General features: G+C 41.2%; 2 pseudogenes; both read right to left on the bottom strand.

Annotated features, from left to right (window-relative positions):
- Window positions 1-45,200: 45,200 nt before the first annotated feature.
- Window positions 45,201-45,569, bottom strand: LOC142452564 (large ribosomal subunit protein eL30 pseudogene; annotated as a pseudogene).
- A 5,712-nt stretch (window positions 45,570-51,281) lies between these two features.
- Window positions 51,282-67,620, bottom strand: LOC142452563 (nuclear speckle splicing regulatory protein 1 pseudogene; annotated as a pseudogene).
- Between the last annotated feature and the right edge of the window lie 4,469 nt (window positions 67,621-72,089).

The raw sequence follows: 72,089 nt of genomic DNA, 5'->3' as shown, positions 1-72,089 counted from the left end.
CCCCCCTTCTATTAAAAATTTAAAATGAACGTTTATGTTTTATATTTCTTTTAGATTTTGTATAAAACGAGACCTTATTAACATGTTTAAGAACTTAAGCTTACACGGGCACATGAATTAATTTCTTGAATCATTCAGCAGCTGTTCACTGAGGACTTAACCAGTATTGTTGCCAGGCACGTTCTGTGAGTTTGTCACACCGTTGAGATTTTCATGGTGCTGTGACAATGGCACTCATCATGCCAGTATTTTAGATACCACGGGGTCGCCGTGGTGGCCAAATTTCAGTGGCTCTGCTAGACCAAGAGGAAGACAGGCCAGTGATTGACATTACGGAGTATTGGTATCTGATCACTTATTTCGATCGAGGTTCCTCCATCTACATTTTAATGACGCACAGCTTCTCTTGCTTGTGGAACGACTGTTTACCATTAGAAATGATTTCTCTCTTACTACTCTAGGAGTAATTTATGGCCGTTTAAACTTGATGATTAGATTAGGGCCACCAGTAGGGAGCAAAGTATGACTGCGTGAAAAGGCAAATATGAAGTCATATTTGAAACATTACCCAGGTCTGAACTAAATGAGGGTCTGACTAAAGGAATTTGTTTCACAAAATTGTCTTAGCAGTCAACGCGTTGAAGACTTGTCCTTCCTCGGCTGCCTTTATTCCTTTTTTTTGGTTTAAATTAAAAATCCTTTATCTAAAATTACTCAAATCAACAAGTTTTAATTTTAAAATCTGAAACCTAAGTTTTGCATATCCAGTTTCACATTTAAATCAAATCATCTTAAGGTGATCTGTTTTTTTTAAAAACATTTTATTAGGGACTCATACCACTCTTATCACAATCCATACATACATCAATTTTATGAAGCCTTTATTCCTTTTTATCTTAGATCATGTGTTCTCATTGATCCACAAGGTAGTCGGCACCTGTAAGTCTTGGAAATGTGGCTAGTCAAAACGAGGTATTAAATATTCAATTCTATTTCACTTTAAATAATTTAAATTTAATTTTGGAAATGGAGGCAGTGTGAAATGGTTTGCATTACATTTAACTACGTGACTTGGAAGGACTATATTTCCCTTTAACTGCTGAATCAGGCAGACTGCTGCCGCTGTGTCATTCGTGAGCGCTGCGGGTATATGTGTTGTTTTTAGTATTACCCATGAAGGTACCGCTGCTTCACTTGCTATCAAATTGAGCATCAATAGTCATTTAAGTAACATTGTCAGACCCCTCGTGAGGCAGTGGATAATGCATTGGGCTGCTCACCTCAAGTCAGCAGTGTGAGCACACCAGTCATTTTTTTAAAAATAAAAGATCATTTTATTGGGGACTCTTAGAGTGCTTACAACAATCCATGCATCAATTGTATCAAGCATGTACATATATTGCCATCATGATTCCCTAAACATTTAATTTCTATTTGAACTCTTTGTATCAGTTCCTCTTTCCCCCCTCACTCTCCCCTTCCCACCATGACTCTTTGATAAATTATAAATTACTATTATTTTTATATCTTACACAGACCACTGTCTTCCTTCCCCCATGGTTTCTGTTGTTTGTCCCACTGGGGCTGGTGGGGGTTATGTGGGGATGGGATGGTGGTTATGTGTCTACCATTGTGATCGGTTCTCCCTTTGTCCCCTCCTCTCTCTGCGTTCTCTCTACCCTCCTGGTTTCACTACCCCCATTTCTGTTCCTGAGGGTTTATCAGACCTGAATTCCATGTGTCCTGAGCTCTTATCCCTACCTGTGTACACGTTCTGGTCTAGCCCCCAGTGAAAGGCAGAATGGGAGTCATGATAGTGAGAGGTGAGAAAGCCTCACAGAACAAGAGGAATATTATGTATTTGACTGATGCTATACTACACCCTGTTTGATTCATCCCTTCCTTGTGACCCTTCTGTGAGGGGATGTCCCATTTTTTACAGATGGCGTTGGGTCTCTGCTCTGTTCCCCCCCCCCCCCCATTCATAACAATATGTTTTTGTTTGTTTGTTTTGGGTCTTCTGAAGCCTGATACCTGACACAGTTTAGTGTACTTCCTCACTGTGGGCTTGTTGCTTCTCTGCAAGATGGCCATTTATTTAACTTCAAGCATTTCAGAACCTAGATGCTATATCTTTTGATAGCTGGGCACCTTCAGCTTTCTTCATCACATTTGCTTGTGCACCCATTTTGTCTTCAGCAATTGTGCCGGGAGGGTGAGCATCACAGAATGCCAGGTTGTTAGAGCAAAGTGTCCTTACATTGAGGTAGGGCTTGAGCAGAGGCCCGAAGTCCACCCACTGTCTCAATATATTGCCATATAAATATATGTACATAAACCAATACCTCTCTTTCTATGAATTAATGTATTCAGACATGCACATCCTAATTTTTATACCACTATCCATAGCTTGGCTTCCTAGGTCTTTCCTCTGTTTCCTTTTACCTTCCTCCCGCCCCAGCATCCCACTTGCCCTTTGTCTGCCTCTTAGTAATTCCTCTTGGCTAGATTGCTGTTCCTCCAATACCACTAGGACTCTACGGTCTCCTTGTTGTTGATTTTAATTCCCCAGTTGTTCCCTTGTCTATGGCATTGTTTGCTCACCGCTCCTATTCCCCTCCTCCTCCTCTTCCACACAAGTCCCTCCAGAACCATCGATCTGTTGCTTTCTTCTCCAGCTTGCTTCCCATGCCTATCTTATATAGGTAGGCAAACCAACAAAGAGACAAAATAAGAATACAAACGATTGAATAAAAAGATGAAAACAATAATAATAACTAGTAAAAAACCAAAACGAAAATGCATGCACAATTCCCGGTCTCTCTGCTGTCACTCATGACTATCTCCCCACTGGTCCTGGGGGATGGCAGGAGCTACCCCTCCTAGCCTGAAGTATATTATGGAGGCTCCTCAGGGGCTTTCTGGCTTTGCTTTGTTGCCATTGCTGATCTGATATAGTCTCTTATTGGTTCGTCCCACTGTGGGGGATTCAGACTGGACAAACTTCCCGTCTTGTGTCCCCAGCATTGTCCTCAGTCAAGGTATTCTCCAGGGATGGAACAATCTTGAGCTATTGTCGGCCCCACAGTCCTCTCTCTACTGTAGCAGCTCCATACAGGGATGTCATCCTGTGGGCTTGGTGTGTTGATATGAGTCTAGACCCTCACTCTCTCTTTTTACTTCTTGGTTTGCTTTGTGGGCATGGCATGCCAGCCCTCTGCCCAACCTGTAGGTTTCGTGTTGTCCTCTGCAGAACATACTTCTAGGGAGGGGGACAGTTGACTCTGATTGGAGACGACCCGGTAGTCCACTCTTTTCATAAGTTACTCCATGTGGTTGAGTTGCCCTCAAGGTTGGGTGCGCCATTGTGGGGTCTCCATGCACACTCCCAATTCCGTGGAGACATAACCAATACTCTTCCCCTTGGTGGGTTAGAATCCTGCTTCCCCATTGCCCTCCCCTCCCTCTCCCTCAAACCTTTTCTCCTTCCCTCTTACCCCATTTCCTCTTCTTTGTGTTGGAATAGCGTATACATCCTTGGGTTTGGTCTGACCCCACCTGACTGCCTGTGCCTCAATCCATATAGTGTGAGATAAGTGACTTTTCTTCTATACCTACTGTGCTGATTATACTTACCTCGGTGGACTCATGTTGTATTTGTCCTTTTGTGATTGGCTAACTTTGCTTAGTATAATTTTTTCCAACTCTTCCCATGAGATAATGTGCTTCATGCAATCATCATCGTTAAACTTATGTAGTGCCTTGGGTAACATTGACATCTTTACTGTATCGAATCTTCCAATCCATGAGAGGATGGGATCTTCTTTCATTTGTGGAGGTCACTTTTAGTTTCTGTTGTTTCTGTAGGGTCTAGTAGTTTTCCTTGTACATGTATTTTGATGAAATATATACCTAAATATTTCAGTTTGCTCTTTGCTATCATGAAGCATGCCATCATGCTCTTTGCTGCCTTCTTGATCTCCTCTTCCATGGCTTTTTCTGATGTGTACAGAAAACCAATGGACTTCAGTTTGTTGATCATGTATCCTGCCAGTCTTCCATATTACTCTAATGCTGTCAGTGCTCCTGTGGTGGAGCTTTGGGGATTTTCAGTGTTTAAAATCATGTCATCTACATATAGCAATTGTTTCACCTCCTTCTCATCCAAGACAGATACCTTTAATGTCCTTCCACTCTGTCCAGGATGATATTGAATAGAAGCGGGGACAAGGAGCATCCTTGTCTGGTCCCCTTTTTCAATGAAATTGATTTCATCTTTTTCTCCATTGACTATGATGTTGGCTGCTGGTTTTTCGTAGATAGCTTGTCTTAACTTGAGGAATTTCCCTTCCATTTCTATCTTCTTGAGTGTCTTAATTAGGAATGGGTGTTGGATATTCTCATACCCTTTTCTGCTACTATCAATCTTATCATGTGATTCTTATCCTTTTTCTATCAATGTGGCGAATAATGTTGATGATCTTTCTGATGAAGAATTCCACCTTATCATGATGGATGATAGGTCTCATATAACTTTGTATTCTGTTTGCCAATATGTTGTTCAGGATTTTTGCATCTATGTTCATTAGAGACATCAGTCTGTATTTCTCTATTCTTGCGGGCTCCTTGCCCTGTTTGGGTATCAAAGTTATACTGACTTCATGAAATGAGTTTGGGAGTTTCCCAGCTTTTTCTATGCTCTGGAATAATTTTTGGAGAAATGGTGTCAGCTCTTCCATGAATGCTTGGTAGATTCTCCTGTGAAGTCGTGTAGTCTGGGATCTGGTTTTGTTGGAAGTTTCTTGATAGCTGTGTCTATTTCTTCTTTTGCTATGGGTCTGTTGAGGTTTTTGACATCTATCTGGGATAATCGAGGAAGGGATTGTTTTTCCAAGTATTTGTCCATGTTTTCCACATTGTTGCATTCACTGAAATGTAGACTTTCATAGTACGTTGTGATTATCCTTTTTATCTCATTGGGATCCTTTATGATTTCCCCTGTTTCATCCCTCATGCTGGCATATATCAGTGGAACAGAAAGAAAAACACTGTGCAAGATTCAAGCAAAACTGAATTTTAACTAACACAATCTAATCAAAAATAGTTTTTTTCAGCTTTCAAAAACAGGCTATGCTTATAGTTATTGAAAAAGCAAACTCACTGCCATCGAGTCAATGCATATTAATAGTGACCCCCTGTGGGGTTCTGATACCATACCTGTTTACTGGAGGAGAAAGCCCAGTCTTTCTCCCCCGGAGCTGCTGGTGGTTTCAAACTGCCCAACATGTGATTGCAGTCCAAAGCGTAACCACGACACCATCCTATATTAGATCATTCTATGTAGACATGCAAATGACGTGAATTCATGCCAATTGTGGAAATATTGAAGAAACAGAAGACAGTGAATGTAATGTTCTCGCATTCTTTGCCATTCCTCGTTGGTGAGGTTGTGGAAGAGTTTACAAAGATTCATTGCCCTGTTAACTTCCATAAAAAGAATGTTTAATGGATTTAATATTTAATCATCAAAGGCACAATGTGCAGTTTTTTACTTTACAAAATTTGGAAAATGTTAGCGAAATTGTTTACTAGTCTTTCACTGCATGTAAATGAGCCAAATTGGATCCTCGAAGCAAAGGAAAATCTCATATATGGTCACACTATGAAAATACAATCATTTTTTGTGAAATTCTACCATCTTATAATCAATAATAATTATGTTTTAATTGATATTAAAGAAACAGTTATCCTCTTTCATCTTATGCAATGTCTTTTAAAATTAAACTTTTAATAAACTCATTACCAATGAGTCCATTTGGACCCATGGCTATGTATAGGGCAGGGTAGGACTGCCCTTGTAAGTTCCTCAGCCTGGAACTCTTCGCAGGAATAGAATGCCTCTTCTTTCTCCTTAGAAGCAGCTGGTGGTTTCAAACTGCCAACCTAGGACTAGCAGCCCACACAATGACCACTACATTTTGAACTAAATTTTAGCAATGCCGAGTTGATACTTGAGGTAGTGAACTGATTAACCAGGACAGTGTTATTACCCATGTGCTTTTAATTCATCAAAATAAATCATTGTTTGAAAGATGAGCCAATTATTGGGAAAATTGGTACATGATTGACGTATTGGGAAATTTTGAAGTATGATTGAAGATGCCAAGCTACTTTTCTTTAAAAAAAATTTTTTTACTTTTCATTTTTTAACGCTATAATCCAAACCAATATGAAAGCCACAGCTATTAATTCAGACTCATAGTGACTTAAGAAGCAGAGTAGAACTACTATATAGGGTGTCCAAGGCTTCCGGGTACACATTGTCACATCTTTATCATATAGAGCCACTAGTGGGTTCCAACCATCAACCTTTCAGTTTGCAGTTGAACACTTAACACTGCACCCCTAGGATTCCTTTAAGTTTTATTAAATCTAAGTAAAGATAAGCATTTTTAAAGAAAACGGAAATGTGATTGATGTAAGGATAAAATATTACATGGTTCTGAGAATTTCATATACTATAATAATGTTAAATAACTCATTATTAATTTGTATATTGATAATATACAATATGATAATATTTTGGAAATATTGAGCTAATCATTAAAATTAATATTACTATTTCTTTTGAAATATGGCCACTGGATATATTTAAATTTGCACTCATAGCTTGCATTATGTTTCCATTAGACAATGCTTATCCAACTATATTCACTACTCATTTTTTTTTACTTTGTTGATGTTTAGGATTGATACAATGAAAAGTCATACTTCCTTCATCAATTTTTCTTTCCAGGGCCTTTTATGAGTTTTTTTATACTATGTTAGTGCACTTCTACAGAAGACTCAACTTGTGATTCCACCCACCCTCAATATTATGGTCACATATAAACTCCAAGATGAAGCAGCACTGGTTAGTTTTCACTTTGAGGTATCCATCGCAGATGTAAGTCAATGCAAGACTACATTATTTACATTCTCTGGAGGAAGTAAATTCTAGCATTTAACCATAATTTCCCCTCTACGATGGTAAATAGACCCATTGTGATCTGAACTGTATTAATCTTAACTCTCTACCATTAAGAGGTTGGCAAAATCATTAGTTAACAGCCATTCGACTTTTATTGTGTCTCCTGTGTAGCTGAGAATGGATGGCAAGCCATGCTCTTGGAGTCTATGATCAATAGCTTGCAGGAGAGCTTGCAGATTGTTCATAGAGACCATGTCATTGAGATTCGAGAAGGTCTCAGGAGTCCTGAGGGCACAGTGGTTCTGAGTTGGGCTCTGGTCCTCATGGGTAGCAGTCCCAAACCACTCGCTGCTTTGCTGGAGAAAGACAGAATTTCCTTTTTATTCTTTTTCTTTTCCACTTTGCAAGGTTTCTTTTCATGATTTATTTTTTTAATTGTTTTATTCGGGACTCATACAACTCTTATCACAACCCACACATGCATCAATTGTGTCAAGCACATGTGTACATTCATTATCCTCATCATTCTCAAAACATTTGCTCTCCACTTAAGACCCTGGCATCAGCTCCTCATTTTCCCCTCCCTCCTTGTTCCCCATTCCCTCATAAACCCTTGATAAATTATAAATTATTATTTTGTAATATATTGCACTGTCCAATGTCTCCCTTCATCCACTTTTCTGTTGTCTGTCTGCCAGGGTGGAGGTTATATGTGGATCCTTGGAATTGGTTCCCCCTTTCCACCCCACCCTCCCGGTATCACCACTCTCCCCACTGGTCCTGAAGGAATCATCCGCCCTGGATTCCCTGTGTTTCCAGTTCCTATCTATACCAGTGTCCATCCTCTGGTCTAGCCAGATTTGTAAAGAGTCACAGTCTTGGAAACTCACAGGCCCAGTAAGTGCTATCTTGTCCTGTAGGTTCACTATGAGTCGACATTGACTCGATGGCAGTGACAGTGGAGAGACTAGATCTGTGCTTATTTTCTTCTTGAGTTCAGCAGGGGAGTTGTATGTCCAGGGCCAGTTCCTTTTTAGGTGGCTTTTTTTTTTTCATTTTACAGATATTGAAGAATGTTGTCTTTTATTTCAGGTCACTAAGAATAGCAAAAATCTTTCATCATAGGTGGTTTTTCTTGACTACAATCCTTCACGTTGTGCTTAGTTCTCTCATTTGACTGGTGAGAATGCCGAGTGAAAGCTTACAGTGTATGGTAGTGATAGTCTTTTATGGAGGGAGTTCACAGGTAAGCTTTGACCCTGTCGGTTTGCCTAAACCTTCGGAATGAAAGTGAGATCACAGTTCTTGACTGGCAGGGAGTGGGCGAGTCATAAAGTAGGGAGGGTCAGCAAAGAGAAGAAAGAGAACCTGAGGCAGGGCAGCTGGTGCATCTATTCTTCGGGAAGCTGGGTCTTTTGCTGATCTGCCTCTATTATTTAAGGGGTCATACTGCTTCTGGTTGGGACCGAGAGGTACCATCCCAGGGGAGAAGGAGATGACAGTGTGGTAACTAACCTGAGGGCACTACACAATTGGACATCTCTGTTGCCAACATGCAAAGCTAGTTTGTTCATCTTTGTATACACCAATGTACATCTGTTGGTGTATATAGCTATTGCTGCATGCCATGACTTCATTTCATCTTGGATATTTCTACAGTTAATTTAAACTTAGTCTACGTAAGGAATCCCTGGGTGGCAAAAAGGGCTAAGTGGTCAAGTTGAACTAATAGAAAGATTGCAAGTTTCACTCCAGAGACACCTCAAAAGACAGACTTGGTGATCAGTTTTTCCAAAAAGTTACAGCCAGGAAAACTCTATGGAGAACTTGACCTCTGCAAACACGGGGTCACCATGAGCTGGAATCAATTCAACCACGAGTAACAACCGCAACGTTTCCATACCTGCAGCTATCTTTTTGGTTGGTTTGTTTCCTTTACATTCTAATAGCTATTTCCTGTATCCTCGCTTTAAGGGCAGAGCAAATCTCAGCATCAACAATGACATACCTGTCAAGTTTCAGATGTTTATTATGCATCATACACCCCAACACCCTGTGCACTTGATTTCACGTATTCGGGGAAGAATGTGGCCAGGTGAAGTGGCAAACGGTTTGAATGGCTTCTAAAAATGTCAATTCTGAGCAGCATTTAGGGACATACTTTACTTCAGTTTGTTGAAATTCCCATTCATGGAATATAGCTTGCATTGATCATTGGCTATAGGTGTGTTTTGTAGTTCTGGGTTATTCTTTCGGCCCCAAATGATGTCTGGATTAAACCATGCCAGATGATAGATAGACGGTGCTGTTTTAGCAAATCCCACTGGAAGGTAGGAAACTTGGGTACTTCTTGGCTAAACCCAGGATCTGGCAGAACCTCGTTGTGACAGAGGGTGCCCATAGTTCGGTCTAGGACCTAGCACCATTTTGTCACTGTACTTGTCTTAATGTTACTCTAGAGCCCTCCCCTCTCGAGGCTGCCTTTGGGTGCTACCTATCTTAGTGATTCCCCGAGGCTTTGTGTCACCATGCTACTGATGTCATTCCTATACTCGCTGTGCTAAATTGGTTAAAGAGCTGAAGAAACTTCCGGACCATCTGTCCTTTCTCTCAGCTCTTCCCTAAATTCTATCCACTCCGTTCTGGCTCGTGAGGAACTGTGCCCCACAGAGAGTAGAGCAGGGCTTTAAATAGCTGATGTTGTTGAAGGAGACCTCTAACCTCTTCTTCAGAGGCACCTGTGGGTGGCCTTGAACGTTTAGCTTTTCAGTTAGCAGTAGCTGAGCAAGTTCAGGAGTTTTCAGCAGCGAGGCACTACTCTCTCTCCTAGAGGTGACAAACATGCGTTCAAGCCACCATCTAACTCTCTCTGTTTTTGCTACAATATGCCATCACGTGTCTGCTGTTGTTGTTTGTAGGTGCCGGCGAGTCAGGTCTGGCCCACAGTGATGCTGTGCAGAACACACCAGAATCAAACACCACATGGTGCTGGGCCACCCTCCAAATTGTCCCTGTGTCTGAGCCATGGGTGCAGCAGCCACTGCGTCAACCCATCTCCCTGTGATGGTCCATCTCAGTGCGCCTGTTACATTCCTCGAAAAGCCATGAGGTAAACATTTGGGCTGAAAAAAATGAGGCCTATTTGCATCGCAAAACAAGCAGCACTTGGTCTTGGATAACCCAAACCAACCATAGAGCCGTTGGGTCCATTCTGACTCATGGTGACTCTGGAAGGCAGAGTAGAACTGGCCCTGTGGGTTGTTGACACGGTAACTCGGTCGTTGAGAGTGGAAAGCCTCCTCCTTCTACGTTAACGTGGCTGACGGTTTCAGATCTCACACTACCAGGCCTCGACCCCTGGATGCCACAGGATTCTTTCCCACATGTGACCTCCTTTATCCTTGTAGGATGTGAGTTAATCAAATCAGGTGGCACTTGGACCTTTAATGGGTGAGGAAATGAAGGCTTAGGAACGTGGTCATGTGTCGAAAACGTGTTCCAAACGCCTGTTTATGCCACTAGAAACTGGATCTCACTTTTAAGGCAGAGCTTTGCTTGTCGCTCTCATGGATTTACTAGTATAGACATAGGGTTATAAGAATGTTAAGTAAAAACAACCTCCAAAGGATTTAGGTCTCTCTAAATTTTTGATTCCCATGAATCCCGTCAATGGCTGAGAAATGGGGCCACAAAGAGTTCAAATAAAATGATCTGAGATACTCAACCAAGAACACAAACACAATGTCCTCTAAGAGCATTTGTCACGTTCCAGAGGGCAGATGACAAGTGACTCATTCAATTGTTTAGCACTGATTATGCATTTTCTCTTTGAATAGCCTCCTTCTGAGGCAAAACTCTGTGGCTGCCTGATTTGAAGCAAGTCCACCCCAATCAATATCAATCTGCTGCCAACTGTTATTAAATATCTCTTTGATACCTATTTACAACAAGGAAAATAATTTCACTGCCAAGGGATTGCAAATGTGTGGAAAGGCCTCTGACAGCATGCCTCACTCACTGTCTGCGGCCCGCGTCTGGGTGCCAAAGCCGGAAGACTAAGATGAAGGACATAATTAAGGAGACATATGAAGGCTGGCACCGGGTTTGAGATTAATTAGCTGCGCGTCAATAATCTCATCAATATCCGATTAACAAATGACACATTGCCCAATGAAACATATTGATTCATGCACACTCCTCACTGTTAATAAATTGAAGCTGCTTTGCTAAATGAGAGAGCTGACAAAATAATAGGCTGTGGACGCTGCCCTGCTGTTGTGACAAAAACATAAAATTAGCCTGAAGTATAGCGTCCTTCATTTAGGGGGACTGTCACTCCACTTAGGAAGCTTGTTAATGAATGACAAGCGAAGGGGGAAAGAATGTTATGGATAAGTTTCTCAAAAGGACCAGAGGAATTTCCCAAGGGCAAGCGCTCGGAAGGTAGAATATGGCATATTGATGGCCACAAGCCTGCATGCTTTTCTTTCTTGGTGCGTCTCAACAACAAAAAGTTTATGTGTTCATTGATTTATATTTTTTTAGAGATTCCATTTTAGGATATAGAGCCATTCTGAATATTGTGAGTAACTAATCCATGTTTAGCCAGATGAGAGTATGTAGCTCATATCCAGGAAGCCTTTCTGTTGCATTTTTTAATCTTGTATCACAGACACGAGACGAGCTGGTTTTAAACAAATCCAATCATGGGCAGGTTTATGCCATGCAGTGTGTGTGTACATGTACATCCATGTATGTGACCTTACATGTGTTTAACGACATGTATGTGCATGTGTGTACTCATGTACATGTGCATGTCACGTGTGTGCAAACTGTTCAGCTGGTAATTACTTGGTTCCCACCGGGTGGCCCCTATCTGTAACTCACACCACGTCCCCCTCCCTTCCTTTTCTTTGTACACTGGCTTCTCTGAGGTAAGGCATTGCTCGGTCAAGCAGGACAGTCCTGCTGTTGTGGAGAGGAGAGAACAATTATAATTTATTTTTTTTCTTTAGCCCAAGACAGAGAGGTGGTAATCGGATTGGGCAGGAGGGGGAATGATGTGATAGTGGTGAAGGCGAGTGCTCCATATACCTTGAAGACTTTGGGCCAGGAAATCAGGAACCCTGCCGATGGGGGAGAAGAGGGGGCCACTGCTCCACAGCCAAGGGACCCTGCAGCTTCTGCCCCTCCGGGGATGTCCCCAGGAAATCCGAGTGGATGAGAACATGCATCAGGAGAAACTGGTTCACAGGCTGAAGCCTTAACTGCCCGGAGAAAATGTTTTCTCATCACACAGTCTCCAGACACACAAGGAAAGGAGCTAACTCCCAGGAGTCATTGGGGCAGAGCTGTGGAGGAAAGCTGGAATTAACAAGAAGTTCATTACCACCAACGTTCATGTCACTGGGTACCTTTCCCCTTGCATTCCCTGCACGTGCTTCTTGGAGAAGTCTCTGACTTTTCATGGGCCTCCGTTATCACAACTCTGTCCTGATACACTTCAAATATCTTTTATTAGCGTTTTTACTAGTATTGCCTTTTTTCATCAGTACCTTTATAAATTCCATCTTTGAATCTCTGTGAGTTGACATCTGAGCATGATCGGATTATCTGAGAGAGCAAGCAGCGCTATAAGTAACTACGCAATACAAACTGCAGAGGAAATAAACAAAGAAATGGAAAAACGCCGCGGTTACTGTGTTTGGAATTAATTTGAATTCAGGACTACTTGTATTAAAAAAAATAAAGTGATCATCAGGGAATTATTTAAAACAAGCAGCTAACCCAATGGTTGGAGATTCCAGTCCATCCAGAGGTATCATGGAAGAAAGGCCTGGCAATCTAATTCTTAAAAAAATTTCACCCACGAAAAACACCACAGAGCACAGTTCTTCTCTGATACTATATGCTGAATATGTTTGATGGTAAATGGTACCTTGATAAGCACTTTTGAGAAAAGCTGCCTCATTAAATTGCATTAACTGTAATTAGTGATCAAGAGGGAATATAAATCAATACTTTTCATTAGCTGTTGTGAGATATGTTAAAAACCCATTTCCTCAAGGTTTAAGCGTTACCTTTGTGCAAAGTAAGCATGCTTGGGAACAATTTCTATCTTAGGTTCCTTAAATAAAAATGAGCCAGTCATTTTATCTGGGGTCACATAATGGGAACAGCTTATACCACGTGCATGTATTCTGTGGGATTGAGGACCAATGTGTCTTTCAAAACTTAAAATAAGAGGCTATGTCTGTCTGTATATCTGTCAAGAGGACCCCTTGTTTAATCCTCACTGTATTACTAAAACCCACCTCAGCTGTGTGAATATTTTAATGTGTAAAAATGCCACTTAATATTGATAACTAAAATGATTGAGCATTTTCTAGGAGGAAGGCATGGCTAGACAGTCAAGTTCTAACTAAAAGGGTGGAGATGCCACTTCACCCACGGGTACTTTCAGAGAGACCTGCCAATCTAATTCCCTGAGGCTGCAGTCCTGAAAATCCTATGAAGCACAATTCTGCTATGATACAAGTTGGTTGCCATGAGTTGAGATTGATTCCATGACAACTGTTGTTGTGTTTTAAAAGTCCTTCTATTAATCAATCACCACAGCCACCCCATGTGTTTAAAATGGTATCCAGTCTTCTGGTAAGGAAACAGAAGTTCAGAGAGATTAAGTACCATATATACTCGAATATAAGCCGACCTGAATATAAGCCGACTCGAGTATAAGCCAAGGTACCTAATTATTACCTGGGAAACCAGAAAAATTGATTGACTCGAGTATAAGCCTAGGGTGGGCAATGCAGGATGTGAATTAACACAGAGACCAGAGGGGAGAGACAGAGCGCAGCCACAGACACATCCTTACCAGTTCAGCTGCCGGCATAAGTGAATCACTACAGGTGCTTCTTCTGCAAATTGGAGCCATCCACGTCATAGGACGGCTCTGATGGGTCAGATGTGAGTAAACAAACATTCAAAGCCCTGCAGTGTCAGCGGGGCTTTGAATGAACAGTGGAGGAACGGCAATCCCCCGCGAGATGTTACACCTTGCTGGGGTACCACTGACCCGTGTAGAAGCCGAACCCCAGTTTTTCAGCACATTTTTTTGTGCTGAAAATCTCGGCTTATACACGAGTATATACGGTAATTTTCCCAACTTTACCCAGTGAATGAGCACTAGATCTGAGTCGACCCCACACGGAATGTTTTCTAAGCCTGTGGTTTTGAAGGACTATGACATTCTGCCTTGCATAAACAATGTTTGCATAGAGCCTGACGGCGATTCGCCAGGAATGGACATGAACCACAGGTGGTGCAGTGAGATGCTGATGTGAACGTCAGCAGTGGATCAGAACTCTCTCTGGACCAACCTCTCCACCAAGCACCCCCCGCTCATCTCAGGCAGGAGGAGGAAGGGCAGAGCGTGCACAAGGTCCCACAGCTAATCCTGTGCTGTGCCATCTACCAGTGAGGTAAACGCCCGGAGATCTTGTTTGATTGCTGGCCCTTCATGAGGACACACGAAGTCAGGTCATTGGTTGCAGTGCGGGACGAGGACTGAGGTGACTTGAATTCCTCGGAGGACCTGCCAGGTTAGTGTGAGCCCCATGCTTCATGCTCCATCCGTTTTAGTCACTGGCTGTGGTTATTCTCCGGGCTTCCCAGGCAGCTGCTCTGTGGGTCAGCTCCAGTGTAACAGGTGCAGGCAAGTCAGAGTTCATGCCCAAGTAGAGTACAAGGGGAAAGCTTCCCTCATGTAAAGGACACAGCCACTCTAGAAAGCAGCTTTAAGATGCTCACAGTGGCCTCCCGAGTCTGGCTTCCATTTCCCCTTCTGTAAACCCGGGCATTTACATGTGGGGAAATTATTTATTCCTTGGACTTGAATACATAATGTGGTATTTATACTAGATGTACCATCCTACATCCATACACAAGACACACACACGTGTACACATTCCCAAACATACAAATAAATACTCCCACGGCGTATATAGGACAGACACATATAGATTGCTGTTATAGATCTGTATGATACCTATACATTTTACACACAGGCTATTTGTATTTTTCTTAGGTACTCTTTAGTCAGTCCTGACTCGTAGGAAGCCTATGTTCACAGAACAAAATACTGCCCAGTCCTGTGCCATCCTCCTAATTGTCATGTTGGCGCCCGTTGTTCCAGCCATGCGCCAGTCCATCTCATCGGAGGTCTTCCTCTTTTTGCGCATAACCTTCACTTTACTAAGCATGATGCCCTTTACCGTGGACAGATCCCTTTTGATAGCATTCCCTAAGTCTCACCATCCTAGATTCGAAGGAGCATTTAGCTGTACTTCTGAAATAGATTGTCTGGGTCCTTATAGCAGTCCAGAATAATTTCTGTCTTCTTTATCACTGTCACGATTCAATTGCATCAATTCTCTGGTTTTCTGTGTTCACCATCCAGCTATCACATGCATCTGAACCAATTGAATATTGATTGAGTCAAGCGCCCCTTTGTCCTCAAACCAATATATTCATTCCTAAACACGCAAAGAGATCTTGTGCACAGATCTGCCTCACACCATACTTTGATTGGTTTCTTGCCTGCTGCTTCCATGAACATTGATTGTGGATCCCAGTAAAATGAAATTCTTGAAAATTTCCTCTATATCTGGTAAGTGTATGTGTATGTGGATATTTTTTTTGTTTTTAATTATTATACATGTGTAAATACACCGAATAACCTCCATGGGGGGTCGGTGGAGAAAGAATAATATTTGAGCGGTTTGATCTTCATTTCCCCCCTTTCCTTAAGAGAAAATCCTGCTATGAAATTTTCTCAACTCAAAATGAATTTGAGAACACATTCTTTTTTTTTTTTTTGCTAAATTGATTCCCTTATTGACTCCCTCATCCTAGGTTTTATGACCAAAACCACATTCCTCTTTGGCTTGAATTATCCAGGCTACTGACACATATAAAATTAACCAAGTAGCTGCTTACATTTCCCTCTAATATAGCTTATGTAACCACTATCATTTCCCAGAGAGATTTTTCTTTTCTCAGTAAAATTGATTTCTGTTCCTTCTTGTTTTTCTTGTCCCACCACCATTCTGGCTTATTGTCTGTATTGCACCTTGCTGTTCTCATTGCATGGCCTCTGAAATATATATATTTGAACTTTCTTTTGAGATTTTGGTGAAAGTTTACACAGAAAAAATTGGTTTGCCAGTCAACAATTTATATACATTTTGTTTTGTGATATTGATTGTAGTCCTCACAGTGTAACGACATCCTTGCTATGTCCTCTCTGTGTTTGCTTGTTTCAATTTGTCCTCTTTGACTATCCGAGCTTTATTTCTGGGGAAATGCTGCCATTTTGATTTCTTAGGTTGATTGTTCTAAAGACTGTATATCTTACAATATCATGGTTCATCTTCTAGACCTGTCTATTGTATGGCGAACAGTTGAGTTACAGGAGTAGATTCAGTTCCAGTCATGAAATAAAGCTGGTGTTTTTAAATTATTTTAAGGTTTCATTTCATATTTTTCTCCTACTTGATCTAGGGCTTCAGCCCTGGTGGTGTAGTGGATTATGCATTGTGCTGCTGGCTGCAAGGTGAGTTTTGGAAACCACCAGTCTACGGGAGAAGATGAGGCTACAACTCCTATAAAGATGTAGCGTCTCAACAACCCACAGGGATGGTTCTACTATGTCTTCACGAATCACCATGAATCCAAATTGACTCCATGGCAGCAGGTTAGGTATCGACGACTTCCGGTTTTGATTCCTTTCTGAGTACACAGCAGCAATCACTGGACACCATATATTCTTGTTGCGGGTCTGTAGAGGTTGAGGCCATGTGGTCTGTACTTGTGTCTAACTTTCTTTATTCTTTTGCTTTGGATAGGGAAAGACCAATATCTGTACCTCAGGTGGCCATGCACAGCTCTGCAGACCATAGTAGGATGCAGGACGGTGTTTTCATGGACTGTTTTATGCCAAGCGAGCTTGATGTCTCCTGAGAAAATAGTCCTGAGTCGCAGGCCCAGCAACTCATTTCTCTCAGGAGGTTGGTTAAGGCTAAGAATTTTCCTCTAGAATGATCACTGAACTGTTTGGTTCTCAAGAAAGTACCATGTCCTCATGAAAGTACCATAGACAACCCAACCAATATGCCTTTGAAGAAGCACAAAGGGATATCCCCTCCAGAACAGAAAAAAAAAAAAGCTCCACTGAACAGTGCATTTATAGTACAAATTTTTTTATTCTTCTTCTTCTAAGTGAGCTGGCACCACCTGGGAAGTTTCTCTCTGGTCAAAGTGATTATTATTTTTGTTGTGGGGGGGCGGCTGTAAAAGTAATTTTTTCAAACCTAGTTTTGTTGTTGTTCTGTGTTTATTTTTGTGAGGGCTGATTTATGGGAACAGCGTGAGGCTGTGAAATTTTGTTTCCGGCTCAGGAAAAATGCTGCAGAAACTGTTGTGATGTTGAATACAGCTTATAAGGACAGTGCTACGGGAAAAGCTCAAGTGTACGAGTGGTTTTCTCATTTTAAAAAAAGGTAAAATGTTAATTGATTGAAGGCACATCTCATACTGGATATCCATCAACTTCCCAAATGGAAGAAAATGTCGACAAAATTCATGCGCATGTGCTGTAAGACACACGATGGACCCTTGAAGACATGGGGGAGTTATCCGGACTATCTTTGAGTTCGGCTCGGCCAATTTTAATGGAATATTTGGGAATGAGAAGGGTCTCTGGGGAATCTGTGCCTTGGGTTCTGACTGACCAGAAAAAAAAACAACTTCAAGTGGAAACACACTGTGCTTTGAAAGAATAGCTCTGAAGTGACCCACACTTTTTTTCCCCAAGGTCATTACTGGTGACAAGACACGGTGCTGCTCATCATAAGCTCAAAGCAAACATCAATCAAACCAGTGGAAGACGCCATCTGTCACCTCACTCCCCAAAGCTCAAGTGAAATCAAAAGATCTCATTTGTTTATTTTGTTTTTTGTTGTGATGGGATAGCACCTTTGGAGTTCGTTTTCCCAAGTCAGACTGTTAATCTAGCAAGTTTTCTACTTAGAGGTTCTGAAAAGATTGCATAACAGTGTGCAACAAAACGGCCTGATTTGTGGCAGACAGGAGATTGGTTTTGCCACCACGACATTGTGCCTGCTCACACAGTCATCTCAGTGTGGCAATTTTTGGCAAAAAAACCCCCAAAAAACAACAACCCAGCATGCTTCTCTTTCCTCATGTACCTTACTCATCTGACCTAATTCTGAGTGACTTCTTTTTGTTCTGTGAATGAAGAAGGCCATGAAAGGACAGTGATTTGACAACTTAGAAGAGGTGAAGAAAAAACAAGGGAGGCTGTCAGCCATCCAAACAGATGACTTTAAAAAATATTTCCAAGAATGGAATCACAGATTTGACAAATGTATTACATGTAATGGAGAGTACTTTGAAGGTGCTAAGGTTGTTTTGTTTAAAAAAAACACCAAAAGACCTATAATTTTGAAGAAAAATATGGTGTTGGGAGGTGGTACTTCTATGTCTATCCAGAGTGCTTCTGAGAGGCAAGGATGGAAAGACTTTGTCTTACATGCTTTGGCCATGTGGTCATGAAAGACCAGTCCCTGGAGAAGGACATCGTACTTGGTAGACCGGCAATGCAAAAGAGGAAAGCCATCAACAAGCTGGACTGACAGTGTCCGCAGCAATGGGCTCCAGCACAGGAATAGGTGTGAGGATGGCTCTTGATCAAGCAGTGTTTCATTTTGCTGTGCCCAATGTTGTAATGGTTTGGAACCGATTTGGCACCTAATGACAACATGTCTTTACCTGTCCCTTCTTCAAAATATTATCTGCCATACATATCTAGGCATCATTGCTGAGTACTTCTAAAAGTATACCATTTAATCCTTAAAGAAACTGTAAAATATAGTTTCACAAATACGGAAATTTTCTTTATTTCTCTATTTTCTCAAATAGGAAACTGAGCCTATAATTCCAAAAACCATTTGTTCACTATAAAATACCTTTACAAAGCATAATATTAATCAAATTTCCTTAAAAGTATTGATATGTCTCTATTGCCATCATGCAAACTCCTGATTTTTAAAAAAATAGTTTTCAATACCCTTCACAATATAAGTTTGTGATTTCTTTCAGCATGTTAAAAATGTGCTTGATCTTTATATCATTAAAATGTTCATGTACAGGAGTTAAAGGCAACAGAAGTAAATACAGTTATCTATACAATCATGCTATAGTAGTAGTGGTAATAAGCTAGGCATGGATACATAGGTAGCCACGAAACCTGAACAAATGTGGGAAGGAGAGAGAGACCTTATGTGTATGGCAGATGATATTACTAAATATGTATTTATATGCTTTAAATATAGACTTGAATATAGCAGTGCATACAGGTGACACAGTTATGAGGACATCTGAACTACAATGAAACACCTGGAGGGAATTAGTCCCTGGGCCTGGTTGTCAAACCATAGTCTCAGGAGACATCAAGTATAGTTGGCACAAAATAATTCATAAAGAACATGTTCATGACCTTGCTTCTGTGAGTTGTGTCTGGAGTCTACAAAAGTCACCAGTGGCCATCCAAGGTGCCATTATTGGTCTTTCCCTATCAATCAAAGAAGAATGAAGGAAATAAATAATGAATGGAGAAAAATTCATCCAAAGGATTGAAGGAGTGTGTGAACCTCCACCTCATTTTACAGAGAACAGGAGAACTACATAGTACCCAGCTACCATTACCAACAGCTGTGAAAGAAATCACATTATAAGGTCCTAGACAAAAGGAGAGAACATGTGGAGCAAAAGTAAAAAGAAAAGAATCTATACCTGGCTTATTAGTCAAATAGAGACTACTGGGACCCCTGGGGTGAGTGCCTTTAATTACTACTCAAATTCAAACCGAATTCACGCTCATCTCTCAATTTCTAGTCATAAGTAGACAGGTCCATGCAGTGAATGGTAACACTAGGGAGGGGAGATCTTCACTTCATGAGCCATCCACCCTATCAGATTATATTTGTACCCCTGACAAAGAAAAGTGGCCTAATAGAATGCTAAAGGTATTGACACAATATCATGGATAACACAAGTAAGTTAAGTTTTTCTGAAGATCACCCAACAACGGTTGCAGCATTACATTGACGAAGAGCTGCCAGAGGTTCAGGCTAAATTCAGAAAAAGGCCCGGAACAAGGAATGTCATTGCTGAGGTCAGATGGATCTTGGCTGAAAGCAGAGAACGCCAGAACGATGTTTAATTTTGCTTTATCAACTATGCTAAGGCATTCAACTGAGTGGACCATGCAAACTATGCACAGTCTTGAGAAGAATGGGGATCCCAGAATACTTTGATGGGCTTAGGTGGAACCTGTACATGGATCAAGAGGCAGTTGTGTGAACACACACAGCTTGCAAGTCTGGATAGAGCAGAGGATGTACACTGGTGCAGATGGGAGCTGGAGGCACAGGGAATCCAGGGTGGATGATACCTTCAGGACCAGGACTGTGAAGGGCGATACTGGGAGGGTAGAGGGTTGGTGGGTTGGAAAGAAGGAACCGATGACAAGGATCTACATGTGACCTCCTCCCTGGGGGAAGGACAACAGAAAAGGGGGTGAAGGGAGACACCGGATAGGGCAAGATATGACAAAATAAAAATTTATAAATTATCAAGGGCTCATGAGGGAGGGGGCAGCGGTAAGGGAGGGGAAAAAGAGGACTTGATGCAAAGGGCTTAAGTGGAGAGCAAATGCTTTGAAAATGATTAGGGCAAAGAATGTACAGATGTGCTTTATACAATTGATGTATGTATGGATTGAGATAAGAGTTGTAAGAGTCCCTAATAAAATGTTAAAAAAAAGAGGCAGTTGTGTAAACAGGACAAGGGCTACTGCATGGCTTAAAGTCAGGAAAGATAAGCAAATAACCAGAGAAGCTGAATTATATGAAGAAGAATGTGGCAAGAGGATTGGATACAATGCCTCATTAACAAATGCTCACATCTATTCGTAAACAAAAATTCACAAGTAAAAACCACAAATTAACATTATTCACCTAGTAAATTACCAAAGGTTTCTAACATAATTTTGGTGGGGTGCAGTTCTATGGGAGTTGTCAGATACCCTACACCAGAAAATAAATCCAGCATCAAGATTAGGGTAAGGCTTATTAACAACCTGTGATACGCAGCTGACACAATGTTGCTTGCTGACAGTGAGCTGCTTGCTGATGAAGACCAACGATTGCAGCTTTCAGGATGGATTACAACTCACTGTGAAGAACAAAAAAATCCTCGCAACTGGCCAGTGGTAACATCAAGATAAATGGAGAGAACAGTGAATTTGTCAAGGATTTCATCTTGCTTGCATCCACAATCAATGCTCATGGAAGCAAAAGATCAAGAGATCCAAAGACACATTGTACTGGGAAAATCTGCTTCACAGTATCTCTTTAAAGTGTTGAAAGGCACGCATGTTACTTAGAGGACTGTGGTGGGTATTATCAGTGACTTCATATGTGTGTGAAAGTTGAACATTGAATCAGGAAGACGGACGAAGAATTGATGCATTTGAATTGGGGTGCTGGGGAAGAATATTGATAGTACCATGGACTGCCCCTCACAAAACAAAACAAAAGAGACCTGTCTTGAAATAAGGACAGCCGGAATACAGTGGCAAGGATTATAAGATTGTCTCACCTACTTGAGACATCTTGTGAGAAGAGACCAATCTCTGGAGAAAGACAACATACTTGGTAAAGTAATGGCACCGTGAAAACGAGGAAGACCTTGGACAATAGGGATTGACTGCATCATGGGTTGGCAGTGGCTTCATCAATGGACTCAAATATAAGAACAATTGTGAAGATCACAAAGGAGCAGGCAGGGTTTCATTCTGTTTGACATAAGGTCGCTAGGAGTTGGAAACTGCTGGATGGTGCCAAACAACAACAACATGCACAAATTGGCATAACCTAATTTGTGGTTGATTTCTGACCTTCTAGGGAGTAGACTGAGGTTCAATTTCCAGCTAATACACCCTAAGCACAGCCATCACTACCTTGTCACTGGAGGCTTGTGGGTTATTATGATGTGGAATAAGTGGGTTTTTTGTTTTAAAATTTTTATCATTTTATTGGGAGCTCTTACAGATATCATAACTTTCCATAGCGTAATCACATCAAGTAGTATTCTACAATTGCTATCACAATCAGTTTCAAAACATATTCTTTCATCTTGAACCAATTGATACCAACTTTACCCCCCCTCCCCTCAACAACCATTGCTTTTATTATATCACATCTTACACCCTCCAATATATCCATTCACATATAATTCTGTTGCGTGCTCCCCTCGGGTGGAGTTGTACAGGCATCAATGCTGTCATTTGTTCCCCTTTCTTCTCCTTCCCCACCCCACTTCCTGTGCCCTTAGGGAACCATTACCCCTGTTACTGTTTCTGAAGGGTTATTTATCTTGGCTTTCATGTATCAAGAAATCTTAATTATAAAAATGAACATACTCAAGTCTAACATGATTAATGAGGAAAAACAAATAAAAATAATAGTAAGGATTGGAAATATTAAAGAACTAGAAGATAGTTATTTGCTTCATCAGTGCTATTCTTTACCCTGGATTTATCATCCCCTCCATGTGGCCCTTCTGAGAGGGACTGTCCAATTATGTTACAGGTGGTTTTTGGTCTCCTCTACATCCCCACCCCTTCACATCAATTTAGTTGCTTGGTTTTGAGCTTTTGATACCTTTTCCCATTGAGACTTTATAAACACACAGGCTGGTGAGCTTCTTCCATGCGAGCTTTGATGCTTCCCTGATAGATGGCCACTTGCCTGACTACACGTCTTTAAGAACCCATACACTAAATTGTTTAATAGCCGAGTACCCTCAGCTTTCTTCACCAAGTTTGCTTATGCACCCATTTTGTCTTTAGCGATCATGTCAGGAAGGTGAGTATCACACAGTGCTACAATATTGGAACAAACCGTTCTTGTAAAAAACTGTGATAAACACACAATGGAATACTACCATCCCTAAAAATAGTGATATAGTGATGAAACAGCCCATCTCATGGACGGAGTTGGAGAATATTATACTGAGTGAAATTATCCAAGCACTAAATGTCAAGTACAACATGGGCCCACTGAGGTGAGTTCAAATAGCAGAACAGACATAAGGGAAAATGCACACAACACACAATTCCTGGCCTCAGGACCAGATACTCTGGCATGAGCCAAACCAATAATTACAGATTCACGCATCATAAAAAACAGACGCAGAAAGAACCTGTGTTGAAAGGTAATTTTTACCCACCTCTCTTATGCAGTTAAGGTCCACAGAGGGGTGGGGGAAGAAAAAAGACGTCAATGGTGGGCGGGGGGGGGGGCTCAGGGCACTAAACCAACCAAGGAAAGGGTATCTCCACAGAAAAGGGAGAGCAAGAATAGACTTAATTCCAGTGTGTCAACCCTTGAGGGTGACGTTCCTGCTCAGAGCAGCGCATTTCTAGAGATGACTGCAGGGTGGACCTCAGCTCCATAGGTGAAGTCCCCTCCATAGATGACAGTGCTATAGAGGATGGCCCTGAAGATACAGTTTGGAGAGACTGGACTGTCTGCCCCTCCCACTTGGGGGCAAACCAACAGACCAGTGATGGAAACGAAGGCACAAAGTCCTGGAGGAATTCTGATGGTAGACTTTTGACTCGGGGGGCCAGCATATGGCAACCTATCTGAACTGGTTGGGGTTTATGCATAAGGGGACCCCACTGAATGTTTAAAGATGTAATGGCACTAGATGGCTCTATCCTTGACTGCAGGTATAGCAATGGAAGCTTTTAGGATGTGTGCCTTTTGGATACGAATGCTGAAGACCAAAAGGGTGTATGGGTTGCTTGGAATCGGTTTTAATGGTACTTCTTGATCCCTGGTGGTGTAGTGGTTACACGTTGGGCTGAAATCTGCAAGGTCGTCAGTTCAAAACCACTAGCCCCTTCTTTCTACTCCATTAAAGAGTTACTGTCTCAGGAACTCAAAACAGGGTCACTATGAGTTGGCATAGACTCGAAGGTGGTGAATTTGGTTTTTTGAGTTTCCTTTGACTATGGCAGATAAGGGAGAAAAGTTGATCTACTTCTGACAATCAGATAATGAAATCATTACGGACCACAACACTCTCATCTTACTGGTTATTGGTTTGCTATGAGTCATGAATTAATGAAACCCTGCAGATCACAGAAGAATATTATCTAATAGCATATTGGAAGATGAGTCCCTAGGTTGGAAGGCACTCAAAATATACTGTGGCTGTAACAATCAACTTGAGCATCTCAGTGATTGTGAAGAGGGCACCGGACTGCTATCTTTCATGCAGTTTCACATGAATCACAACAACTAACAGCAACATTCCTTCTTTTATGTTTTGAAAGTACATCAACCCTCATTTGCATAAAATTGAATTGCATCATCTCCTTCCTTGTCTCTTGCTCTTTGATCATCAGACCAGTGTGTGGCTGCCTTGCTTATTCTTTGCCTCAAGTTGCAAGCTACACTACCTGTGGGACAGCTAACCCATGGACTGTCACTGTAATGTGAGGTTCCTTCAGCACCTGCTTCGCCACACCATTGGGATTTATATCTCTTGAGCTGGGGACTGTCAGACCCTGTCATCTAGCTGACTGTTGGTGACCCGCCTTCCTGTTTGCTGCCTGTGCCTGGATAGCCTGAATTGCTCTACAGAGAACTGCCTGGCAACCCTCAAGACTTGAAGGACTGCCAGTGTCTCACAGCTGTCTCACGAGAATGAGTTGCACTGAGCCATTTTTACTGCTTTATCATTTAATTAACTGTTTATTTCTTATGTTATATATCTACCTGTGTATATATATATATAAATCATTAGCATTCTGGTTTTGTTTCTCTAGAGAACCCTGTCTAACATATTTGCTACCAGGAGTGCATCTAGAGAAATAAAATCATCAATATGGGCTTCTTAAATTGGCTCTCCAGCCTGATAGGGATAAAAGGTCTCTTGCTTTGTGATGGTTGGACCAGTGTGCAGCTGCCTTAGCCAGTTCTCTGCTTCAGCTGGCAAGGCTCACTTCCTCCAAGACATCCCTGAGGAGAATCCTCATGGACCTACCCCAATGCAGCCCTGGGTGCTGGACAGCCATTTGGAGACCCCTGCCAACACTGAGATACTTACACATTCACTGACTCGGCTTTCCTCCTGCAGTCGGCATCACTACGTCTGTTTTGTGAGATGGAGAAGGACTTTGTGGGTTGGTGTTGGACATATGTGTTAATGTTGGACTTGTGGGCTTGGGCGGCACTTGGTTTGGATGTTTTCTTGATGCGCACTTAAACTTTATCTAAAACACTCTTTTATACACGAGTTTCTGTAGATTTGTTTCTCTAAAATACCCAGACTAACACAATTATATAGCCTTCTCATCTGTTGACCCCAGATTAAAAAACAAAAACAAACAAGCACTCTGCATTTCAGAAACTTAAAAACTGTACAATCTCTGTGTACAAAGTATGTTTATCATTCTACTTTTTAAAAGATCAATGTAAAGTTTAAGAGAACATGCGTTATTTTCTCTCTCTTTGCTCTATACACAGAATTTTACCCTTTATTTCGCTATTTCATAGCTCCTCGGCATTTAAATACTATTTTGCATACTTTATGTTGAAAATGTTGCTTTGAGATAATTTTTTATGCAAATGCTTAGAACTAAACTAGGAAATCTTTGCAGCCTGCCTCTTTGTATTTCCCTATCTCCCTATGTCTCCCATTCCCGTCATAATGTATGTTGGTTATCATCAAACATATAGTAGGTAATCAACAATGTGTCCCCAATGATTGAATCAACAAACTAATCAGCCATTGGAAACTAAATAAAACAGACAAATAGGAAATATAGAATTCCAAATAGAAATAGCCACCTATTATTTAAACCTGTTTGTTCCTATATCCTAAGGAGGCTATGCAGATGCCATTTGGTTATTTGTTAGAAAGAGCAAAGGTAAATAATTGATGCAAAGACCATTTTCTGCATTGTTAGCTTCAAAGGATATTATTCCCATAGTCATCTGCTTCCCTCAGGTAGTTTAATTTGAATAACAGTTTTAGCTATCCCACCTTTTCCCTGCTTCTACAAAAACAGCTATGTAAATTCCGTGTTGCAGATGACACCAGAGTATCAGATTTGTTTTTTTTGGGGGGGGGCTACTGGGTGGGTTGGAACCTCCAGCTTTGGGGGAGAAACTGAATGTTCAACCATTTCACCACCAGGATTCCTATTTCACTGTGGGTCTCGAGCGTTTCCCTTTGGAACTAGGTTCCTGGTGAGGCTGAAGCTACGGGCATTTGAGACCATGGGGCTAGGATGTGCTGGACACGAAGAAGATACTGGTTTTTAAAGCATCCTTTTATTCCCTCGCCTCATTTGTTTCCTTATAAATTGTCTAGGGAGAGTACTTTCAATCATTTCTGTTTACTCTTCAGCTATAAGCGTCTGACTTTTCTGTGTTATTTTTTTCCTGAAGTGTTCAACTGTTACGCGCTTAAGTGTTATTTACTCCGCATCCTTTATTTGAGTCCGAAAATGTTACTGAGGGTGTTTGTTCCGCTTTGCTCAGGTTGAAAGGTAAGATACAGGCGGTGTGAAGTTTCTGGTCTTTTAAGTGTCCAGAGATAACACGTTTCAAGTGAAAAGGAGTGTAATCTAAAATCATACACATCACTGGCTGTCACCCTAGCCCCATGGAACACCCCACTCCCCGCCCCCCAGCCCCACCCCCCCACTGGATGGTTTCTTGAACTTGAAGTCAGGTATACCAAAAATGTTTGGACTGGGAATGCATCAATTATTCTATGAGTTGCTGAAGGCCTGCTTCACCAGAGCAAGCCAGCTGACACAATTCAGCCCGAAGGGCTTTTCAGCAGAGCATCTGTTTTTTTTTTTTATACACTTAGCCTATTAATTTTTATCTCCAATGTGTTGGAACTGAGGGGAAAAAATTCTCCTCCTTGATGCCTGTCTTTCCTTATTTTTCATGTAGGTATCACTGAGATTCCTATAGAGCATATCCCCAGAACACCAAGTAGTTCCTTTATCCCTTAAATATTCTCCTTGCTTAAATTTGTATTTATCGGGAACGGATTAGATCATACTTTGAAATGTCTTCCAATCTTGGGATTTTAAAATCCTACCCTATGTATTTTTATATATGAGGGGGCTTCAAGAAGTTGCATGGAAACTAGAATTAAATTGTACTGGAATTTTTTCATGAATTTAAGTTGATTTTAAACATATCCTTCTAAGTTATAACTGCCTTCCCAGGGAGTCATCGTTGGGAATATGATTTTCAGAAATAACCTGTCTCTTTAATGTCACAGGATTCTTTCAGGCCAAAGAGCTTTGTCATTGCAAAGATACCCCTGCTCCTATTGAATATACAAAGATCTTCTTACAACGGAACGGTCACTATAGAAACTCCATTAGAAATAGCATTTCCAAAGGAATACTCCGCCAGGAACTGAAGAACAGGTAGGGTTTTCCAGAATTCTTAAGTTTTAAATTGAATACTGTTGATCATGAGGCATTTTTGAGGGACAGCTTTGAGCCTGCCTCGGGGTGGAATAGATAACACTTTTAAGACATATTTTATTCGGAACTGCTTATGCAGTGCTGCATAATTACTTCAGGGTTTTTTGAAGGGAGAACGTGCCGTTAGCTCTTGTTGAAGACGGCATTTCAGAAGCACCGAAGAGGAGAAGTAACACTCACTGTCATGGAAGTTGAAAGTGATTTTTCTTTTTCAGACTAGAAAGGATAACATCAGTCATTTCATCACGGCATTCTGAAGGATCAAATTGTCTTAATCTTTTCATATTTATTTTGGATGGTGATATGTCTACTTATTTTTTAAATGATTTAAACCATTTTTTAAAAAAATCACTCTATTGGAGGCTTGATTTTTAAACCAATTTTTGCCTTCTTTCTAGTAGTTTTTTATTTGAAAAAGCAGTGTTGATCATCAAACTGAACCTGGGGTATTCAGTTGCATTCCTTTGTTTATCTAATGTCATATTTTTAAGTTGTTTCAATATAGTTTGAGTACAGTAAATAAAGTAATGGCATCTACTATTTTTTCTACCCAAACTAAATGATTTATGTTTGAACTACTAAATAGCTTAAGTAAAGGGAAAAAAAAACAAACACTGAGATGATGAAACGCAAACATTTAAACTACTACCTTTCCAAGCATGTCCCATCATTCACCTTGTCAAAAGTCAGTAGCTATCATTTCCGTCCGTGTTGTCAACACCACATCCACGGTAGATACACAAAAGCACAGGATGGGGTACATAGAATTCAGGGTCTTATAATTATTTTACTTACTCCAACTTCAAACAAAAGCGGATACCATTTACATATTGTTGATACCCGCAAGAATTTGGCTTCAATCCATTTCCCATGGCTCCTCTTAGAGTAAATAGTTGATTTATGCATTCAATGAAACTAAAGGGACAAAAGAATCATTAATGATTAGTTAGTTGCTCTGGAGTACTGCCCAAGGGAAGAGAGACAGGGATCATAGAGCTGGATAGAGCTCTGGCGTTCTACTAGAGCTCCTGATGGAAAGCTCTTGGCATTGTTGACTAGGGATTGCCTTTTCTGGGACTGTTCATGCATTTTATTACTACAAGAAATTGGGAAGAGAGAAATTTTCAATACATGGAATTTCAAGCCGTGAGCACTGACTTCTGGAGTTAATGTTATTGGCAGGAGTCACATTTCTCACTAGGACCCACTTCTAAGAAGTCCCGCGCCTGCAGATCAAATCTTACCGTGGACTTCACTTGAGCATGGCGTTGTTTCATTGCTTATGACGAACACTCAATTACAAACACCCCAACAGTACAACTTGGCTTCCATCAGGCCTGCGAAAGAAATGGAAGGAGGAACAGTGTTTCTAATTTGGGGTACATGCTTCTTTGAACATTTATGGAATTTTAAATGCATTGGTGGCTATTGGAATAAAGAGAGGTCAGTATTGAAAGGAGTATGGAGAAAAATTTCTTGTTAGCAGTTTACAAAGTCGACACAATTTAGGAATAAGAATAGACTCCCTGGATAGTTTTGGTCAGATGCTTTCCTGAGCGAAACGCTTATAAAATAAGTGGATACACCACCTGAGAATTTCAACTAGGTACTACTTCTAGAGCTCCATGAGGCCCTTTGAAATAATACTGTCTTAAAAAAAATCAGATTTATGAATTGATATAAATCCTTCAGTTGTAATAAAAACAGGGAGCCTGTTTTAATAGTTCCGGCAGATATCCACGTATCAATCAATTAAAACCAATGAGACAAGCATCCCAACCCATGGCCACTGAGTTGATTGCAACTCTGAGTGATCCTATGTACTGTTTCATGGACTGCAGTCTTTGTGGGAGCATGAACCTCACCCTTTCCTGACAACACCGCCAGGCCTCTTCAGGAGGGAAACCTATTGCCTGACTAACCGTCTTCCAGGGAAACATTTGAATTTAAAAATTATCTGCCAAATAAATAGAAACATGGAGGACAAAACACGGTCACTTGTAGCACATGGAGTTGGACACATTAAGGCTTCGAATATGAAGGTGTCAGGGTATGGTGACCCCTTTTCTGGGTGGATCCTGTGCTGCTGGCTTCTTGCCAGGAGCCACAGCATGGTGATCATGCAGACAGCACACGAACAGGAGGAGGCAGAGCGGCAGGATTATTCAGCAGTAAAGTCAGGATACATGGGGTGCAGGCCCCCAGCAGGTCTATACGACCAAGAGAGTGAAGGAGTGAGACATAACCCAGAGCTGGCAGGCATATATATTATCTATGTCTACATCTATGTCAATCCCTATACCTATAGCTATCTATCTATCTATCTATCTATCTATCTATCTATCTATCTATCTATCTATCTATCTATCTATCTGACAGGAGCCATTGAGCTCAGGGCTGGAGTTTTCAAAATAAGGTGGGTCTCGCCGGTTGGCTGTGACTCAAGCGGTGGCCTCTGGTTGGCTAGGATTCAACTATGTTCTTATTTGGTAGGGTCCTGGGAGGTCAGACTCATGGTCACCGGCGTCTTGTATCTGGTGAGTTATCTGTCAGAAAGGTCAGGTGACTTTCCCTGTTCTTGTTAAAAGGGCAGTCAGAAAGCCCTTTCCCATCGCATCCTGACAAATATGCCAGCATTCTCATTTGTTAAGTATTCATACTTGTAACTCAAGTTCCAAATAATTTTTAGTAAAGTTGTAGTCTGATAAGGGAAACTGATGGATCACTGGTAGAATTTGTTCCTTCTATACTGGAGATGGAGGGTTGATACCTGGCCAATGCTTTGCATACACAGTCAATATCTTTTTGTCAGTGGAAGCTTGGGTATTTTCTGCCTTGCTGAACAAATTTCAGTGGGGTCACTGGACCAAGAAAGGCCTAGTGATCTTCTTTGGCAAAGTGGTCAATGAAGAGCCTATGGATTATAGTGATTGTTCTATCATGCAAATGGTGGTCACATGTTGGGGCCAACCCAGGGACAGCTGGAAAAAATAATTCCGAATTGACTCAATGGTAGTGGATTGAGAGTGAATATCGATGGATGCCTATTTGTCCTTTCCTTTCTTCAGGAAATGCCAGGACGTTGAACCCCACCTGTCAATGACTCCTAGTGTTTGAAATATAAGAAAGTAGATGAATAAATTCATCAAAAAGCTAAGTAAACAATATTGCTATCAAGGCTCCAATTCATATATGCATGGGTCTATTTCAGATGAAGCATTTAAACATGCGTCTGCCGTCAATAAATGGATACAGTCCAGTAAGACACTTATCTTGGTCTCCTTATGATGTCTTTTTAAAAAGGTCCAAAGCAGTAGCTTACAAAGGCCTCTGCTGGGCAGTTACTCTGCTGGGAAGTTACTCTGCTGGGCAGTTACTCTGCTGGGCAGTTACTCTGCTGGGCAGTTACTCTGCTGTAATAGTTACTCTTCTGGGATGGTTACTCTGCTGGGCAGAGAGGTCAGCTCAGAAGACTAGGGTGACTTTTTCTACTTTCTGATAGCTTGTCTTGGCCTATCATTCACATATCATACAATGTAATAGTTGATTAATATTAAAAAGAGCTGTGCCATCATAATCACAATCCATTTCAGAACCTCTTCTCTCTTCTCATACTCACTGTTATTAGCTCTCCATTCCTGCCCCCCACAAATCCTCAGTCCCTGCCAGCTGCCATCTCTAGCTAATTATGAATCCAGTGACAGTCTCTGTACCTTTCCCTAGCCTAGATTTTATACACAGACATCATATAAAACACCAACAAGAAACAAACAAAATGACAAAGCAAAGCAGAGGAAAACCCTCAACTGAAAAGAAAGCAGAAACTATTAAAAATGGAAACAACTTTAAAATGGGTGCAACAGGAGATACATGAAAATGTATTACATTTTAACCTAGCTACCACTGCCAGAATAGCTTTTACAATGGTCAGAGGGGATTCCACTGAGGCTTTATCTAGGGGGGGGGGTGCCTGAAAATGGATTTTATGCTTCTACAATAGTTAATGATCTATTCGGAACCCAATTGGGTGACTTCAAAAGACTTTCTTACAGGACAAGAACAAGTTGGGGGTCTTGAAAGAACCTATTATGTAATCTCCAGGTTCCTTTCCATCACCAAAGTCATATTTTCCAAGTACTCTCCCTTCCTCTTTGTATCTAACTGTAACATTCCAGTTGCCAATAACTATCACTGTCTTTTGATTTCAAACCGGGAGGTGTCATATTGAAGATTCCGGATCTTCCTGGGTAAGATAATGAATGACGGAGGAAGCTTCAAAAGAAGATAGAAAGAATTCAGTCATCGTGCTAAAAAAGAACTCGGCGTCGTTAAACCGTTTCAGGATGGAGCATATGATCAAGAACCAATGGTACCGAAGGTAGAAATCCAAGCGTCAATTGAGGCGTGACCCAGAAAGGAGCCTCCAGGAATTGATGGAATACCAGTTGACGTGTTCCAACAAGCTGATGAGGTACTGGAAGTCCTCACCCATCTATGCCAAGAAATTTGGAATACCTGGTCATCTGACGGGAAAAGATCCATATTTGTACCCACACCCAAAGAGAAGTGACCCAACGGGATGCGCAAGTCATTGTGTATCACTAGCAAGGGAAATCTAGATGAGGACCACTCAGCAATGATAGAAGCAGTGCCTTAACAGGGAGCTGTCACACACTGAAGCGGACGCAGGAGAGGACAAGGACATATCACTGTTGGTGCCAGATGGATCTTGTCTGAAAACAGAGATAATCAGAATGAGGTTTACTTACTTGCATTTTATTCATTATGCAAAGGCACCAGACTGTGGGGATCACGACAAACTATGGATACCAATTTGAAGAAGAAAAGTCCAGAACACGTCACTGTGCTTATGTGGATCCTGTATATGAGTCGAGAGGCAGTTGTGGGAACAGAAAAGGGAATGGTTTAAAATCAGGAAGGTTGCATCAGGGCTGTATCCTCTCAGCATACTTATTCAACCTGTTTATTGAGTGAATAACCAGAAAAACTGGATTACATGTAGAAGAATGTAGTATTGGGCTTGGCAGACAGCTAATTGACAACCTGCAATATGCAGATGACATAACCTTGCTTATTGACAGTGAGGTGGAATTAAAGCCCTAGCTTTAATTCAAAGGTAACAGCCTTCAGTACATAGTATAACTCAATGCAAAGAAAACTAATAAATCCTCACAAAAAGACCAATAGATCTTGATAACAGAGAGCAGATTGAAGTCAAAGGTTTCATCTTGTTTGGATCCACAATCGAGGCTCATGTAAAGAGCAGGCAAGAGTTCTATTGGCACATTGCGTTAGGTAAATGTACTGCACAATATCTCTTTAAAGCGTAAAAGGTCAGAATGCTGCTTTAAACACTAAGGGGTGCCTGCCCCAAGCCATGGTATTTCAATTCCTTCAAGAACATGTGAAAGTTGGACATTGAATAAGAATGATAGGAAGGTGGACATTGAATCAAGAAGACAATACCATTTAAATTATGGTACTGGCAAAGATTATTGAAAGTACCATGGACTGCCAAAATGATCTACAAATCTTTTCTGGAAGAAGTACAGCCAGAATGCTTCTCAGAAGCGAGGATGGCAAGCACGCATCCCAGCTATTTACTACTTAGGACATGTTATCAGGAGGGACCAGTCCCTGACAAAGGACATCCTGCTTGGTCAAGTAGAGAGATGCACAAAAGAGCAAGACCCTTTGACACGATGAATGTACACCGTGGCTGCAACAGTGGGCTCAAACACAAGAGCAGCTGGCCGGCTGGCGCAGGACCAAGCAGGTTTTCCTTTTTGTTGTCCACCAGGTTGCTATGAGAAAGAATCGACTTGAAGGCACCTAACCAGCCCCGCCCCGCCTCAAACAATTCTGCGCGCTTCAATGTCTACTGCCAAAATAGCAATCTGGGCATCTTCAAGGGGATCCAGCCATGTGCCTTTTCAATGTTTTTTTGAGTCGAGGGGATAAAAAGAATTCTCAAGGGTCAGATTCCCCCGTGTAACTCTCAGAACACTTCCCTTGCTACCCTCAACTATTTTATGATAGAAAAAAGGATTCCGCAGTACAACTCTCCTGGCCTTTATCTTACCGGTAGAGTTTCCAATATCCTTAAAACTGCTGCATAAGTAAGCTCCAGGATGGTTCTATGGGAAGGTAGCTTTTGAGTATCTTCCAACCTAATGTGCTCACCTTCTGGCACATCGCTGACAATGTTCTACTGCTATTTGTCAGGATTTCACTGGCTAATTCCTCCAACGTGAAGAACCTAGTCTTTGTTAGTACTGTATTCTTAATCCAGAAGCTCTGCAGAAACCTGCTATATTTTGGGTGACCCTGCTGGTATTTGGAATACCAGTGATATAGCTTCCAGCATCGCAACTATACACAAGCCACCACACTACGACAAACTGACGGACAGACAGGTGGTAGAGTGGAAGGTTAGCGAGGTGGAAACGCTGCTTTCAGAAGTATGTAACCCTAGCTGGAGGATACGTGCAGAAACAATCGTTTCATATTTTGCATTTTTTGGTTTCAACTAAGGTTTCCATGGATTTTGTAAGCATGTTCTTTTACTTCCCCTGTATGTACATAGGAGCCCTGGTGTCATAGTGGTTGTGTGCTGGCCTGCTAACTGCAAGTTCAGCAGTTTGAAACCCTCAGGTGTACCATGTGGGAATGATGGGGCTTTCTACTGGGTTACAGTTTCAAACTCCCACTGGAGGACACTGTAAGTCAGCGTCAGCCTTAACTCAATGGCAGTGAGTTTGGTATCTTAGCTTAAGCACTCATGAACCGCTTGTAAGATATTGTGCAAATCAAGGCCTGCATATAAAAAGCCAGGAACCTGTCTCAACCACAACAGATTGCAAATGTCTTCACTAGAGAACTCAGAAGTGATGCAAAACACAATGGAAATTTTTTATTTTCTCAATATGCTATTAATTAAATTATTATAGAAAGCTATGCCTCTCAAATCTCCAATCTTGTTTCTGTTTTCTCTTCAAACAAATGCTGGCTTTAGTGTCGTAAGGTGCCTGGAAATTGTTTTCTTTGGAAAAGAAATGGTTTGGAATTTGATTTTTTATTTATAAAAGAAGAAACATACTGTGATTTAAGCGACATTGTGCTAGTCTGGGTACTTTAGAGAAACAAATCCACAGAAATTCATGTTTAAGAGAGAGTTTTATATAAAGGTTAAGTGTGCATCAAGAAAACATCCCAACCCAGTGCTGTCCAACCCCACAAGTCCAACATTAACCCATATGTCTGACACCAATCCACAAAGTCCTCCTCCATCTCACAAAACAGATGCAATCATGCCGACTGCAGGAGGAAAGCCGAGTCAATTAATGTGTAAGCATCTCAGTGCTGGCAGGGGTCTCCACATGGCTGCTCCAGCACCCAGGGCTGCATTGGGGTAGGTCCATGTGGCTTTTCCTCAGGGATGTCTTGCAGGAAGTGAGCCTTGCTAGCTGAAGCAGGGAACTGACTAAGGCAGCTGCACACTGGTCCGGCCATCACAAAGCAAGAGACCTGAGAACTAGAAAGGCGAGGCTCATTGAGCCATTTATCCCTCTGCTCTTCAATTAACCCTACATGTCTTTATCGGCCAGGTTGGCACAATAAACTAACTGACTCAGATATCTATATCTGGCTATGCAAAACTGTTCAGGATGGGAAACACTAGGTTGAATTTAATTAGCTTGGTTTTGCAATGTGATGGAAGATTCTAGGTATTTTATCTCTTGAGCTTCTGCTTTTCCATCTGTTTGGTATAAACAATTTACTGCATCTAAATGTGACCCAACCCAACTCATCTCAGCCTAGGCACACATGGTGGGCAGCGCACACCGTGAGTGTGCTTTTACATGCTGGCGACTTAATGAGGTACAAAAGTACTTCATATGCAAAGTGGCTTAGCTGCCTAGAACTGCACTCCCTAAAGCAGTGTAATGCATGTGGCATTCACGTTTTATATTGGCTACATTAGCAATGGAAAAAAACCTGTTGAAATTCACTTTAATACTATATTTATTTAATCTAATTTATCTAAAATATTTTTTCTCCTAACATGTAATCCATATGCACTGCTATTGAGAGGATCGACAGCTTTTGCTTTTGCATACTCACCTCTGCGATCTCCCATTTGCTCTACCTTTCTAGCCTATCTCCATTCAGACTGACCGCATTTCTTCCTGTGGTAATCATGTCGGGCAGTACAACCTGAGAAGGTGGGGCACATAACTTGCTAGGGGTCTCTCTATACATAAACAGAGAGGAGATTAGAATGGGGGGCTAGCTAAGTCTATATTATACAGGTTTATTTTCAGTACATGATAAGTGTTTTTTATGTGTATGAAAAATTAAACTTAACAGAACTTAATTAGAACAATATAAAATACTTTCATCAAACACGTGCATGATTGAAAGCCAATCGTGAGAAAGCCTTAGAAGATAAATCTAGTTCAACCTCACTCTCCCTTTCATTGTAAATGCTACTCTGGTCATTTAGGGCTTCTGTAAGTCTTTCTTTATTTCGAAATAACATCTTCGATGTGGGCAGGCTTAATTTTCCAAAATGGCTGTAGCACTTTCCACACCACATGCCCTTCTTTTAAAAATATATTTCGTTATATTATTGGTGAACGTGTACACCGCAAAATAGGTTTCCACTGAGCACGAGTTATATTCTTTGCATTGTGTCAGCATACTCAGTTCCGTGTCGTTTCTCTGTTTCCAATAAACTAGTGTTCCTGCTTCACTACATTTTCATTTTTGCTTCAGAATAATTGTTGACTCAGGTCCCATTTACATGACTTTCTAAAGGAGTGCAGCATCCTTGATGGACTCATATTTCGTCCCATTTCAATATGTTTTAACTTGGGAAACAAACTGACAGAGAAGCCTGAAAAAAGAATAAGAACTGTAGGGTGGATAGGGTAGGATTTATCAATAAAATCCACCGAGGGCAAATCTTCCGACCCTTGAAGAATGAACAGGTGCAACTTTCCTGTTTTTTTTTTTTCTCACCCAAACAAATGTCAGTTTTCTTAAAACTTCATCATACATCACCATGATTATACTGTTAAAAAAAACAACTATCAAGATTGCCTCTTTAAAATGCACCCTTAAAGAGTTTCCATCACCTTCTGAATGCTACCTTTGTCTTGAATTTAACTGACCCAGTAATGCCCTTGGAGGCCATTGTTTTGATTGGATTTTTTTCTGGGGTGGGGGCGTTCCAAGGAGACGAATACACGTGTTTGATGGAGAGAATTTTTCTTAAGTCATCAACTGATTTCAAAGACATTTTAAGGCACATTTGTTAAACATATTATGTACTGTATTCTTACAATAAAGCATGCTAGAGAAAAGAAAAATGTTTTCTAAGGAAGAGAAAATATATTCGCAGTATGATATTTTATTTATCTATGCCAAAAGTTTATGTCATCTATTAGCAAGAGGAATTCATACTTGACCTGAGAACGAAGAAGAAGGGGAGAGATTGGTGTTCACGTCTCCAGGTTGTCTGCAGTGGAACAGGAGGAGCAGTCGGAGGGGAAGTAGGTGAGGCAAGCACACGCAGTGTAATTTTAGCGAAATAGTTCGGAATTTTTGTATGACTATTTTGCCTTTTCATTCCTCTAGATATATTTTAATACTGTACCAATCCTTCTGATTGCTCTAGCTGCAGTGCCCATCCTGTAGAAGTACAGAAGAGTTGATATCATGTAAATCTTGATTAGCAAGAACTATTCCATCAAAATGTTAATGCTCCCCTCCGCCCCCCCCCCCCACACACACACACTGGTATTGCTTCTTCGATGTCTTTTCGTCATGCTCTGGCACTGGTTTTCCAAAAAATTTCCAATATGGTTACTGAAAGCAATCTTTCCATAAGGGGATCCAAGCAGTTCAAAATCATGTGCTGAGGTCAGCAGCATTTCATCGACTGGATTTTTGGTGGGGTAAATAATATCATGTTTTAAAAAAATTATTTTTATTTTAGTATTATTATTTGATTGGGAATTAATACATGTATTCTAGATTCCATAGTTCTATAACATCAAGTGGAATTGCATAATTGCTCCCACAATCAGTTTCCAGAGCTTTTGCTTCTACATGCACTCCTTGACACCATTTCCCTTGTAGCCCCCCAGCCCCATCCTACTCCTGAAACCCTCATTCTACTTGCTGCCACTATAGGTTCATCAATCCTGGGTTTCATACATCAAAAAATAGAAAAAAAACACAGATAACACAACTTCAAGAGGACGACAAAAGACAAATAAAATAAGAGAAACCAAAAAATACCCAAAATTTTGGAAATCAGATCAGGTTGAGTCTGCACCAAAGACGGAACGTACTGACAAGGTTTTATTTTATTTATTTTTTTAATGATTTGGGGGCCATCTGTACATTTAAAAAATCATTTTATTGGGGCTCATACAACTCTGATCACAATCCATACATACATCAATTGTGTAAAGCACACTTATACATTCATTGCCCTTATCATTCTCAAAATTTGCTTTCTGCTTGGGTTCCTGGAATCAGCTCCTCATTTTCCTTTTTCTCCTCCCCCTCACTCCCCGCTCTCCTTTCCCTTATGAACCCTTAATAATTTATAAATTATTATTTTATCTTATCTTACACTACCCGGCGTCTCCTTTCACCCACTTTTCTGTTGCCCATCCCCCAGAGAGGAGTTTATATGCAGATCCTTGTGATCCCTTCTCAATTCTTCCCCTTCTTCCCTCACAGTATGGCCACTCTCACCGCTGGTCCTAAGGGGTTCAAGTTCAAGTCAGATGTATGCCTTTGATCTTCTCTACTCCTCTCTCCCAAGCACTCTGTTTATTGACCACGCTCCTCCTATCCCCTTTAAGAGCTCCTCAGTGTTCTCCCTTGTTAAATCTCTCCCTCTTAAATGTCTCTATCCTAGGTTCTGCCTGAAGTAAGCACATACATGCACATACGTGCAGGTGTGCTCCGTGCTGAAAGTAGAAGTCTTTGATCTCTATCAGTAAATACTTCAAATCATCTTTATTTTTGGCAAGCAAAGTTGTATCTTCTGCATGCTGTGGGTGGTGAAGGAGTCTTCCTCTGATCCTAATCCTGTGTCATAGATTGGATTCCTTGTTAGCGTACGGATTGACTAAGTCAGGTGAAAGGAGGCAATCCTAGCACACACCTTTTTAAAATCTTATTTCGAATCGCCCAATAGCCCCTTGCTCTGTTTGCATGACTACCTCTTGCTCCATGTACAGGTTCCACAGGAGCACAACTAAGTGTTCTGAAGTGTTCACGTTCTTCTCAGTGTGATCTGAAGGTTGTTAAGATCTTCAGAGTCAGAGGTCCATTGCTGCAGCTACCATATCTCTCTTATGGAGGGCTGCCATCCTTTTCCCTGACCTTGGCCTATATCTAGTGACAGGCTTTTTCAAATGATGTATGTACAACAAGCAAGAAAAATGATTGCCATCTTTGCTTTTAAGGAGTACTTTGGTTGTATTTCTCCTAAGACTGGTCTCTTTATTCTTTGGGGGTCCATGTTATACTCGACAATCTTATGAACACCACAAACTGAATCGATCAACTCTTTTTCCATATTCCAGTTTCATTGTCAAACCTTTCCAAGCACATGAAGCCATGGAGAAGAGGATGACTTGGGTTAGTTGCTCATTAGTCATCAAAATGCCTTTACCTTTTAAGAATATAGATAGGTATACACATGTGGAGTAGGTACATGTGGATAGAAAAATAAATAAGTATTCCAGTGGGTTGGTCTGGGTGGACTAAAGAAACAAATTCGTAGACACTCATATGTGTATAAGAAAGAGTATTATATAAAGAGTAATTGAACATGAAGAAAACATCCCAGCCCAGTCTAGATCAAGTCCATAAGTCTGATATTAGCCCATATGTCTGATACAAATCTATAAATTCCACTTCAGACTCATACAACACGTGCACTGATGCTGAATGCAGGAAGATCACAGGCCAGTGGGTGGGAAGTCTTGTGGATACAGTGATGTTGTAAGCATCTCAGCGTTGGCAGGGGTCTCCATGTGGCATCTTCAGCTCAAGGCATAGTTTCACATCTCTTGTTAGCTGCAATGTCTCCCAGGGAGTGAGCTTGTGTCTGCCTTCAGTGAGCTATTTATCTCCTTCATACCTCCAAATGTGGTCATCAAGCTGCGACCTGATTGACAGGTAAACTCTACCCCTTCGCTCCTAAATCTCAAATTGACAACAGATTATGAAACTGCCATATCCAGTGAAATCGTTGACATGTCCAAAATCCCTCACTCATGCAGCAGGATGAAAACCCAAGCAGACTTATGTGCCAAGATGCATAGGTCAGGTGGGTGCACCGCAGCATGAAAAGAGAGTTCTGCAAAAATACTTATAGTCTGGAGGCGGGGTACACCAAAGGGAACCCCCTCTTCAACTGACTGATTGCAATAGATTAAATAACAGGGTGGACCTACTCGCCTAGTGTTTGGACAAACCATGGAGAACCACATCCTACTGAAGGTAATGCACAAAATTGACCATCACGTTCCATAAGTGCTGAAAATGGCTAAAAGCGAGAGCAGAGAGCCGACTTTGCTGTTGCTGTTAATTACAGAGTCTCTTTGTTGTAGCACAATACATTATTTTATGTGTTTGTTGTTGCACTTGGCTCTGGTGAAGAATATGAACTCAAGCGCTCCTTTGCATGGGCAGAATATTCACCAGGGACCAACTGAACATGAATTATATGTCTATATCTATCTATGCATGTATCTATCTATGTGTCTATGTATCTATGTATCTATGTATGTATGTATGTATGTATGTATGTATGTATGTATGTATGTATCTATCTATCTATCTATCTATCTATCTATCTATCTATATGTCTAGAGCAGAGAATTGATGTCACTGGGACATTTCCAAGACCACTAAAGGTTTATAGCATTCGGTGTTAGTTGAAACATTAATACAAATATAAATTACAATGGCTAATGATGTCAAGATAATGTCATTTCACTTACGTAAAGGTAGTGATTTTTTTTTTGGAGCAAAGACTGACAATAAGAAGACCGGTTAGAATAAAGGTTGGCATGCACTGCGTGGCAGAATAAAGTGATTGTCATATAATCCATCTTAGTTTATAATAGGACTGTGTGGCGAATGTATGTGTTTGTGTGCATGAACTTGTGTTATTTTACATTTTGGACAGCCAGGCAAGATATACCAGTTAGTCTGGTTCCTAAGCATAATTATGTCATAGTTTTGTTGCTTACACAACCTATAACTTTACCACCATTGTCTCTAGTAGTTATTCGGAATAATAGGATTGTAGGTTGAACGAGTGTTTTCATTACAATCTCTATTAGGTCAGTAAAAGGTTTTTTATCCCTACTACTTAAAAAAAAACATTTTTGAGTTACAATTGAAGTACATTGAAAATATAAGTATTTACAATATACCATTTGAACATTTTGACATAGACACACACCTATAAAGCCATCATGACCAAGATAGCAGCCAGTTATACCACCTTCACACATTTTTTCTTCAGCTCCATTGCAATAACTCTCCTTCACAACCTTGGAAAACATTGATTTCCTCCCATCACTACAGAAAACGTTGAAATATCTAGATTGTTAAACAAATAGAACCACTCAATATATACTCTTTGGGGCTGGTTTCTTTCGTTTTGAGATTCATCCAGACCATTGTATATGTAACGATTTATTCCTTTTTTATTTCTAAGTAATATTTCATTGCAGTCCAATGCATGACTCTATACTGCAACTTCTGCAATGTAGGGGATTATTTAATAGAGATATTAGAGCCATACCGTTTGTAACTCCCAGGAGACAGTCTTCATTTTCTTACCGAGTCTGGGTGAGAAGGTAATGGAAGGTACTGATTGGATCACACTGGCCAGCACACATTTGCGGGCTTCAAAATTGGTACCAAGTCTCCCCTATTAGTTCTAGATTTTCAGATATAGAACATATATCATAAACCATCCTTCACTCTGCTTGTCCATTAAAAAAAATCAGGATATTTTAATGTAGTGTTGACTAGACTGAAGTAGAAGAATTTCACACTGGTTTTATTCAAATGGTAGTTTATAATTTACTAAATATTTAGGCAAGTTATATTTCACATGGTATCCGTTCATCCAATCATACATTTGAACAGTACACATTTCATAAACTGGGAAATTTCTCAAGGATCATTTCACCTTGGGGGAGCCCTGGTGGGGTAGTGGTTACAAGTTAAGTTGCTAACTGCAAGGTCGTCAGTTCCAAACCACCAGCTTCTCCTCAGGAGAAAAAAGGGGCTTTCTATTTCTATAGAGCGTTATAGCCCACATGGAAGAAGCACACCAGCCTGTGTGATCACGAGGTGAGCAAGGGATGAGGCATCAGGCATCAAAGAACAAACAATCATATCATTGTGAATCTGTAGGCAACTGGACACCCCCTTACTGAAGGGTCGCAGGGAGGAGACAAGCCAGTCAGTGTGCAATGTAGCAACGATGCTTTAATGCTTCTTCCCTGCCACTATCATGATCCCAATTCTAACTTATAAATTTGGTTAGACCAGAGGATGTACGCTGGTGCAGAAAGGAACTGGAGGCACAGGGAATCCAGAGAGGATGATCCCTTCAGGACCACTGGTGAAAGTGGTGATACTGGAAGGGTGGAGGGAAGGTGGGGTAGAAAAGGGGAACCAATTAGAAGGATCTACATGTAACCCCCTCCCTGGGGAACAGACAACAGAAAAGTGGGTGAAGGTAGACATCAGACAGTTTAAGATATGACAAAATAATAACTTATAAATTATCAAGGGTTCATGAGGGAGGGGGGAGTGGAAAGAGGGGGGAAAGGAGGAGCTGATATCAAAGGCTCAAGTAGAAAGCAAATGTTTTGAGAATGATGATAACAATAAATGTACAAATGTGCTTGACACAATGGATGGATGGATGGATTGGGATAAGAGTTGTACAAGTCCCCCATAAAATGATTTAAAAACAAAACACACAAACAAGTGGCAGGGCAATTTTCACCCATCAATTATAGTTTGCCATGGCCTGCTATAGACTATGCAAGAGCTCTGGTGGGGTCATACTTATGGGTTGGGCTGTTCCAAACCACTAGCCACTCCTTGGAAGAAACACAAGGCTTTCCTACTCCAGCGAAGAGTTACAACTTTGAAACTGATTGTGATAGTGATTGTACAACGCTTTTTGTTTTGTTTTGGGTTTTTTTGGTCTAATACTTTTTACTGGACTGAACTATTAAATAATATTATGTCTGGATAATGTCCAAAAAAAAAAAAACCAAAACAAAACAGAGTTCCAGTCTTGGAAACCCACAGGGGCAGTTCTACCCTGTCTGATAGGGTTGCTACGAGTCAGCATTGACTCAATGGCAGTGAGTTTGGTTTTTTTGATCACTCCACCTTCATTAGGAACTGAATAGTAGGCAGTTCCAGTTTGCTATCTTAAAAAGTGGCCATAAATAAGAACTATTGTACAATAAATAAAATAAAAACCAGAAAGCATTGTGGTTTATGTGGTCTTCGGCTAAGCAGAAGGTAAGTTGTTCAAGTCTACCAGCCTTTCTCCAAGAGAAAGATAAGACTTTCTGCTCCCATATTAATATACAACCTCAGAAATCTACACAAGAAGCTCCACTCTGATAGGGTCACTGTTGGTCAAAATTGACCGACTGAAGTGCTTGACACAATAAATTGAGATTCAAACGTTCTGAAACCCACAATGGGTCCCTCATAATTAAGTGCTTTATTAAAATTAAAATGTCCTAGTCTTGTTTTAAGATGGTACAACTTCTCTGTCTGTGCACAGTAATTCTTAAAAGAAAAGGTAGAATTTTTCTCACAAAGAAGTTGGAGGCAACCTCACCTGTGAAACATTTAGAATGACTTATTCATGGACTTCTAGATACCCAACTATGTGTTCTGTGATGTTTACTGTATAATTTGAAGAAGGAAAATGTAGGCCATCAAAATATTTATGAAAATGACTATGAAGTCTTACGCGGTCACATTCGAAATGCCCCACATGTGTGCTCTTTCCATTTTATTTCTTATGTCCCACTCTTCTCGAGTGGGGTGCTGGCTTTGCTGTATTCAGCTGGTCATCTCTGTGGATGTTACCCACCCTCCCATACCAAAACTGAACACCATTGCCAGCTCATCGATGCTAACTCATAGAGAGCCTACAGGACAGAGAACTGCCCCTTTGGGTTTCCAAACCTTGACTTCTTTGAAAGGTTGTGGAGTGACCCTGGTGAGCTTGAACCACCGCCGTCATGAGTTCATATTAATACCTAATTATTTTTTTCAAATATTTCTTACCTTTTTTTCTGAGCTGCAAATGGGTGGGTCTGAATGCTTCTCATATTTAAAACTAGGATGAAAAATTGGTATAATGTAACAGCTGAAAATATAGCGACCAACATATCTAAGATGACGAGGTCTCTCTAACGCAGTTACTGGAAGGCGTGCCCCCAGTAGCCCCGTAACAAGCTTAAAAAAACAAGACTGCCAAGAAAAACCGCTTTTTGTTGTGGTGGTGGTTTTGTTAAGCTGTGTTATGATTCATCTGTGAGTGACTGTTAACGTGTCATTGCCATCATGCTGGGTACAAAATGAGCTCCTTCAGAAGCAGGGCATGAGGAGCCTACTACCAGCAAAAGACAAAAGGCAGGAGTGGAGCCTGTGCTTCCACCCAGGAGATAGCGGTGACAAAAGAGGTGGGGCACAAGCATCAGCAGCAGACCCGTGAGCCAGAGCATGCGTGATAGCTGCGGACTTTCTATCTCAGGACACAAGTCAAGTTGAATGCTTTGAGGCAGGAAGATGGCTTGTAGAGTGGGGTGACTTTGGGCACTTAATTGGGGAGCCTGGCTTTGATAACACGTGGTGCTGGAGCTGAGTGCTGTTGGGTTAAGGCTTACAGTAGAATGCTCTGTCCTTTGGGCATTTATTGACACTCCTAAAGGAGCTTTGTAGCATCGCCTGGGTAGGGCAGAGGCCAGGCCAAGGAGCTGAGGGCCAAGGAGAAGCGCGCCTGTGGGCACTGCAGAGACGGCTGTGTGGGAACAGGGTGATGCTGAGCATTTCTCACCTGCATGACACCTTCCCCAATAAACTCCACAACTGTGACTATTCTCCGTGGTCGCGATGGGGAAAGAAAATGAGTGATCAAGCCCGGTCACCGAGTGCCGTAGGAGGGACAGTTGGTGTCAGAATTGTTAAGGAATGTTGAAGGGGGAGAGCATGCATGACCTCAGACTCACAGAAATTTACCTTGGATGTTGCTGATGTGGAGATTGATCTCCCTTTCCCCTTGCGAAGCTGGAAGAGGTCAGACAGCATCCCTGCATCATCTCATTTCTCCTCCTCCACCTCCTCTTTTCCCCCCCTCCTCCTCTTCCTACTCATCCCCCTCTTCTTCCTCTTCTTCTTCCTCCTCCTTCTCCAGACAAGCTCTGGCTAGCTTCATTAAAGAAAAATCTTGCAGGATTTCTTCTCCACCAATCTCTTCTGGTCTTCCCCTGATGCTACAGCATCCGCTGGGCCGAGGATGGCCAGTGTGCCCACTGTGTAGTACTTGCAGCTCGCCCGGCCCAATTGCACGTTATGGCCACCGTAGTCATGGACACTGGTTCTGGCCAACATGGTGGCATACTTAATTTCAGATCTCTTCAAGGCCAGGCAGTTGTGGGGGAGGATGACCAGGTTTTCTTTGCTTTGCCTGATCATCTTCAGGGGCTGCTGGCATCCCAGCATGTATTTTCTGTTTTTCATCATGAGTTGGAGCTTAGAGTTGATCAACCTCAGCGACTTTTCTGTCTTCTCTGCGGCCACCATCTTCCTGTCTTAGTGTGGGTTGGTCTCACACCAAGAGCTGTTGCCAAGATGACCAGGAATAGAGAAAGAGTCTTTTATTTATTTATTTTTTAAACAATGGCATAAGTAATTTCAATGCCTGTGTAAATATATAATACATTTTCATTTTAAAAAATTAAAACATTATTATATGTTTAGATAAAAATTATTTATCAACATTTGATTAAAAGTTTTCATTTGCGTACAATTACTCTTCGAGTACATTTTAAATTTCTCAGGTGTGAGATTGAAATGACAAGATTGGATGATAGTTGTATGTCAAATTTTTTAAGAAGCAACTGAACTGTTTGTTCAATTTATTTGTTCAAAATGGTACAAATGGTTTGTACCACTTGACATTCCTACCAACATTGGATGAGAGTTACAGTTCTCTATATTCTTGCTAACACTTGGTCTGGTCAACTCTTTGAATCTAGTTCATGTGTAGTGGTATTTCATTGTCATTCCATTGTGCATCTCTCAGATGTTGCTCATGTTTTCATACATTCATGGGCCATTTGCATATCTTCTTTTGGGAAATGCTCAAATATGTTTTACATGTAAACAAGTTGTCTTATTATTGAGTTGTAAGAGTTCTATATATATTCTGGATATAAGTCCTTTGTCTATTTTATGTGATATCAGCATTTTTTTCCAGTCTGTGCTTTATTTTTATTTTTCTAAATGGTGTCCTCCAAGAGCAAACATTTTAAATTTGTATGAAGAACTATTCTAATATTTTTTGCATCTGCTTTTCTTTGATGCCTCTGTTTACCCTATAGTCATAAATATTTCTCTCTTGTATTTTCTTTGAAGCACTTCTATAGTTACATGTTTTATATGTCAGCCTATGACCTCTTCCAAGGTCACTTTGCCTATGCTGTGAGATAAGAATCATTGTTTATGCCCCACCCATCCCTACCCGCCCCCCTCTACAGATAGATATCCAGCTTTATTGCTGCAAACAGTCATTCTCTGAATTGCTTTGCTAAATTGTTGAAAGTAAACTGATCCTAAAGTGGTTACCTTTTTTGTTTGTTTCCTGAGCAAAGATTTAGTCTACGGTCTAGGAAGCCTGCTCTTCCCAGAATCTGGGCACAGTCCCTTGTTGCTAACACCATATTTCATACTATATTCACATATTAGCTATAAATACGGACTGACAGAAATTCCCCTCAAATTTAATATCTTTCCAAAAATATTACCACTCAAATTCATCAAAATTTGATGACATTTATGTGATCAAGAGAAAATTTGGGATTATCTTCTTAGGGGCAGAAGATGGGATAGAGAAGTAATCAATCAAAAAGTCATGTCTATCATGAATTGAATAGTGTTTCTTCCAAACCTGTGTCTACTTGGATGGGCCAGGCTTCTCAGTGGATTGGCAGTTCAATAATGATGCCCCCATGATGTCATCTGATTTGACTAGTCAATTAACGGTAAGGGGACAGTAGTAGGATGCAACACCTTTATTTAGGTCACATTCCTGAATAAAAGGAATCTTCTGGGGTGTGGCTAGAATCAACTTTTACCTTAAAAGAGATTAAAAAAACTCAAAAAATGTACTGCCATTGAGTCAATGCTGACTCATCATGATCCCTTGGGGTTTTCTGAGACTATAACTGTTTATGGGAGAAGAAAGCCCAGTCTTTCTCCGGAGGTGGTTTCAACCTGTTGATCATGTGGGAAGGAGAGAGAAATATGAAGAGAAGAGATTTGGCTACCACCAAGAAAAACGAGCAGGGAGTAGATCATCTGTCCTTTGCACCAGACACATGGGGATCTCCAAAGGATGCCAAGTCCACAAAGATGCTGAAAGGAGACCTCCCTGTAGGCAAGGCTAAGAGGAAGTTGTTCTGATGGAAAAACTATCCTGAGTTGTTCTTGATCCGAAATTGTAGCCAGATACTTAAATACGAACTCCATAACTTATTATGGTCTGTGAGTTCTGTATGTTCGTAAAAATAAATTATTGGACCCAACAGAAAAGTAGATAATACAGTGGGAAGGGTGGCAGTTGAAAGAATTGGTTTAAAAAAAAGAGGGATTGCAGAAGACAAGCCTCATAGATGAAACCGGACCTGTGAAGCTGGAGAAGCCAGAGAGACCCCTGCCAGTGCTGAGATGCTTATAACTCCACTGGGACCAAAGACTTTCTATCCACTGGCTTGTGACTGTCCTGAATTTACCTTCATTGCATGCATTTTGTGAGTCTGAAGATGACTTTATTGATTGATAAGGGACATATGGGCTAATATCGGATTTATGGACTTGATCTGGACTGGGTTGGGATGCTTTCTCCCTGTTCAATTGCTCTGGAGTATAAACCTCTTTCTTATACACATATGTGTGTCCATGGATTTGTTTCTCTAGTCTCCCCAGACTAACACATTACGGTTCTTTGGGAGTGGAGTACTGGAGAAAAAAAAAAAAAGAGGTTGAAGGATAAAGGGATGCTTGACTTTCATAGGAACCAGTGGGATGATGCTCTTGATTCTCTCTCGTCCCCCTGAAGCTGATACCATCATGCCATTTTTTTGTACTGTGGCATAAGTTCTGGGCTACTAATTGCCAAGTTGATGGTTCAAACCCACTAGCCACCCTGTGGGAGAGAGACAGAAAGAGGAGGCTGTTTGGTCCCATAAAGATTTGTAGTCTCAAAACTCTATTTAGAGTCACTAGGAGTTAGAATCATTTAAATATCAGTAGGTCACCTCACTGAACCACTACTCATGTGTCATAAGCATGCTAGGATTGGATACTGAATAAGAAAGATCAGAGAAGAATTGATACACTCGAATTATGGTGTTGGCAACGAATATGGAAAGTACCATGGATTGGCAGGACAAACACATCTGTCTTGGAAGTATGGCCAGGGAGATCTTTGGAAGCCAAGTGGAGATTGCTTCTCACATATTTCGGACACAGTATTAGGAAAGACTAGTCCCTGGAAAAAGACATCACACTTGGGAGAAAGTCAGTGTAAAGGACTCTCAGTGTAAGCCAACACGGTGGCTGCCCCAGTGGGATCAGACAAAATAATTGTGAGGATGGTGCAGGACCAGGCCATGCTTCGTTCTCATGTCCACAGGATCACTCTGAGTCACAGTGGACTTGACAACTAACAACAGTGTGTTACACAGGGTTCTCTAGACAGACAAACCCAGATTGCTAATAATTCTATATATAGTTATACATATAGATAGGTAACATAAGAAATAAACAGTTAATTACATTATAAAGAAGTACAAATGGCTCAGTGCAAGTCACTCCCGTGAGACAGTTGTGAGACACTGGCAGTCCTTCAAGTCTTGAGGGCTGCCGGGTAGTCCTCTGCAGAGCAATGCAGGCTATCTGGGCACAGGCAGCAAACAGCAAGGCAGGTCACCAACAGTCAGTCAGTCCGACAGTCCCCACCTCAGGAGATGTAAATTCCAGTGGTGTGGCAAAGCAGGTTTTGAAGGAACCTCAGATTACAGCAACACAGTCCATGGGTTAGGTGTCCCAAGGGTAGTGTAGCTTGCAAATTGAGGCACAGAGCAAGCAAGGCAGCCGCACACTGGTCGGATGATCAAAGAGCAAGAGACAAGAAAGGTGAGGCTCGCCGAGCCATTTATGTCTCTACCCTTCAATTAATCCCACATGTGTTTATCGGCCAGGTTGGCACAGTAAACTAACTACCTCAAACAGCATCTCATTAAGCACTATATTAGGTGTAATAGCCCACACAATGTGCTAAGGATTGCTCACAAATAAAGTAGTTTGCTATGGATGCAGAGACGGAGACTTGAAAGCTTACAGAGATCGTTCTCGTTCAGACAGGTCTTCATTGTCTCCTTACCTGGTCTGCTTCTCTTCAGAGAAAAGCCATTTTCCACAGTGGTCCTTACCTGTTCGACTGCATATCGAAGCAGTGGGCAGAGATGGCTGGAACTCTCCCTCTCAGGTGTAAGGGATAGTGGGCTACACATTGCAAGTCTCTTTAGCTTTTCCCACATGAGCTTCGTACTTTCTTTTTTTCTTTTAGAGTTATTTTTCTTCTTTTATTAAATATTTTTCCTGGGGGCTCTTACATCTATCTCTTATCACAATCCATCCTTCCATCGTGTCAAGCACATTTGTACATATGCTGCCATCATCATTTTTGAGGCATTTTCTTTCTACTTGAGCCCTTGGTATCAGCTCTTCATTTCTCCCCCTCCTTCCCCTGCTCACCCTCCCTCATGAACCCTCGGTAAGTTATATATTATTATTTTCATATCTTATGTGTTAGTCTGGGTATTTTAGAGAAACAAATCCACATAAATTCATGCATAAGAGAGAGTTTTATATAAAGGGTAAGTGTACATCAAGAAAACATCCCAACCCAGGGCTGCCCAAGCCCACAAGTCCAACATTAACCCATATGTCCGACACCAATCCGCAAAGTCCTCCTCCATCTCACAAAACACACACTATGATGCCAACTGCAGGAGGAAAGCCAAATCAGTGAACGTGTAAGCATCTCAGAATTGGCAGGTGTCTCCACACGGCTGCACCAGCACCCAGGGCTGTATCAGGGTAGGTCCATGTGGCTTCTCCTTGGGGATGTCTTGCAGGAAGTGAACCTTGCCAGCTGACGCAGGGAACTGACTAAGGCAGCTGCACCCTGGTCTGACCATCACAAAGCAAGAGAACCAAGAACTAGAAAGGTGAGGCTCACCAAATCATTTATCTCTCTGCCCTTCAATTAACCCCACTTGTGTTTATTGACCAGGTTGGCACAATAAATTAACTAACTCATCTTACATCGTCCTCTGTCACTGTACAACACTTTGCTGTTGTTCGTCCCCCTGGGAAGGGGTTTATGTTGATCCTTGTGATCGATTCCCCCTTTCTCCCCTCACCTTACCCTTCCCTCCTGGTATTTGTATTCTTATTGTTGTCCCTGTGGGTTTATCTATCCTGGATTCCCCGTGCGGTGGGCTTGTCTGTAGCATGTTCTAGTCTACTCCAATTTGAAAGGGAGAATTGAGTCATGAAGTGGGGAAAGGAAGCATTAAAGGACTAGAGGAAAATTGGGTGTTCCATCGTTGTTATACTACACCCTGACTGGCTCATCTCTTCCTTGTGACCCTTCTGTGAGGGCTGTCCACTTGTCTACAGAGGGTCTTTAGGTCTCCACTCCACGCTGCCCCATGCTCCATTCCCACTGGGCACGATTTTATTCTGGATCTTAGATGCCTGATACCAGATCCCATTGACACCTCATGATCACACAGGCTGGTGTGCTACTTCCATGTGTACTTTGTTGCTTCTCAGCTAGATGGATGCTTGTTTATCTTCAGGCCTTTAAGACCCTAGATGCTATATCTTTTTTATTATTGTTAAACCCACATATTTTAATTTGAAATTCAACATTTATAAAGCATTTCAGCGTTAAAGGCAGAGCCCAGTGTTATCAGTAAGTATTTACTGGGAATCACAAACTTTTGTAGCTGGGATACATACAAGTATCTGGTGGTACTAAATATACAGAGTCAATCAGGTAGTAAAGGTCAAGGGACCAACTTGTGATTTAAGCCTAAATCACAAGTGAATTTTGATATATGGAAATATGTCTTCTGACCACTGTTCACATACCCCTCTCGCTCACACACAGCAAGTTCCATGAGTCATTTCCTGTGCGTCCACAGACGATAGGAGCAGTCATCAATCCTCCTCTTTCTCAATATAGGTGTTTGCATTAACCCGTGCCATTTGCCTGGCCAAGTACCTATCCCGAGCTGACGTTACAGTCTCTTCATTGTTCTGCTTTGCAAACTTGCTCACAGGCTCGGGTGGTCTCTCCAGTTCTTTGTCCACCTCTTGCCTTTCCTCTGTGATTTGATGTTTTGCTCCCAGTGAGGTTTCAGCAGCAGAGGGTTTCTGTTGGTTCCTTTCTGTGTCTGTTTCCATTGTGTTGGATTTGCTCTGGTCAAGCGACTGATCCTTTGCTCTAAAACTTGGGCTATTTTCCCTTCTGTCTGGATTTCTTTCTGCAGACTGAGCACCGACTTCTTGTCTTTCCCCAGCTCTGCGTTTCTCACTGTGCTCGTGCCTTTCCGTCCTGCCTTTTACACGCTCTTGCTCTGTTTTGCTTTTCTCTTCCTTCGCGCCTTTCTCACTACGTCGGTCAGGATTATCCAGTTGTCTATCTCTTTCTTGTTCTCGTGGGATATATTTCTCCACGTCTCTCTCCCTCTTCCGATCTCTTTCTCTGTGGTCTCTTCCCTTTGGTTTCTCTTCTTGCTCGTGTCTCTTCCGCTGAGAATCTCGATGACTGGTCTCTCTGTGTCTGTGGGCGTCCGTCTTGTCTTTTCGATAATTACGGTCGGCGTGGTAGTTCTCTGGGTCCCTAGACTGTCTTTCTTGAGCCTTATCTCCCCTGTTCTCATGTCCTCTCGACTTGGAACTTTGTGTGTCCCATCTGACACTGTGTCCTCTTTCCTCACTGGATGGCCGTGAGTGCGTTCGAGTCCTGTGATGCTTGGGAACATTCTCAGAAAACGGTCTGCCCTTTTCCCCTCTAAAGTTAATTTTATTATTTTCTTCACTTTCTTCATCCTCGCTGCTCTTAGTATCAAAGTCACTGTCTGCATCTGGGTTATCCTCGGTCTTTATTTCAGTTTGAAGAAAGCATTTCTCTTGTGGGCTTTTGTTCTCTGAATTTATTTCATCTGAATAGCCTCTTGGTTTCTCTTCCTTTATCTCAGATCTGGCTTCATGGAAGCTGCTTTTAGGTAATTCCTCTTCACCAGCTGTTTGATTTAACAGGTGCCTATAAAATCCACTGAGATCTTTCTGCTTGGTTACATCCAAATGTGCTTCAAGAGCAGCGGCCCTCTATTCTCGTTCTTCCTCTTCAGCTCTCTCTTGCAGTTTTTTCTTATAGGCAGAAGTTACAAATGCCTCCTTATCATCAAATTCTCCCTTTTCCATTTCTCGTTCTCTCTGAATTTTCTTTTTCATTCTTTTCTCCTGCTCCTTTTTCCTGATTTCAACTGCTTTTAATAAGTTGTGAATGTACTTGGGCTTTTGATCTTTTCCCAAAATTAATTTGGGATTATTTTCTTCTTCTTTTGCATTTTATCATAAATACTGTCATATTCATACACAGTTAGATGCTACATCTTTTGATAGCTGGGCACCATCAGCTTTCTTCACCACATTTGCTTATGCACCTATTTTGTCATCAGCTATCCTGTCAGGAAGGTGAGCATCACAGAACCCCAGATTATTAGAACCAGATTTTCTGACATCGAGGGAGTACTTGAGTCGAGGCCCAATGTCCATTTGCAATCATAATTCTTAACATATAAATATAAGTACATAGATCTATTCCCCTTTCATTATATACAAATATATTTACATATACACATGCCTGTATTTAGACCTTTATAAATGTCCTTTGCCTCCTAGTTCTTTCCTCTATTTCCTTTTACTTTCCTCTTGTCCCACCATCATGTTTGGCCTTCATTCAGGTTTAGTAATTCCTCACTGCTACATTTCCCTTGCTTAAGCCCTACTATGGATCCTATGCCCTTCTCTCTATTGAGTTTAGTTCACTTGTTGTTCCCTTGTCCCTGGATTGCTCCCCCCACCCCCTCTTCCTTTTTCCCACCTCCCCTTCTCCCATATCCCTCCAGAACCATCGGTCCCATTATTTTTGTCTATGAATTGTTTATCCCGCCTATCTTATCTACATAGACATGCAGAGACATTAATAAGTGCAAAAACCAGGCAAAGCCATACAAAGCAACAAACAAAGTCAAAGCCACCAAAACAATTGCAACAACAAAAAACAAAAACAAGATAGCAACAATAAAAAGAAAGCCACTGACAAAAATGGAAAATCCTATAAATAGCTCAGAGTCTGTTTGTTGGCCTTTACAAGTGTTTTCCAGTCGAGTCTCATGGGGTCCTATACTCTTGTCTCCAAAGTCTATTTTTGGTATTCCCCGGGGATTTCATCACTTTGCTCCCCTTGCTGCTCTGTTGCATTCCCTTACTGTTTTGCCCCAGTGTGATGGGGTCAGATTGGGCACCATTCCCACACTCTGTCTGTAGTGTAGTATGGTTCAGTGAGGGACACTATGCCTTGTGGGGGAGCTGGACCTATGTGCATTGTTTGCTCTGTGCATTGTTTGCTCTGATCAGGAATGTCGTTCTTGGGGCTCAGTGCGCCAGGTTGTGTTCCTTTCCCTGTCCATCATCCCTTTCCTTTCTCCTGTGTGCCGTAATCAGACATGCCCTTCTCCCCAAGCTGTAACTTCAGTGCTGTTCTTTGTAGTGAATTCTTCTGGTGGGAGTGAGGAGAGTGGGGATCCACATAGTTGGGATTGGGTCCAGACCCACAGACCTCTCTATTGGTTCCCAGGTACATGCTGGTATGTTGTGTTCACATTTTGGTGCATCAGGTTGAGAGCCTCATGCTTTCATTGTCCCTGAAATATTTTTTTTATGTTTTCTTCTCTACAGTCTGTCAGTCTTCTCAATCCCCAAACCCTCTGCCATCCAGTGAATTTTGATGTGACCTTTTAGAATAAATCTTTGGATTTCTAGCCTGTGACTGGTGGCTGGTGGCTTTGAATGGCTTATCTAGTAGCTCACAGCATAACATGTAACTCCCCCTCCCCCTTATGCCACGAGGATTCCTCAATAGGACACAACAGAGCTTTAATAAAGACCTTTGTTTATTACTCACTGCCATTGAGTCGATGCTGACTCAAGGTAGAACTTCCCCATCAGTGTCTGAGACTATAACTGTTTATGGGAGTAGAAAACCGTGTCTCTCTCCCTTGTAGCAGCTAGTAGTTTTAGATTATTGCAGTTTACTTAAATGACCTTAAAGGGTAGCATAGGGTGATTATTATCATCAATAAATAGGTGTTTTATGTAAACTAAATAAAAATTGCATCTGCAACCTTCAATGTGGGTAAACTGGAAACTGCTTCTGTCAGGGGAAGCCAGCCCCTAACACATCATTACAGATCCAGTAGGCACAATTGTACAATGATAATAAATAAAGATCATAGTAAAATTATAGAGAGCATGAGAGATAGAAGAGAAACATAGAAATAAATGGAGTCAGACACGATTCATAGTAGCATCCTCACCCCCGTTTGGTGGTCCACGTGGAGGGAGAGAGAGAGTTTAATGCTAGCCCAGGCTTTTATATTCTCTGGGGATATGCAAGCCCCCTAATTACAGGTGAGGACATACGTTACAGGAAGAGGTTGTGCTATAGGTAATATAGTAATGAGAGGGGGTGGTCTAGGGAAATACACACAATAGGAAGAGGAGGGATTGGGGTATACATGTGACAAGATGGGCAGATCTTAGATTCAGGATGGCAGCTTAACTTTGACCTGTTCTCTGGGTCTCCATAGGAATCATTATCAGTAGGGTGTAAACCCCACCTACTGGAACCAAATAGATGACTGCAGGCGTCCATTGTCCTTAACAGCAGGGAGTGGGGCCCACTGCTGTCTGGCAACTGATGGCCCTCAGGGAGGATGCCTGTGAGCATCTGACCTCCCCCCACATGATTCCTAGTCTTTTACACTGGAGCATGATTTCAGTGTGGTCACTAAGCTATGTGAGTGTGCTTATGTGAGAGCAGGTGTGTGTGTGTATGAAGACAAAGCTGACTATAAAAGGTGGACCTGATAATCGAAAGGATACTGGATTTGGAATCAGAAGGTCTAGATGTGTCCTAATACAGCATTTTGCTATTAGTCATGTCAACCTGAAATTATTTTCAACATTAGCCTTCCTGTATACAATTCAGATTCACTATCTCCTATGCGCTAAACATATACCGAAGTCAAGGCAATCATATATTCCATTGACATCATTCAATGGTTAAAAAATGAATTTGGTACATGTCAAGCAAGTTTTGTGACCTCCATGATGTTTTATATGTGACATAATATTATAGCAAGTATAAATAGTGATTCATATTACGCGTGGCAGAATTGAAATGTACAAATAAAAATGGAGGTGCCCACCATGCGTTTTAGGAAGGGAGACCTCTGTGGAGTAGTAGAAGTTGATGTAGGTTTTGAAGAATAGCTAGATTACAGATAAGCAGAGCACTTAGGAAGAATGAATAACACACATAAAAAGAAATCAGTTTCTTTGATTGTCTGGCACATGGGATTCAAAGTCCTCGGAAACCAAGTTAGTTATTCTCCAGGGACTGCTTCTTGCTCTAATACTTACAGTGATTTCATGATGGTTTAGGTTCTTCAATTTGTTTCATAGGTTGACTGCTTATGTTTCCTTCAGTAGTATCGTGGTCTTTGGAGTGGATGTTTCCTTTGGTCACGACCTAGAGACTGGTGTCCCTGAAACACTTCCTGGCTTTGCTGTCGGCCTTTGATGGTTTCTGAAACCCTTTCCTGGGCCTGAAATACACCCATGCCACTTTTCTGCAGGAAATTTGAACAGAAGAAAGTTGAGCTAAACAATTTCGGGAACAACTGAGCAGTAAGTACAGTTTCAGAGTCGGAGCAGCTGTTTGTGTCGTGCAATCTGGTACCCTAACTGAAAGCCTTTATGTCAGAGCATAAGCGACTCACAAAGTTTCCATTTATGTCACAAGCAACACACTTGATGGCTCTTTACAATATTCAGAAGTTCCATGAAGCTGCTCTTCAGCCCTTAGAGCCATACTTCCCCAGTGGGGCCATCACAGGAGCCACCCTGAGATTTCTCACGAAACATCTTTAAGAGGAACTGTTCAAGGCATAATTTCAAACTATGTTCCAACTGCAATCACAGTGCGCACCATTAGAAATCAGCAAATATGACGCTAAGGTCTTCCCTTTAAGTTTAATGTATGAATATTATATGCACCAACTAGATTATGTGAGATTTATAGAGACTGCTCTAAGAAAGTCAATGCTTTTAAGTTTAATGATTCCATTGTAAACCTGACCACACACTTTTGAACACAAAGTGAGTAGGCTTGAGTCAACTGCCTGAATTTATTCCTACTTCCGCTTTCTTACCCTTCCCTACTACCTGGCCAGACCAGCAGTGCTCAAGCTTCTAAGCTACAACATCACCTTCAAGCACCCAGGTGTATATCTGCCCCAAGCTCACCAGTAATTGTATCCCTTTTCCTTTGGACTCTGGTGTATTCCAGGCACTCCTAGGAAGATCCTAAAGGAGCTTTTATGGCACAGTGGTTCAGCTGCTAGCTAAAAAGCCCCTGGCTAGATCAGATTATCTACATGGGTACTTATAAGGGCTGGGAACACAGGGAATGCAGGACAGATAAACTCCTTGGGATCAATATTAAGAGTAGCCATACCAGGAGGGGAAGGGGAAGGTGGGGGCGGGGTAAGGGGGAACCAATCAAAATGACCTACTTATAACCCCCTCCCAGGGGGGAAGGACAGCAGAGAAGCGGTAAAAGGAGACACCAGACAGTGCAAGACGTGCAAAAATAATACTAATTTATACATTATCAAGGGTTCATGAGGGAGGGTGGGAGAGGGGGGGGAAAACAAGGAGCTAATACCAAGGGTTCAAATAGTAAGATAATGTTTTAAAAATGATGATGGCAACAGATGTACACATGGTGCTTCACACAGTGGATGTATGTATGGATTGTGATGAGCTGTACCAGCCCCAATAAAATTATTTTTTAAGAAAAGAAATAAAGTCACTGGTGTGAATCCATCAGGTCTTCTGAGAGAAAAAGATGCAGTGATCTGATTTTATACAAATTTACAGCCTTGAAATCTCTCCAGAGCAGTTCTACTCTGTCCTATAGATTGCTATTAGGCAGAATCAACTCGGTGGAAGCAGATTTCTTTCTTTCTTTCTTTTTTCTTCTTTGTCCCCTTCCTCCCTCCCTCCCGCCCTCCCTCCTTTCTTTCCTTCTTTCTGTACGGATCCCTATTGCAAAATAAAATAGCTAAAACTAAAACAATGACAATGACAACAAATATGGTCACTGTAAAATGGCATCCTCTTCCTGACTTTACCTTTGGATATGGTCATTCAGCCCCAGGCGGTTGATGCTGTTCTCTGGAATCATTGAGTTTAGGTAAAACAGATGGCAACTTGGCCCCATTCCTCAGCAAAGTTTGCCTCCAAATGCTTCTCTTGGGACCAGGGTCAATTGCTGCCTTTGGGGGAGGGGGGGGGGCAAGTAAGATCTCTCTTGTTTTCTAGATTTGAACTAATTCAGCTTCATAAGGACCAATACGACTCTCAAAGTGAAATATGTAAATCATGGAAACAAAAATAAATATCACAAAGAGTTTATTAGACTGAACATAGCCAGAGGCATTTAAAAAGTAGGATGAAAAATATAAGTGAGATTATAGCCCACAAAGAAACTGAAGATATGCTTGAGATTGAGAGACAGAAGATTTAATGAGAAGATGTAGCCTTGACATTTTAGCTTCCAAATTAGACAAGAGAATGGAGGAAAGGTAATATTAGAGGAGCGACTGAAACGTTTTTCGCAGTCATGATACAGAAAAATCACCAGAGACAAGAAATAAAATGTTTTGAAAACAGGAAAAATACAAATAAATAAATAGATAGATAAGTAGATAGATAGATAAATGAATGAATGAATGAATGAATGAAAGATGGAGTTTCCTCCTTGGAGACCTACAAGGGCAACTCTACCATGTCCTAACGGGTCACTATGAATCAGCATCGACTTCATGGTAGTGTGGGTTTTTTTTGGGGGGGTTTACTTAGCTATCTGGAGGTGGCACTGAACCGTATCAACAACAAAGAGAAGAGCTGAAAATTACCCAGGGAGAAAATATTAGATCGACAGCAGCCACTGAAGCCATGTGGAGATTAAGTCCTTGACAATACTAAGTTGTATAGCAAAATATTTCAAGTTCACCAACGAGCACTTTAAAAAAAAAGATAAACCAACTTAAAAGCCAGTTCTAAGCAACTAAGGTTGTTTATCCAGAAGAATTAAACATGACTCCTGAAGGATTGAGGAAAGAGTGGAAATAAATAAATTGATAAGTAGGTAGCAAAATCTAAACGATGGCTTTCAGTATAAAATCATACTAACAATGTCTATTGTGTGGAGACAGAGAAAAAGTATTGAGTCAGACATTTGGAGGAGGGTAATAAGATTTTAAACAGTTCCTGGTTTCTGCATTGCTTTATTGCTGAGGAAAGCTAGTGTGTATCTTGAGATTTTGATATGTTGGCATGCTAAAATCTGAGAGCAGCATTGAAAATAATTTAATCCCAGCTGAAGAGGAAAATTGTGAAACAAACAAATGACACACAGCACCGAGGTGAGGTAGGCACACAAGGAGCACGAGCCAGCAGACCCAAGGGAAGGCACAGAGGAAGGTGACAGAAATGAATGCAAATACTTCTGCAGCCACTAAAACCCGCAACAAAACCCACTGCCAGGACACCTGCCACTCATTATGACCTTAGATCGGCTCCGTGAGACCTTTTCAGCAGACAGCTCCTTTCTTGTCAGTGGGTACATTGACAAAATTCATGAGTAACAAGGCTGGTGGCAATGTGTCTAAAAAGTAAAGTGTTACATAGAAAACCACGCCTAAAATATATGAAAATCCCCACATATGAACGCTAGGATGTCCAAAACGGTTTTCCAGCAGCGCTGTTTCATAGAGAGATAAACAAACAACAGAAACGAGACACAAACCAAATGTCCTTCAGTAGGAAAATATTTAAATAGTGACCTATCCACGGATGATAATTGCCATGAAAGTAAATGAAGGCTGCCACATGTCAGCATGATGAATCTCAAAAAATGTGGTGTTGTCTTATAGACTATTTATAAATTTCCGCCCTACGGAAAACCAATTTAATTCCTATATTTGTAGCAAAACCCTCTAAGACCATGAGATTTATATTGGTAATATTCCGTTTCGTGCTTTCTCTCCGTTTGACTGGTGGCTGAGGGATGGACCAGCTTCATGGATGTGTGTCCTCTGCTTTAGACAAGGTCCTACTCTCAGGAAACGCCTATGACCAAGTTCCACATCGCGGGCATGTAAGCAGTATAGTCAGTTCTGGTGGGTGGGATATTGATGTTCCACTGTCACCCTCTTCAAATGCTTACTAATTCTGAATGCCTGGTGCATTTTCCCTTTGTACTGGGCTTCTCGAATGATATAATCAGTCTGAGGAGCCACAGTGAAAAGGGGACAGCGAGAGGGGGGCATTCTTTGGTGATCTTGATGAATCGGGCCCAAAGTGCCAGGACAATTGTTTTGTGATTCCGCGTGCTTTCCATGAAGGGTTGCATGTATTTGTATGTAGGAAACTTTTTATTTTACAGATGAACTTTAAAATTACTTCCAGAGTCCCTGGTTGTAACAAGCATCTGTAATACCCAGGCGAAAGAGCCGCAAAGCCCCCACCTAGGTGGAATTGAAGATCCTGTTTACATGGCTGGGATGTGGAAATTGGCCTGCGTCGTTGAGTAATTGTACTTAAGCATATGCTTTGAACTCCATAAAACCCCGGTGCGTGATATCAATTTGAGGGGAAAGAAGAGTCTTCAGTATTTCTTTACACAGTTGGATACCCAGCTGCTCTTGTTTTCCTATTCAAGTGCGTTTCCTGCGCACACTTGTTAGCTCCTGCATTATTTGGAGGCTCTGTGACACAAAGCAGGCAACACTTAAAAACTACAGGGGCAGAACCTATCTGATTCTATCGCTGTCACCAGCAGCTGGTGCTCCCTCGGTCCTCAGAGGAAGTTAGCTGCCCTCTAGCCACTGTGGATATTGTGCGAGCCCAGCACATCTGCTGTCCTTGGGAGCTCACTGCGCTTGCGCGACTACAGAGGCCAACACGCCATTCACGGGAGGCTTGGCAGCTTCCGAATGCACGCATAGAGCCAGCTGGTGAACTAGTTTGCTGAGTGGGGCACCCCCTATTTTATCTAGCCACCTGGATGATTCTGAGAGGCACCGTGCGCCCATCATTACTTAATGCCATGCTACTCTGTTCGCCATCTTTGGACCAAATTTGGGAGTTTTCAAAGGCAACACAACACAAGGTTCCGTTTTTCTTCCCAGCTCCTGAAGATAGCTTGGCTCTTTCGGTTTAATGGTACCCTTTAAGTACCTCTTAACGTACTTTCAATACGTTTTTACAATCCTTTCACTATCCTTCTGCCGTCTCAAACGCAGGGGAGCTCAGTGGCTTTGCTATGCTCCATGCCTGCAAGTACACAATAAACATTTATAGAACATCTTAAATCTTACATGCACACAGATCCTTAAAGTCGTGGTCCACTCTGCCTCCTCCTCCTCCGTTTTGTTGTTGTTGTTGTTGTTGCAGCTCTAATTCTATGGGTTTGGCTGCTGACTTGAAGGTGGGAAGTTCAAATTCACCCCCATGCTCTGCAGGAGAAAAATGAGGTTGGTTACACCCCCAAACTATGTACAGTTTAGAAATCCTGTAAAGGGTCGCGATTAGTCGGAATTAACTCCAGGGCAGTAGGTTTAGTTTTACGTTTTAGTTTATGTGGTTTAAGAAACTACTCTTTCTGGGTTTGTTCTCTTTTTGCCATGTTTTCAAAGCTGTGCCTGCCCCTACCCACATCTGGTCCTTCCTGTCTTATAGAAGACACATTTGGGGTGTCTGGAAGGTTCGTGATTCCTATATAAATACGAAATGGCAGACATTACAATGAATTCCAATTTTCCAGGAATACATTCCTGATATCAAACAAGCTTCATCTACCTTTACCTATTGCCTTCAAATACCGTGATGTCATGCTCTAAGGAGCACATTGGTGAAGACCGTTGGACAGTGATGTATCTTTTTTATCTTTCACTGAGAATATGAGCTGCATTACCCAAAGTCCTAAAGTTTCAAAAACAACTATGATTGTTATCTTTTTTTTGGGGGGGGGGCTCTTACATCTCTTATAATCCATTCCTCAGTCCATTGTATCAAGCACATTTGTACATATGTTGCCATTATCATTTGCAAAACATTTTCTTTCTACTTGAGTCCTTGCTATCAGCTCATTTTCTCCTCTCCCCCATCTTCCCTCCTTCATGAACTTGGTAATTTATATAGAGTTTTTCACGTCTTACACCGACGGCTCTCCCCCTTCACCCACTTTTCTGTTGTATGATCGTTAGGTTAACAGCTAGGCAAACATGGCGAGGCCAGACATTTTTAGTCACAGACGTTTTATAATTGATGTCCTGAATGACACCGATCGTTAATTGAGCACTTACATGCTCAAGGCATTATGAGACGTAAAAAGGGGTATAAGATAGACTTCCTTCCTTTGAGGAGCTTAAATCTGGCAGTAGATAAAAGTCACTCAACATGTAAATGGAAATTAATAACACAAAATGAAGTGGCAGACAAGTCATTCACATATTAAGTGTAGCAAGCAAACAGAAGAAAGAAGGATTACTAGTGGCCAGGATCCCTAGAGCAAATAAGGACAAGAGGATGTAATTGGACTTACTTAGGGACCAGGATCACTTCTGCATAAAGTTAATTCCAGGGAGCGAGAACAGTTTGGTTACTCTACTCATTTTTTTCTTCATTGCTTGAGGCAGATTTATTTTGAAATATTATTGGAAGTTTTCCTTTTGGTTACTTTAAAATTGACTGCACATGGCCTGGTTTAATTGCTTATTTGTTTCCTTGGAAGATTATGGCACTGAAATTCCTTCTACTAGGAATTGCGCCCTTATTTTGCGTTATGCCAGATTATGTTTCTTTTTTTATTATCAATAATGAATTTCATCCTTGGCAAGTTAATTATATCCATTTCAGTTAAAAAGAAGTTCTTGAGCTCCAGCGTACTGTAGTGAAAGGCCAAATATCTCATCAGAGGCTGGGCCTGAGTTGCATTCCTCTCCATTTTACTCTCCCTCTTAGGTGACTTTATTCAATTTATTTAGTCTCTGAGCCTCTGTTTTCTTCCCTGGTGCAGGCGCCCCTTTAAGATTTTTGTAGATATTTTGTAGGGTGCATGATGAGAATAAATAGCATGGCTTTTATTTCTTAAGGCTGCGATAATAACAACAACAACAACAAAACCTAAATGAGTGTCTTTTAAGGGAAAAAAATGTCTCCCAGTTCTGCAGGCTGAGCATCAGAGATCAGAGGGTCTTCCAGGTGGATTCCTCTGAGGCCTTGAGGGAGAAACAGTTCCATGCCTCTCGCCTTACTTCCGGTAGCTCCAGGTGTCCCTAGTCTTTCCTTTGACTCCAAGTGACTCGGCCTCTTTTACAAGGAGACATAGTCATAAGTATCAGAACCGAACTGTAGTCCATATTTTCAATGACTGATGTTTTGGAAGTCGATCCTCAAGCTTTTCTTTTGAGGTGGACTTGAACTTGGTGGACTTGAACTTCAAATCTTTCCCTTAGCCATGGCATGCACTAACTGATTTCACCATTCAGGGACTTTATCACTCATATAGGATTAGGATCCGACCCATTCTAGTATGGCCTCATAGTAATCTAGCTGATGTGACCTCATAAAAACCTAACTGATATCATCTTTAAAGACCATTTCCAAACATGTTTACCTTCAGAGGTATCATGGTTTGGACCTTTAAGATATTTTCTAGAGGACACAACTTAATCCATAACATCGGAAGAGTCTCTGTTGGGCACACAAATAGGTGAGTCCTTCCAATAAGTTCTCAAAAAAGATTCATATTTTCAAATTATCTCAATTAATTTCATGAGGAGGACCTCCGCTTAATACACAGAAAGAGTCTGTATTTTTAGGAAACATTTTAAGGTCATGGGATTAAACTAAGTGCTTTATAAAGGTAATGCTTTCAAGAGTTATACCAGCTAAAGCGCATTGCAGTTTCCCCATGTGGTTTAGATCTTAATGGTACTTCGTTGGTGGTCTGCCAATTGAGTTCCTCGTCTTTTTTCCCCTAAAGAAGAGTATCTATAATTTAAATTCTCAAATTGGTATGTTGCCAGTTTTCACATGCTTTGTTTTCTCTTCTCAAATCAACATGTCGACATATTTATACAATTCCGAGTTCAAAGAACATTCATTACACTGCTGCCACTCTGTATAAAGACAATCAAAACGTGTTATGCCCAAATATAAAACACAATCCAGCTAAGTGAACAGATGTGGTACCCGAGTGAAGCCCCACCATGCTGCTCCCATTGTCTGCCTTATATTGAGGGTGTGCCTGCTGCTGCGGGATGGGGGATTAAGGGTCTAGCCGATTGTGCATATTTAATGGAACACTTCATGCACATTTCTCTCTTTTGTATTATTCTGCCCTTTAAGTGACATTTCTTTTTAAATACAAAGTTGGGTTAACCTTGTCAAGCCTTTGAAATGGCTTGAAATATGTATTATAGTTACAAACATTCATCATGCTTCTTTCCTAAAAGAAAACACATTTGACTAATTTTAGAGCTAAGATAATGAGCTTTCAAAATACAGTATACCCAGAAAAATACCATCCAGCTTTCAAAATTTACAGTGGGTTTTTCTAATTTCATTGTGGTTATTTTCTGCTCCTTTTCACACCAGCCCCAAATAATAAGTATGAGAAGATGCAAAAATTTGTTTATGGAAAGCAAGTCTAGCACCCTCTCTCAGAAGTCTTCATAAAAATAAATTTCAAATCACAGGACTTGTGGTGAGATCTTCTCTCCGTAGGCCCATTCCTTCATCCATATTACTTTTAGGACCAGCATGAAGGAATCCAGGTAGCTGGTTAACAGTAAATCCAATGGTTCAGGCTGTGTCCAGGTGTACTTTTTATTCAGGGTTGTGTTATGGGTTAAATAGTTTTTTTTTTATCTCGAATGTATGTTGAAATCCTATCCTAGGCAAGCTTTTCTAGTGATTCAAGACCAGTGAATTCATTCATATATTTAGATGGACTTATCTAAAAATAAAATGACTCACCAGGTTGTAGAGACTGGCAAAACACCATTCCATGGTCAGATGTCAGACTGGAGGCTTCTTCATCTTCTCCCCCCACTGATTTTTGAAAAATCATTTTATTGGGGGTTCATACAGCTCTTATCACAATCCATACATGCATTCATTGTGTCAAGCACATTTGTACATTTGTTACCATCATTATTTTCAAAACATTCGCTTTCTACTTGAGCCCTTGGTATCAGCTCCTCATATTTTCCCCTTCCCTCATGAACCCTTGATAATTTATAAGTTATTATTTTTTCATGTCTTACGCTGACCGATGTCTCCCTTCACCCACTTTTCTGTTGCCTTTCCTTCAGGGAGGGGGTTATATGTAGATCATTGTGATCGGTTCCCCCTTTGTCCCCCCACTTTCCCCTTACTCTCCTGGTATCACTACTCTCATTATTGGTCCTGAGGGGTTTATCTGTCCTGGATTCCCTGTGTTTCCAGCTCTTATCTGTCCCCGTGTACATGCTCTGATCTAACTGGATTTTTAAGGTAGAATTGGGATCATGATAGTGGGGAGGGGAGGAAGCATTAAAGAAGTAAGGTAAAGTTGTATGTTTTATCGGTGCTATACTGCACCCTGAGTGGCTTGTCTCTTCCTTGTGACCTTTCTGTGAGGGGATGTCCAGTTGTCTACAGATGGACTTTGGGTCTTCACTCTGCACTCCCCATGGTTCACATTGATATGATTTTTTTTGTTCTGGGTCTTTGATGCCTGATACCTGAGCCTATCAACATCTCACAATCGCATGGGCTAGTGTGCTTTTTCCATATGAACTTTTTGGCTTCTCAGCTGCTTGTTTATCTTCATGCCTTTAAGAACCTAGATGCTATATCTTTTGATAGCCGGGCACCATCAGCTTTCTTCACCACATTTGCTATGCACCCATTTTGTCTTCAGTGATCATGTCGGGAAGGTGAGCATCATGGAATGCCAGGTTATTAGAATGATGTGCTCTTGCATTGAGGGAGCACTTGAGTAGAGGCCCAATGTCCATCTGCTACTTGGATACTTAAAATATAAATATATGTACATAGATCTATTACCCTATTGTAATATAAAAATAGATTTACATATGTACATGCCTGTATTTTGACCTCTTTAAAGGGCATTTGTGGAGGATTATTTTAATTAATGTAATTGTATGGTTAACCGCCCGCACCAAATTGTATACTACTGGTTCACAGACCACAGAGGCAAATTAAAAGTATGTTAGACTGGGTTCCAGGGAAGCAAACTAAGTGACATTTGTAGAGAAATTTCTATAGAGAAAGTGTTCACAGAATTTTGAGGTGGGGAAGTTCCAGGTCTGTGGGTCTGATGTTGAGCTCTCTTGGCTTTTGTAGTGTTGTCGTGCTGGACCCAAGATAGGCAGAGAGATCATAGGTTGGTGACTTACAGAGGCAGATGAATCCAAGGTCAACAGCTCGGAGAGATGGCCTCTGATACATCTCATGATTATCAGGCAAAATGGCAAGTCATTGGTTCAAGTCCAAAGAGCCCAACGTAGATAAGTCAGATGTAGTATCTACACCCGGTAAAAAACCAAGCAAGCTTTCCCAGGGAATTCACTTATATAGAAGCAGGCCACACCTGGGAGGCAATTAATAGCACCAAGGCTGTGACCTGAGTAAAGGTGTTGCCTTTCACACTGATCTTAGCTCATGAAAGAGGCTTCTTTATTGACTCTGATTATATTATAGCAGCTCCAGGGAATTTTTAAGGTTTTCCTGGTGATGCTGTGAGCTGAAGGTGGGGCCTGCTATCCGAAAGTTCGGAGACTCAAATCCATCAGCTGCTGTGCTGGAGCAACGCAAGCCAGTTAACGTTCATAACGATGTACAGCCTTAGGGACTCTGCTAGCAGTTCTACTTTGTAGTACAGAGCTCTGATGAATCACAATGGCCTCCGGGGAAGCAGTTTTTATGCTTTGTTTTGTTATTTAAGTAAATGCATAAATAAATAGATAGATAGATAGATAGATAGATAGATAGATAGATAGATAGATAGATAAAATGCATAGAGGTCACTTATGGTATTTCCAGCAGGTGCACTGGTTCATGTATGTATCCTTATTGACACTTAACCAAAAAAGATTAGTTGGAAAATATTCACATTTAGGAATGAATTAACTACAAGTTATGTTCCTGTGCAGTATGTTTTTGTTAGCATGAAATAGTCCTCTCACATTTGGTTATTGTATACAAGATTAGCTATTAATTGCTCCTCTGAACCCTCTTCTAGTTCCATTTTTTTTTCTAATTTTCCTTCGGCTTGTGGTATGCTTCTGCATGTCCTGCAAGAAGATGTCCTAATCAGTGTTTGTCCAGACTGGTACTACCTCATCATAGGCAGGGAAGAACAAATATATGGCAATGTAACTTCCTGAAGTAAAGATTTACTTGTTACTTGGCCCTTATGAATGATGCACATTTAAGTTAGCTTTACCTGCTTTTTGTTTCTTTAACTCATGTAAACTTGACTAACACTTTCACTTTCCTCATTGGGCTGGGGTGTAGCAAAATGACCCCAAATTAATGATCACCTACCTCTCTGGTAGGTGCTAGATCTTGCTTCCATTTATAGGTAGTGACCTTTCAGTCACCCAAGGCCATACTTTTTTAGGTGATTCTCCTTTATTTCTAACTTTTGCAGTCACATTACAGTAATTATCAATACTTGACCGCTCATTTGATCCATTTCAGACTGAAAATTGGTAAAAACAAACTTCAATTGCTTTATTCTTGACATTAACGGCCAGCATATAAATATTCCACAAAAGTCAGATGAATTGGTCTTCCTTGTGGGGATATACATGACAGCTTATCGCTGACAGCATTGTATGACAGGATTGATCTTGAAATATTCCTTTGGGTGGTGAAGGCAGGGCTATTTCTCACGAATTGGTCATTCCGGTCTTAGGATGCTAGATGGCCGTCTGAAACAAAATGGCCACCATCAGTCCATTCCACCTTATTAGAATTTAGGATATGAATAATCTTTAGGCATTTCACTTACTTGTATACAACTCACGATGTTCATGGACTCAAATTGCATGTATTCCATGGTCCAATTATGAATGGATATTTGCAGTTGTTTCTTCTCATTGCGAGACAAGTCCTATCACCTAGCGACGTTCCCCAAATCTTCCCTCCATCCGTGTTATTGACACTGAGGCAGCTCTTCTTCAGGCCTATTTTGCCGGCGAACTTGAAGGACTAACCTTGGAGTCCTACGTTTGACCATGTTTCAATGTCCACTTTGGGCTTACGTTTTAGAAGTAGACTGAAGTCCTGCTTCCTAGTTTGGAATCTTTGCTGAAATCTATTCATCGTGATGGATGACCCTACTGGTGTGTACAAGGCCAGACTTACGTCTTCCGGTAGCACATCCACATTCAAACAACCACAGGAAGAAAAACTGGCAAATCATTAGTACTTTTAGGGTTTCTGGCGTAACTTTAGTGTCTCTGGGTAGTACAAATAGTTAAATGCTTGGTTATTAGCCCAAAGGTTGGTAATTTGAACTTATCCAGAGGTGTCTTAGAATGTAGACACGGCGATCTGCTCCTGAAAGATCAAAGCTTTGAAAACCCCATGGGATAGTTTTACTTTCCATTCACGGGAACTCCATGAGTTGGAATCAACTTATTGGCAACTAATCATAGCAACAGCAACAAAGGTGACTTCGTGCCCTCCCAACTTTAAGAACCGCCGATCAGGAATTGACTTTGAAGCAGTGAAGTCAGACTTGTTGCTCTATTTCTTGCCTCTCCTTGTCTCGACATGACTCAGGAGGTAGATTCATGTTCAAGTTACAGAGGGGAACCTAAGTACATTCAGTGGTTAGATGGAAGTCTTATCAGAAACGAGGAGTAACTAAATAATTTCAGTCTCACTTGCTACCTTGTTGCTGTAGGTTCCATCTAGTCATTTTGGACTCACAATGACCCTCTGTACAACAGAACTCAACAGGGCCTTGACCAGCACCATCTGATGTTTGATCCCATTGTTGCAGCCACTCTGTCAATCTCTTTGTTGAGGACCTTCCTCTTATCCACTGACCCTTGAGTTGACCAGGAGTGATGTCTTTCTCCAGGCATTGATCTCGCCTGACAATAAGGTATTTACTTCATTAGAGGATCTTTACTGCTAGTTTGAATATGCAAAACCGATAGTCTGACATGCCACCAGGTTTCCCCCAGTCTCTTCCCTAGTATTGTTTCCTCCTTATGTCATCTGGGTTGGGTTGATTTTCTATTTACACCTCAAGATGTTTGCAACACATAAATCTGTAATGTGTTGAGTTAGATCTCACGTCAACAAACACAAGTAAATATCTGTCTGGTATTCTCTGCATTCAGCAAAGATTCACCTGACGTCAACAATGATATCCTTAATTATGTCCTCTTCTGAATCTGACTTGAATTTCTGAAAGCTTCCTGTTGATGTAGCGTTGTAATTGTCTTTAAGTAATTTTAAGCAAAACTTGACTTATTAATGATCTTGTCCAGTAATTTCTGTGCTCTGTTTGGTCAACTTTTTTTTATTTTTGGAATGGGCACAGATATGAATCTCTTTCAGCTGGTTGATCAGGGAGCAGCCTTCTAAAATTTAAGTCTGCCTAAAATAGCACCCATAAAGGATTTACAGAAAGTAATAAAATTGTTTCAATTGATGACGTTTTGGGAGAATGCACCATAATCTTTAACAGGGAAGTGGAGAGAAGATAAAGACTGACTGAAATCTCAGTCCTTATGAAAATTGACTCTGAATCACTGAGTGTTGTCAGAACCCATCTCAGGCAGCATTTTAAAAGCCCTGATAAACATCCAATTTAAGATTCATCAAGAAAACCTGGGCCCCGGCCCTTCATTTCTCATTCACAATCTGACTCAATCCCAGACCAAACCCACTGCCGTCCGTTGAGTGTGATGCAGAGCCACCCAGATGAGAGTTTTCCCAGTATTGTAAACCTTTATAGGCATAGATGGGCCTCCTCTTTCCCCCATGCAGTGGTTTGTGGGTGTGAACCACCAATCTTAAGATCAGCTTGTCAATGCCTAACCCATAGCACCACCAAGACTACTTGTTGTGTGTCTGGTTGCATCAAAAGAATTGAAATGAAAATTAAACTAAGTACAAAAGATTGGCTATTTCATATCTAATAACAGTGATTTCTTAAATGTATTCAACTCCACTGATGAGAGATTATGGAAGATTTTCAATATTCTGCAGTGACATATATTGACTCTGATATCAAAGATTTCCTATTTATTATCACAGGTGGTCCATTCACCATACTACTTGCTTCAAGTACACATACTTGTTCTAATATTAAAATTAGGGACTACTATGACTAAAATGTGAGTTTTGAGCCTAAGTATGCTTTTTTTTCTTATCTAAAACATTCCATGTAAATGCAGAAAATTGCATGGGGCTAAACCAGTGTTAGAATGTCAGAAACACAACAAAACGAAAGAACAACAACAAAAAATCAGCAACACACACACACACATGCCTATACTTCAAACATTTACCAGTGTTAAAAAATGATCAAAACTCAACAAAATTTGAACATAAAGTTTATTCTGAATATGTACATGCATGTATTATGTACCCAAGCTGTTTTGATTTCAGAAACAGCAAATGGCTGGACCAACTGAGGGACAATAAGGCTTATAGAAGGAAGAGGTGGGAGAAATATCCTAGATAACCCATTGGCTCATCTTGCTGTGATTGATTACACCCGACTCTCTTCTTTATAGTGACAGTAGGGTATCAGACTCCAAGTGTGTCTCTCACTGTCCTTGTGGGGGTTAGATTTTATGTCAATTTAACGCTGGATCAAAATGTAGGCATGGAATCCAACTTCTCAGTTAGGGAACAGTCTGATGCCTCCTTGTGGATAAGGCCTTTTTTAATAACACAGACACTGGGAACTTCTCTTTCTTGTCCTTGGCTTTCTGGCTTGCTTGGATTCTGGATTCTGTGTCTGCCTCCTGGGGCAGCCCCATCTGGGCTATCCAGCCTGGGAGCTGTTGGTGCCCTGCCATGTTTCTGCTGACCTTGGATCCGTGCAACTTCACACCCAGAGGCCTGTGATCTCCCTGCTTCCTGCTTCAGCTTCCTGCTTCATTGACCTGAAGCTTCATGGAACTAGCAAGGGCTCCAGTTACTGTCAGCCTAACATCAGGAACGTCAGGAGGAATGGGCTGGGTCAAATCTTTGCCATAAAGTCACTTACTGTACATAGAAGAATGGCTCTGGTTTTGTTTCTCTAAACAACCCTGACTAAAACAATCTTTTACGAGCGAGTACTGGTCTAGAGAAACAAAATAGTAAGGGTGGAGTGTGTGGAAGCATGGCTGACTTCTCTGTATGGCAGTTGGAATTTCCTTTACCTTCGGATAGCCACAGAGGACAGATGTGATTTACTCAGTTGGTATCTAGAAAGGGCTTGAGAAGCAAACCTTTGTTTTCTTAGAAGTTGTCTTTGGTTATTCCTACCTGCGATGGCAGAAAGGAATGTCATGAATGTTAAATTGCATCTCAGGGAAGAAGAGTTGTTTCAGATGCCCCCGGGCAACAGCAATGCTGATTCAGCAAAATGGCTGGTAGAAGGCCAGGCCTGCTGGATACATCCAGCCACAGGCCCAAGACCATATGCTTAGGCAAAGGGTAGCTAAGAGAACTTTGAATTTGAATATTTTAAAATGAATCGGGTTTAAAATCGGACTGTTAGAATTATATTAGAATATTAGAAATTATGATTAAAGCGAGCTTGTAAGCAAGTTTAGTTAAGAACAATGGGAGGAGCCTATCAACAAGGAGCAGTAGAAGAACAAGCAGGTTCAGAACAGGACACAGAATTAGGAATCTCATTGCTGACATCAGATGGATCTTGGTGAAAAGCAGAGAATTCCAGAACAATGTTGACTTGTGTTTCATCAACCATACAAAGGCATTTGAAATGTTTCCTTGTCCTTCATTGATCCTTCAAGGCACTTGACGTTATGGACCACAACAAAATATAGATAGCCTTGAGAAGAAGGGGAATTACAGAACCCTTCACTCTGCTCTTCTGGGACCTGTACACGGACCTAGAGGTAGCTGTTGGAGCAAAGCAAGTGAATACTGCAGGGTTTAAAATCATGTTAGATATGTTGCAGGGCGGTATCTATATTCTGAGCAAATAATCTCAGAAACTAGGCTGTGTGAAGGAGAACACAGCGTCAGGATTGGAGGAAAGCTTCCTAACCACCTGCCATATGCAGCTGCCACAACCTTGCTTCCGGAAAGCTAGGAGGGCTTGCAGCTAGCGAAGACCAGGAACTGCACAGCATGCATTACAAATCAAGGTCAAGAAAACCCAAATCCTCACAAGAGGCCATCATGATGCACGCAGAGAAAATATTGACATTGTCAAGGATTTTATCTTGCTTGGATCCACAATCAATGCTCATGGAAACAGCAGTCAAGAGATCAAGTGCTGTGCACCTCTCGGAAGAAAAGTAGCTTTTGGATCCCAATGGG

The sequence above is a fragment of the Tenrec ecaudatus genome, chromosome 7 (genome assembly GCF_050624435.1).
Source record: "Tenrec ecaudatus isolate mTenEca1 chromosome 7, mTenEca1.hap1, whole genome shotgun sequence".
Taxonomy (NCBI): Eukaryota; Metazoa; Chordata; class Mammalia; order Afrosoricida; family Tenrecidae; genus Tenrec; species Tenrec ecaudatus.
The sequence above is the reverse complement of the archived record's forward strand: the minus strand, read 5'-3'. Positions and strand labels throughout refer to the sequence as shown.